The sequence below is a fragment of the Lissotriton vulgaris genome, chromosome 12 (genome assembly GCF_964263255.1).
Source record: "Lissotriton vulgaris chromosome 12, aLisVul1.2, whole genome shotgun sequence".
Classification (NCBI taxonomy): domain Eukaryota; kingdom Metazoa; phylum Chordata; class Amphibia; order Caudata; family Salamandridae; genus Lissotriton; species Lissotriton vulgaris.
Window position 1 is genome coordinate 27,443,657 of NC_141700.1, and position 72,089 is coordinate 27,515,745.

General features: G+C 46.3%; 1 protein-coding gene across 1 annotated transcript; it reads left to right on the forward strand.

Moving 5' to 3' along the window:
* The first annotated feature begins 12,059 nt into the window (after positions 1-12,059).
* Positions 12,060-53,528, forward strand: GTPBP3 (GTP binding protein 3, mitochondrial). Its single transcript, XM_086946832.1, has 9 exons — positions 12,060-12,310; positions 15,339-15,577; positions 20,994-21,080; positions 24,734-24,936; positions 25,844-25,916; positions 29,497-29,640; positions 47,358-47,523; positions 48,869-49,195; positions 51,132-53,528. The coding sequence occupies exons 1-9, from the start codon at positions 12,249-12,251 to the stop codon at positions 51,361-51,363; spliced, it is 1,533 nt and encodes a 510-aa protein (XP_086802958.1). The 5' UTR covers positions 12,060-12,248; the 3' UTR covers positions 51,364-53,528.
* Positions 53,529-72,089: the final 18,561 nt, after the last annotated feature.

Sequence of the window (72,089 nt, forward strand, 5' to 3'; positions counted from 1 at the left end):
CAATACACAGTTGAACCTCTCTATCATTCCATTGCACTCAGGGTGGTAGAGAGAACAATGTTTGTGTACAATACCTTTTCTGGCCAAAAATTCCTCCATCTCCCTTGACACAAGCTGAACACCGTTGTCAGTCAGAAGAGATTCTGAAAGACATTCCCTGCGGAAAATATCTTCCAAGAATTTGGTAAAGTTCCTACTTTCAATACTCTGTGTCAACTTAACTTCAGGTCATCTAGAGTGCATGTCGATTAACACAAGGACATAGGACTGCCCAGCTTTACTAAGGACAGGTCCCAAGGGATCCAAGGCTACATGTTGCCAACATCATGTCGGTGTTTCTCGAATGACCATAGGTTGTACTCTAGTCTTGTAAACTTTATCGCAGGCATTACATTCAGTGCAGTCTTATCATTCGCTCAACAAGGATATCGATGCCTGGCCACCAAAAGTGTAAACAAACACTTTCCTTCGTTTTGGAAATACCTTGGTGTCCCTGATGAGCCAAGTGAACAATTTTTTCCCTAAAAGGTGATGGCGGGACAAGCCTGGTGCCTCTCCAGAGTAAGCCTCTAGCCACAGAGAGTTAATTTCGAATGTTCTAGAAATTCTTGACACCTTCACTCAAAGTCCTAATGCCTGTCCAACCCTCAGACACCAATCTGCATACTTCATGCATGTCTATATCACTCTTTATGGCGTCCTTCCACTGAGCCTTGGAGATTATCCCTTCAACAATTTCACACACCTTGAAGTCATAAATTTCCCATGAATCTTCGGGGTCAGGTGAGAGTTCCCCACACTGTTTAGGCACTAAGCGAGAAAGACAGTCAGCGACCTTATTATCCGCCTCAGGGATGTACTTCAAGACAAAATCAAAATCTTGTAGGGCAATTACCTACTTGCATATTCTGGAAGAGACCCTTCTTACAGAACACATCCTTTAACGGTTTGTGATCCGAATGAACAACGAAAGAGCTACCCCAGAGGATTTTTTTTTATTTCCTGATGGTCCATAAGATGCAGAGTGCCTCCTTCTCGATTACGGAGTACTGAAGTTCTGGACCGACAAGGGCTCTGGAGAGGAACATGATAGTCACTTCTTGGCTGTCTCTCACTTGCTTAAGGACTGCGCCCAGGCCCTTCGAACTGGCATCAGTAACCAGGATAGAGCTTGAAGAAGTGTCAAAACTCTGAAGGGAGGGAGACGAACTCAGAGCTTTCTTGACACCTTCAAATTCCAACTGGCACTGGGGAGACCATGAGAACTTTACGCCCTTATTTAAGAGGGATCTCAACGTGAAGGTGCGGCAAGCAAAGTGGGGAACACATTTATTGTAATACTTCGATATTCCTAAGAATGTGACAAGTTCATCTCTGGATTGTGAAACGGGAAGCTCCTCAATTGTCCGAACAAGACGATGCTTAGGTCTGACTCCACCCCCGTCAAGCAGTGACCCAGGTAATTAATTTCCGAGAGATTGAACCTGCATTTGCTCTCACGCAAAGTCAAACCTCTCGCACCAAATCGCTCAAGAACAGTCCTCAGTCTCACATCATGTTCCTGTTGAGATGAGTCATGAACCAGGACATCATCTTGGTAGATCTTAACTCCTTCCACACCATTCAACACGTCTTCCTTGACTCTTTGGTACAGAGATGCTGCGGAGTTCAAGCCGAAGGGAAGACAAGTGAATTTGTAAGTGCCAAAGGGAGTTATAAATGTAGTCAAATTCATGGACTCATCATCAATTTTAACCTTGAGGTAGGCCGCACTGAGATCAAGAGTGGAGAAAACACGTGCATCACTTAACTGAGCCAGCATCTCCGTGATGTTAGGAAGAGGGTACCTGTCAGCAACAACTGCATTATTGAGGGCACCGAGGTCTACACACAAACATACTTCTCCAGAAGCCTTGTGCGCAAGAACCACCAGAGCCAACCACTCACTCGCCTCCGTCTAAACAATGATCGCCTCTTTCTTCAACTTCTCCAGTTCAAGGTGCATGGGATCCCTCATGGTCAAATGTACACTGCGCACCTTACACGTCACAGGAACAGCGTCAGTCTTAAGCATGATTTTGTGAGTAGAGCCCGAAAGCCAACACAACTTCTCATTAAAGATTCCTTTAAACTCAGTACATAAAGTACAGCTTGAATCAAGTTCACTTGAAATTTTCTTTGAAGCAATCCCACTCGAAACAACATTCAAAGGGACCGGAAGAGGAATGATGTCTCTGAGAACAATGCATAGATCGCAACCAGGACCCAATGGCACACGTAGATCAGCCAGGTGAAACCAGCTAATTCGGCTGTTGCCTCTACAATAGATATATATTTTCCCAGCAGTTATTCTCCCTTTGTATTCGATATTACCTAAGAAATAGCCAAACAATTTTTTGGGTTGACCACCATAGGTCAGAGACTTGATATCAGGCTTGTATACTCTCACCTTCCCATGCAGTTTCATGTCAAAGAATTCTTTGGGGATAAGGTAGATTTGTGCCCCTGAGTCAAAAAGCATTTTAATGTTGCAATCATTCACTTCCCCTTAATCTACAAGTCCTTTAGTCTTTTTCAGACTCCCTTGTAATAAGACTTCCCCATAGTGAAGTTTATCATAGTCAGAATCACTTTCATACTCATGAGAAACCTCTTTGACTTGTCTGCCCTTTTTGTTCTTTTGAGCTCTACAAGCTTTGGCTAAGTGAGCAATTTTCCCACAATTAAGACACTTAGAGGAGAGAGCGGGGCATGACTTTTCGTTGGCAAGATGCCCAATCAAGACACATCGGTAACACTTCATTTGAAATTTGCCTTGAGTTTAGAGGAAGAAGAAGAGGAGTGCAAAGGTTCACTTTGCTTCCAAGAAGACTTAACCGGGTTCTTCATAACAGAGTGAACCTTCTTTTCCAGGACACCATTTTCTTTTTTGATGACCTCAACGCAAGCAAGGGAGTGCTCTATCTTCTTGGCTATAGTAACAACCTCATCAAGCTTTGGGTCATCTTTCTGCCAAAGTTCATCTTTGATTTTATCTATATTGCATCCTAGCATAAATTGATAGGGAATGCGTTCTTCAAGAGACCCATCAAATTTACAGGTAGCAACCAACTTACGAAGAGCAGTAATATAAGCCTCACAGATTCTTCAGGCTTCTGCACTCGCCTCCCAAAATGGTACAGCTCTAATATTGTACTGATTTTCAGAAGGTAGTGTTTGTCAAGTTTTTTAAGGCAGATCTGGAATTCATTGAGACTATCAGATTCGTTATCTGTCAAATCAGGAAGATGTTCAAACACCTCCTGTCATTCAGAACCAAGGCAGTGTAATATTAATGCATATTTTCTCTATGCACTCAGAGATACCTCACAAACTCTTGCATAATTTAGGAAAACTTTTTTTCATTTCGACCAACGTAATGCATGATCACCAGGGTTAGAGAGGAAAAATGGTGGAGGAGTGACATTTTGCAATTGAAGAACTAAATATAAAAGTCACAGTAAAATAAGACACAATAGTAAAATTGGCACGTAACAGTTATGCTTATGCTTGATTGTGTAATGAAGGCCAAGCTGTGCGTGCCAGCGCAGATCGAGAGATGACAGCCAGGCTGTATGCTTTGGCATGCTGTGAGGAGCAACTCGTCGCCAGTGTGAAGAAGTACAGGAGGCAGGAAGGAGTAGAGATAAACTTGTTTATTCAAGGTTCTCATAAAGTAACGTCCTATCTACAGAGCACCCAACAGCAACTGGCTACAAGCACTCGGCAACAGGGACCAAGCACTCTACATTATAGAGCCACAGTAGAAGAGTATTATACATAGAAAGTAGCCCCATGTTATACAGTAACACATAAAGCAATTACCACACATGCCCTTGAAGTGGTGGAACACATTATGCAGGAGAAAGATTGGGGTTTCATGACCTCAAGACATTTTGCCATAGAATGCGCAGAATTAGCACTCACTGAAAACTTTTTTCAATTCGAAGGAGTAATATTCTTTTAAGTACAAGGCATCTTGATGAGAAGCACCTTTGCGCCAAGTATGGCCTGTCTGTATGTACACCAATTTGAGGTAGACTATATATTAAACTCAGAAAACCCCTACAAAGAACACATCAAACTGTGGTGCAGGTACATCGATGATGTGTTAATAATATGGCATGGTAGTGGACAACTTGCAACAGAATTTGCAGAGTTGATCAACAGCAGGGACAGACATATACAATTTAGACACAGAATGAGCAAAGATGAGGCAGTATGCTTGGACCTAGTGATTACTATGGACCATGTGGAATCAGAACCAATGTCCACAACAAAATAAGGGACAAGAACTGCTTACTCTTATATGAAAGCTTTCACCCCAGAGCACTCCGTCAGAATCTACCGGTGGGCCAATTCTTGCAAGTAAGACGGAATTGCTCCACAATGGAGGCTTTTGAGACACAAGTATTGTATTGTAATTGCATTTATATAGTGCTTACTACCCCTGATGAGGCGTCAAAGCGCTTTTTCGGCAAGTAGCACGCTACTCCGGGACCCACAGAGGATTAGTGTTGAATTAGTATAGTGAAACATGCAAGTACATTTTAAGTGGTGGCTAGGTTAGTCAATTATTTGGATTTGGAATGATAGCAGAAGGATACAGTAGGACAAAGGTTTGTATTTATATAGCGCTTGTTGACGCATGCTATTCAGGAAGCCTACAAAGTATTAGTGGTGAATTAATATGGTGAAATATGAAGTAATTTCAGTGGTGGATATTAGTCCGTTACTTGGAGTGAGAAGGATAGCAGAGGGATAAAAGGGGAAGAAAGATTTGCATTCATATAGCACTTCTTACACCTGTTGGGTGTTGAATCGCTTTTCTGGCGAGTAGCACGCCACTCTGGAACCCATAAAGGATTAGTGTTGAAAATTAGTATAGTAAAAAAATATGAAGTAATTTGAGTAGTGGATATGTTATTCAGTTATTTGGGTAGTATATTAGTATAGTTTAATATGGAATTTGAGAAGTGAACATGTTAGTCTGTTAATTTCGATTGAAAAGGATAGTGGAGGGATAAAAGAGTAAAATATATATTTTTTAATTATTTTAGGTCTTAGCAATAGGAAGAGGCTTTTGGATGAGTAAAAAGGAGTTTTGGGTATTGCTAAATGAGAAAGGCAGCATTTCTGGCCCTAGTCCCGACCAGGCTCAAACAGGCAACTACCCTTGTCCTCTCCGCCCTTAACAGGCTCAAACAGGCAACTATCCTTGTCCTCTCCGCCCTTAGCCAAGACGCCCTAAGCCTAGCCTTTTTTATAGCCCTAGTAATCAAGTGACCCCTTCAGCCAATGGGAACCCTAACCCTAACACTATCCAATCACAACACTAGCCCTAAAATCTAGAACCTATAGGAGACTAGGACCTTACAGCCAATATTAGCCCTAGTACACGCACCCAATCAGTTAAAAAACCCTGATCTCTACTTCCAATAAAGGCCTTAGCCCTACCAGTAGTCCCAACCCAAGTCCAAGCAGCCAATGGTACAGGTAGCCCTAGTCCCTACTTCCAATAGAAAGCCAAGCCCTACTCTTAGTCCCACAACTAGTCCAACAACCAATCACACCAGAAGCCCTAAATAGCTACTTCCAATTAAAGGTCTAACCCTAGCCCTAGTCCCACCCTACTCCCAACAACCAATAACATAGGAAGCCCTAGTCCCTACTTCCAATAGAAATCCTAACCCTAGCCCTAGTCCCAACCCTACGATGATTGAATCAGACCCAGAAACCAATTAGAACCCTCAAATACCCACCAATGAGGACATTAACCCTAACCCAATAGAAACACCAGATACAACCACCAATCAGTGTACACATGTGCCAACCACTAGCAGACCATATAAGGTCCCAGCGACCTCAGACAAGGTTTGCTGGCCAGGGAGTTGGAAGCTGCTTCTCCTGTTCGGAATCTCTTAGGAGACAGATAGGCTCAATCCACACTTTGGACTTCTGCAGGTAAAGGCTTCACTAACTCGAAATCTAACAATACTATTTGAATAAAACTTTACTCCCCTGCTGGCCAAAAAACGAAGTGCACAGGCCCCAGTAAATAAAGTTTAAACAGCTCACAGAAGCACCCTCTGATGTAGAATATCTCTGTTGCTGGGGGGGGAGGCAGGGGGGCTGGCCTCACTGGCTTGTGAACACAAAATGGTGGCTGGGGTTCACTGTTTTAACAGACAGGTCTTAGCACATAGCAGAGGAGAAATTTGGAGGGAAAACAGATTTGTCACCAAGGAATGAGAGGGACACACTACAGAGGTTGGACTGCAAATCCCACAATTCAACAAGATAAATGCAAGCAATTATGGGCAGGGAAAACCACAAGTTTAAAACACAAAACAGGTGATAAAATATACAATCACAGGCAGGTCAAAATTGCAATTTTACACTGTAACAACCACATGCAAAGACAGTAATCACAGAAAGGGAAAATCATTTTTTAAACAACTTTTGTCTTGGGAAGAGACAGTACTGGTCTGTCTCCTTACCACTTCCTGGACTCTGCTCACTGCAATCTGTGGCACAGGTACGCTGCAATTTACAAGATGGAGGAGAATGATTTGGAGTGCACCCAGCAAGGCCTTAAGGGGCCTGGGCAGGTGTGAGAGGAGGGCTCAGACTTGCCTGGTAGCTGAATAGCCAATGGTCTGCTGGCTTGGAGGTGGGGGCTGGGGAGCTGCTATTCCTGTTCAGAATCTCCTAGGAGACAGACAGGCTCAATCCACACTTTGGACTTCTGCAGGTAAAGGCTTCACTAACTCGAAATCTAACAATACTGTTTGAATAAAACTTTACTCCCCCTGCTGGCCAAAAAACGAGGTGCACAGGCCTCAGTAAATACAGTTTAAACAGCTCACAGAAGCACCCTCTGATGTAGAATATCCCTGTTGCTTGGGGGGCAAGGGGGCTGGCCTCACAGAAGAAGTTGATATTAAGTCAAGGAGACCATAGATTCTTAAGAATTTAACAAGCTGCAACAGTGACAATGTTGGCTACCTAATCACTTGCCCATGTGGTCAATTTTATGTGGAAATGACCACACACAAAATAAACATACAAATCAACGAACATAGAAACACAATCTGATGTAAAAAGAATAACACAAAACTGACATGCCACCACCTGGAACAAGGTCATCCGGACGTGGATCTGACATGGGTGATCCTGGAGAAAGTAAATACAAACTACTCAGACATTCAGAAAAAAAACTTTTGACCAGAGAACAGCAATGGGTTTATCGTCTAAGGTCATGGGAGAAAGGACTGAATGATGAAATCCCCTGGCTTCAAATCACATAAAAAGATGCCCATGATCATGAAATAATTTGAAATAAACACAGCCACACATTGTGGATAACAGATAGACTGTAAATACAGTTAGTCAGCACATAGTATATCATGAAAACTTTAGCTTCAACCTGCGAGAATGCAATCGACACCTGACATATACCGCCTAGTCCCAACTGAAATACATGGGCCGTGTACATTTAGCATGTATAACAAACATAATATCGAAACATCAGCACCCTGGAATGTCATGACATCTCTTAGGAACAAGTTGCAAACAGCCCATTATATACTGATATGGGTTGGAAGATGAGGCATGTACACTTATCTAATCCTATATGAAAGAAATAATACCTAATTATAGTATATCATGGCATCTTTTATAAAAAGCTTGTGTGAATCAGTCCGCCATGTCAAAACTGAATTATATTGCTCATGTACATTCATTTATTATGTATAACAATCATACCAAATAAAGACATCAACATACAGGCACATCATGGCACCTCTCAATCACAAGCTGCAAGCAGCCAATAAGGGTCGATGGAGGTCAACTACAACTCCCATGAGCCTTAGGGAAAGATAAAGCGACGGCTGGGGAAGTTACATCACGACGCGGCCCCCGGACAGTCTCTACTTGGGATATTTGAAATGGCACTGGCTCAAAACATCGGGCATATCTTGTGAGCCCCACTGACATACCAAAAAAGAAAAAATGTTGACTATACTTTAGGGTATTTGTACTACTAATTCTCTAATGTAATACTAACGCCTGCTGGAGATGTATGTCATTATGCGCTCCCCAGGCAGAGGCGGCATCGGACACCGGAACACGGACAGTTACACCGGCACATAGTAATTAACCGCAGGCGTTGTGCATCTCACTTTCCCCGCACAATGGAAAACAGTTAAATATGCACCTTCCCTTCCATTCCAACATTATCAAGAGGAAGGAGCAGGCGCACGTAGGTGTACGGTGAGGGACGCACCTTGAGGCAGTAAGAGAATGTATGAGTGAAGGGAGTTTCTCCCCGTCTATTGCTGAACGCGAGTAAGTGCGTGATGGTATAACTTGTACTTTCTATATATAAAAAATTACTATCCATAGAGTTTGACTATAGCGGTCTTTAAACCCTTCTTCCATGGAGAATTAAAGACCCTACTTTGGGGTAAGGTAGTGAGCTGGTCTCACTATTGAATAAAGACACGCTTTTACGATTGGCTCACATGTGCATTGTCACAACATCACATTAGCATGCAATGCTGCATACTTACATATCATATAACGTTACTTATGTGCCCCCTCCTTTGTTTTTTTTAATTAAGACACCTTAAATAATCATTTATGTATTCACAGGTATCTATGAACTGAACTTTAGTTTAGAGGTAGACACTGGTCACCCTAACAACAATTGCCTCAACACATTGCCTCACCAGGAGCTTGTTTGCTCATTCTGAAGAATGCCATGGACTCAGTAGAGCTCAAGCTAGGAACATGTCGACGACGGTAACAATGGTGATGGGGTAATAGTTCCACTTATCCCCATATTCTCAATTTTTAATACAAGTGGTATGTCCAATGAATAAATTAAATCTAGGATGCCAATTGGGTTTTTAATTCACTCTTCACACAGGCCCACTCTAACTAAGCAGTGCCTCCCTGTCTTCAGGTGTAGGCCCGCTCTCCATCAAACTGGGTTTTTGGAGGGCGAGGGTTGTCCTATGATGAAGCATGACACTTGGTGGTGTGTGCGGACAACCCATTACATTTTTTTATATGCCTAGCACTCCTATTAAGTTGTGCTAAAAGGTACACGGTGATGTAATATAACTGAATATAATTCTTGGGGGGCTAAATTTTTTGTATACAGTAGGTTGTAGGACAGCTCACCCTGGAGACCCCGTAGCCTCCAGTTCCCTCTCCTGGATACCTCTGGGGGCGTGTTGAAGTGTCCTGAAAATCTGTCATGAATTCGGCTTTAAGTGCCTACATTTAACACATCTGGCTTAGAGCAATATACCCCCCATACCTCCCCGCCTGACTCACACTATATGTGAGTGAGCTATGAGCATGGAAGGACCAGTAGGGGAACCCCAGACTCATCAATGCCTCTAAGTGACTGGAGATGCTGCTTCTACTTCAGACTCGCTTCACATGTGGTTGATCTACCCCAGCCCTAAAGGAGGGCTAGGCCTGTTTGCCTATGATCACTTCCTTTTCAGGTAATCAACACCAAGTTTGTGCCCTGGCCAGTTAAATACTGCCCTCTGCATTCCGTCATTGATTTCCAAAGCCATAAAGGTCCAGATCTTTAGAATGTTACAACCCAAGAATGTCCAATATGGGTCCAGAAGGACCAGAATTATTCCAGAATTCCAGAATATCCACATACAACATCCATTTTAGGACATCCTCATTTCGCACTTCCCATCCTGCTTCTCATCCATTATCCTTACTTCTCATCCCTACTTCTCCTCCATCACTCCTACTTCTCATTCCTACTTCTCATCCATCATCCGTATTTCTCACCCATTATTTCTACTTCTCATTCTCCATCCCTTCTTCTCATCCCTACATCTTACCCACCATACATTCTCTGTATGTCTTATCCCTACTTCTTATGCATCATCCATCATTTTACTTCGCAGGCACCGTCCCTACTATGCATTCTCATCCATCATCCCTACTTGTGAGGCATTGTCCCTACTACTAATCCCTACTTCCCATCCATCTTCCTTACTTCTCAGGCATCATCCCTACTACTAATCACTACTTCTCATCCATCATACCCACTTCTTAGGCATCACCCCTATTACTCATCCCAACTTCTCAACTCTACTTCTCATCCATCTTCCTTACTTTTCAGCCATCATCCCTATTACTCATCCCTACTTCTCATCCATCATACTTACTTCTTAGGCATCATCTATACGTCTCTTTCATCATCCCTACTTCTCATCACTTCTTCTCATCCCTACTTCTCATCCATCATCCCTACTTTTCAGGCATCATCCCTAGTACTCATCCCTACTTCTCATCCATCATACTTACTTCTTAGGCATCATCTATACTTCTCTTTCATCATCCCTACTTCTCATCACTACTTCTCATCCCTACTACATATCCATCATCCCTACTTCTCAGGCATCATCCATACTACTCAACTCTACTTCTCATCTGTCATTCCTACTTCTCAGGCATCATCCCTATTACGCATCCCTACTACGCAACTCTACTTCTCATCCATCATACTCACTTCTTTGGCATCATCCCTACTCCTCATCCATCATTCCTACTCCTCATCTATCATCCATATGTCTCATCCCTACTTCTCTTCCATCATTCACATCCCTATTTCTTATCCCAGCTTCTCATGTATCATCCTTCATAACCTACTTCTCTTCCATCATTCCTAATTCTAATCCCTCATCACCACATATCAATCCTGTGTCATACCAGCACACATTAAATGTTGTGAAACTCCAGTTCACACTACTTAGCTGGCAACAGCCAATTGGAGTTAAGCCAGTAACTTACATTCTACGGGTCTAGGCAATTAAAAACAGCTGCCTCGTCTATATGTGCTGGTTGAGGACCGAGAAGAGGAAATACAACTCTGTTTGCTTCCAGTGATCCCAAGACTGTACATCATTTCATTTCAGTAAGTCATTTTCTGTTTAGGCAGGCCTCTGTGGAAAGCTCTGATGGTTTGGGGAAGACAAGGGGTGTCCTGGTCTCGGGCCATCAACACTCGGAGACATTGTTATCCGGCTCATTTGATTTGTTGTGTGAAGTCTTCATATTCAAACCCTTGTCCCACTTGGAAAAACAACAGAAAACACGCTTAGTGTGGACTATTGTAAAGCATTTACTGTTTTACAAATACATGTTTTACAAGTAAACATCTATTCTAGCATGGACTAAGCAAGTTTGGGCTCTTATCTTCCAGAAATACCAATGAATGGCAAAACAGCTTAGGCAAAGGTTGGTTCATAAAACTAGCATTAAACAGAAATATAGACATACTCTTGCAGGCATGCACTCTTATGCTTTTAGTGTAGTTGGTCGAAACAAGTGCAGCCCTGAAAACAAAGTGCTATTAAATTTAAAACCAAAAAAGAACTCTAAAGTATTCAATATTAAAATCTAAATGTTCAAAGGGAAAAACACCATACATATCAGAAGTCATATGAGGACAATAACAGTGTATTTCACATCTTTTCCCTCAATTGACGCCCATATACTGATAGGAAAACTGATCTAGCGCTTTTTAAGGCTCAATCTGAACCTAGTATTCCTCCGTATTAAAAGCACAAATGGGGGTTCAACAGCCTCTGCGAATTTCCAAGCCCAAGATGGCCTGGTCATAGTGGGTGCGCAGCAGTAGCGGACATCTTGGAATGGATACTTTTTATGTTCAATGAGTCCAATATTCTTCAGGGACATCTGAAAAATATAGTTAACAACAAACATTACCTTAAACTATAGGAAGACTAGAATTACGCCATTATATTCAAGTACTTTACATGAAATATATAATATGAATTTAGATTCTTTATAACATTTTTGCCCAATATTGAAGTATTTATTTGAGCTACATCTACTAATTAATACAGTAATCTCACTTTTTGCCAGTTATTTATCACTTTCAGTTCACGGTGTATCGGAATCGGCTCCGTTCTAAGATGGCGGCCGCCTTGTCTCGGTCATTCCGTCATGGCTCCTCGGTTGGCGGAGGTCAATGGCGCAGCAAGGGCTGTGGAGGTCTGTCTTGAAGTTTGCATCCACGTGGGGTGTCAGGGCGCCTTGCTTCTGGTTTACAAGACCGGTCGGTACTCTACGTCTCTTCCCGGTGTCGAGGGGTTCGTGGTATCGTGCACAGAGCGTGCCTCCCCGGCAGTGGTTGGCAGATGTGGCCCCTGGCTCTCTTCAGACTTTGCTTCGTGGGCAGAAGGGGCCCAGACCTGCGCAGGTCAGTGTAATCTGTGCTATAATAAACAGCCCAGCGTTAGTGCGTCCCCTTGAATAACATTCCCTCCAAGATGCATCTGCAGAGGGTTAAGGGTTTACCATGTCATATATTGTCAGCCCAGTTGTATTCAGGGACTTGTAGTCCTGATGGAGCCATGACAGGTCTTCACCGTGACTGCAAATACCAATATTCAAAGAAAACAACGTGCCCCTGACGCTTAACGCAAACCCTGGAATAGGTACTCTTGAGAGCTCAGCAGTAGGTCCAGAAATGCAAGCATGAGAGGTCAAGGTTTGGAAGATTGTTTATTTGCATTTTCAAGAAGAGTGGCTATGTTAAGGGCTCGTTCTAAAAATTGATAGGAAAATACCCCAAAATGCTGTCAGATTTAGTGTCAGAATACTGGACCACCGATTGGCAGGTGTTGTATCGTTCTGAACAGTATTATAATGTCAAGGGCAGTAAATACAATTAAGAAAAATTGACAATCAGTAAAATATGTTATTTTCCATTTTTGAGATATCAACTTAAATGTATTGGCATTTATATAGCGCACTACTTACCCGTAGGGTCCCAAGGCGCTTCGACCGCTGCGAAACCCTTCCTGGCTTCCCTGAGAGATGGTCCCTTAATGGGTATCTCCAGGGTGAGACCAGGCATCCCCGGCAGTCTGGTGGGGCCGTTAGTGAAGATGAGGCAAGCTAATGCCCAGAGTTGCCGAGTGTGATCGCTGATCAGAGTGGGCACCGAGGCGAGAGAATTATCAAGTCCGCTGACCCTGGTCCAGAAACCTGCCGCGCCGGGAATCGAACCCTGGTCCCGGGCCGTCCTCTGCTCTCGGGTCTGCCGCCTCTAACCAGTGAAACAAACAGACACGCGAAGAAATCACTTAAAAAGAATTTAAGAGTTGACAAAATTATTTCTAAATGATTAGAAAAGCAAACTGGATTTTATTTGCCAATGAAAAAAAGAACATAGTCCATACCACATAAATTTATGTTCTCTTACCAACTCTTGCCACTTCCAGAATAGCAAAACAAATGAATGGCCTGTCCTTTTTTCTGACCAAGATAGCAACCTCATCAGCATGCTACCCAATGGCAGAACCTATCCCTCGACCATCTGGATAGTAGCAAATATGTACCCTGCGAAAGATGTCTTTCTGGGGTGGGCTGGGTATCGTCTCCACGAGTAGGACTCCGCGGGCCATGGGAATGTCTCCCTGTATATTTGAGTGTGCTCCTCTGTGGCACGACTAGTTCCACTTTCAAGCTTGAGCCATTTTTCAGAGCATTCGAATCTCCCAGGTCATTGTGTGAATAGCTCGTTCAGTGCAGGTTCAGTTTCCATTCTGTGATTTGTAGTCCTGAATTTATTACTATATAATTTGGCTGCAAGTCCCAAGATGCAAAGCAAACAACCTAGCCAGGATGGTTTACTCAAGCATGGACCTGGGGGCTGTAATTTCCATTGATTGCAGATTGAATATCTGAATCTTGAGGGTGATCTTTCGGTAGTAGCTCGTCTCCAGGGTGTTTAAGAAAGACCACTTTGAGTCTTTATAATGTGTCCTTGTGTCAAAGAGGCCTCCCGGCAGGAGACTGGGAGGGGGTTCTCCCTGGAGCTTGAGACTTTCTGGACCATAGGTGTTTCCCTGGCTTTCAGTACCTTTACTAGGCCTAAAGGGTCGTCTTCAGGACGAAGAGATTTCCTGGGCATTAAGATATGTTGTTTACGTTGTTTTGCTATTGTATTGTTCGTCCTGTAACCGGAATGGCCACCTCATGCTAACAATGTCACCTGTAACTCTCTGTGGGGCGAGTCTCTCTCAAAGTGGAGAGGGCAGTCTCTTATCCTGGCAGATGAGGGGGTGCCTCTGTCCTAGGAGACATGTTTCTCTGGGCACTCAAGTTTCTTAGGTCTTGCATTTAATGAGTTTCTGAGGCATGGATGTGTGAAACCTGAAAGCTGTGGGCTTGGTGTGAGTGGAAGTGGGCTACCTTGTAACTAGGCATTTTTACTGAAGAAGTCTGCCCTTCCATTGGTGGCAGTTGATGGTTAGCTTACATAAAAAACCGAAATATTTGAAGTGGCAAAGCCTTCATGCGCATTGGACCCACCTCTGAATGTTTGCGGACTTTGGTATATTTGCATTGCCAGGGAGTGAGCACATGAAAGGTGTTTGCTTTCTATCTCATACTGTTTGTTCCTCCATCCTTTAGCCACAGTGTGATAAATGTATTTTTTTCTTTCATTAATATTTTCAAAATACACAATCCCTGTAACGAATCTTTTTGTGTTATTTATTTCGTTTATATCAAATATAAATGTAGATCATTCATAATTTTTTTTTTAACTTTCAAGTTCTGAATTTTATGCCAAATTTAGTTCTTGTAGGCTTACATAGCCTTCCTGCTGTGCTCATGAAAACTGTTACGAAATAACTTATTTATCCAAGACATGTGACCCTTGTCCGGCTGTGCTTTAGGAATCAAGGTGCGCCCCAGTGAGCTTCAAAAAGGCAGAGTCCTTTCTGGGGAGCATCTGTTCCTGTACATTGTGAATGTTACATAGCAGTTCTGGCTGGTCTATTCCTTGTTTGGGTGGCAGGTCCAAGGCCGATTTCTATCTTTTTGGTTTGTGGCTTTTGGGGCACAGTAGGTCCAACGGAATGCCACCAGAGCTGGATATATTCCAGCTTTTAAAGCTTCACTTTTTGTACTCCTGTGTATCCCCCTGACTGCTAAGATTAGAGTTGGTTTTAGATTTTTGTAGCAGTTTAAATCCACTTGATCCATGTTGGATACTAGTTTCTTGACTTGCCCATTATCCAAGACCATGTCCTGGCTTTTCCCCTTCTTCCCTCCTGCATTTACTTAGATGTTCCATCTTTTTGATAATTCATGGACTTATTTAATTATAATAATTGCTCTTGTTTATGATATTCTGTACATGCAGTGTGCTGATTGTTTGTTGAACACCACCCTTATCGCTTTGTTTTTATGTTTCGTTATTAACCTATTTTCAGGATTCTGCGACGACCCTTCAGCCTGGATTCTTTGAGAAGCACAATTTTTGCCTTGTCTTCTGGACATGGGAAATGTGGCGTTGCTGTGATTAGAACAAGCGGCCCAGCCAGTAGGACAGCTTTACTGAGGCTGACAGGAGAAAAGAAGCTGCCCCAGCCTAGATCTGCCACTCTGAGCCTCCTCTCACATCCCAGCTCGGCAGAGCCCTTGGACAGGGGACTCGTGCTCTGGTTCCCAGGTAAGAGGCAACTTTCAACTAGGCCTGGGCGGAGTTCTACTACGCAGGACTCTGCAAAGTGCCGAAAAACCTCTGCTGCGTTGCACAGAGTTGTGCAAGCGGTGGAGTAAAGCAAGTCACACTGCTTGAGCTGATTTTTAGCGCCAGGAGTTTGTCCTGTGCTGTAAAATCTGCACGAACAGCACAATGCCCAGAGCAAGAGGGCACTGCTTCTTTCTGCCGCTCGATTTGATGTTCTACTCGAGCGTCAGCTTCCTGAACGCGAGCGATAGGTTACTCAGCGCGAGCGGCAGCGACCTGCCGCAACCGCCCACATTGAGAAATGTTGCCAGGAGGGGATGTATGACGTTAGAACGCATACATTGACAACGCGTACCTTTACAACGCGTTCGTAACAACGAAAGTTGTTACCACGCATTGCGCTAGGGGGCGCAAAATTGATTAATTTAATTTACTATTCCAACACCAGTCCCCGTGGATAGTAGGGAAGGTGTTGGGATAGTAAATTAAATCATTTACTATCCTTGAGCGCCCCCCAGTGCAATGCGTGGTAACAACTTTCGTTGTTACGCCCGCGTTGTAAAGGTATTCTGTGGTAATGCTTGCGTTCTAAACGCTGCATACCGCCAGGAGATGGTCTAGCGTACAATTTTCTTTGCTCCCACTTACCACCTTAACATTTGTGAACCATGCGAGAGGAAAAACTCTGAGGAGTTTATCGGATCTCAGCGTTCTATACAGAGCATGGAGTGGGCAAAACTCTGCAAACTCTTCGAGCGGATCAGAATTTTATGCCCGGGCCTACTCTCGACTGGAAGAAATGTTAAGTCATCTCAGACTCACCATGTAATGCTTTGCCAAACTGACTTTCAATTGCATTTTACAGCCCTCTTTTTATAGTAGATTCTGGGTAGAACAGGGACACAAGGACTTAACGTGCTTTCCCACGAGAGCTCATAGAATGATATTTGCCTTTGCAAATACCACTGTCGAACATCTGTTAGACTGCTCACTCTGTATCTGCCAAAAATAAACAAGGGCATTGATCATTCTGTGTCAGTGCTAGTTGGTCAGATGCCCACACACCACCAACCAACATCTGTTAGACAGCTTGCAGTATATCTGCTTAGATCAACATTAGCTCGCGAGCACAGGTGTTACCTGAACCTACTTCTCCTGCCTAGGGTAGCTCTTCTCAGCCTCCAGCTTGAGCTATATTAAAGCAGGGTCATTGAAAATGGATCCCAGTTACCTCAGTACTCAGACTGACGCGCACTTACAAAAAGTCCTACTACCATAAATGTATCCAGGCTTCACTTTACATGCTCTCGACATACATGCAATATGTTAGCTCAAGGTTGATGGTCTCACATAACAGTGGAACTTTGTATGTGAGGGATCCATGGGCCACTCTTTTACTGATCTAGTATAAAAAGGTCTGACCATACCACATATCATGAAGGAAGGTGCTCTGCACCCTCATCTTTACGTAATAAACCCTAAACAACGAGCAAAACATAGCCATCATGAGGTATGGCATGTATTGTGCACATTATATGTAATAGGCAGAAAAGTTCAGGGATTTTACGATGTTTATATCCACTGAATCATAACTAACCAGCTACTGTTTTTAAATGAATTTTAATTTTAATTTTTATGATGCTGTGGCTCTCCCCACCATGTTCGCATCCGGCTCTGGGCACAGCCTTTGGATCTTTCGTGTCTCCACAAACAAGATCATCCCACAATCCTTTATTTGCTATTCTTTGGAAATGTAGCTTTTCTGTATTACATATACTGTGTTTTTGCATCATCTGTGGTGGTGACATTGTCATCTGTTAAATGTTTACCCAGATTTACAGTTTTAATTCGTCCGCCTCATCTGCTCACCACACCTGGCCGCCTAACTTTAAGGATATGTAACAAATAAAAGGAGTAGTCTGAAAAGCTGGATTAGTGTACTAGAATTGAAACTTTCTCTGTACTTTGAATTATATTGAGATCTGATTGATTTATATATAAATCTCCTACATTTCTGGACAAAATGTAAGTGCTGTCTACAAAGATTTGCACACTTATAACTTTCACACAAGTGTAGATTATTACACAGCGCACCAGTTGTGCTTAAAATTTCAGCCGCTTTGAAATGGCGCAAATCCCACTTGAGTTTAAAGTAGTTGCTCATGTTTAAAAAGTGTGTCTCTCTCTCTCTCTCTCTCTCGCTCTTTCTCTCTTTCTCTCTCTCGCTCTTTCTAACTTTCTCTCTTTCTCTTTCTCTCTCTCTCTCTCTCTCTCTCATATATATATATATATATATATATATATATATATATATATATATATATATACACGCTTAATTTCCAGACCCACTTCTTTTTTAACTTGTTCGTCTGATGTAGCGTGCTGAAATGTGTATGTACGATGCGCTGTATTAATGAAAGCCACTCCGTTGACTCTGTCCCACCGAATGACTTGTCTGTGGCCTAACAATACCTAAGGGGGGTACATTTTTCCCCCAAGCACTGAAGAGTCTGTAACTCTGATGCTGGCATTCACCACACCCCAAAGGATAGTCAAGAATTTTACATGTCAGTGTTTTTTAAATGTAAACATGTCGCATGCTTGCCCTACATATGTAGGTATTTTATCCAAGAAAAGGCAGGTCCATTTCTTACGGAAGACGGCTGCACCATTTTGAAATTTTGGAAAACCTGTAGAGTGGGATATCTGAAATCTTGGCTTTGCTCTGATAATATTTTACGTTGCACAAAGCAGAACATAGGTTCTCTTTATCTTCCACTGTTCAATGTGCAAAATCTGTAGGGTGTTACTTAAAACTTTTTTCTGTGTCAGCTTTCCTAGAGCTGATGAAACTGGCCTCGCCCCCCCCCCCCCCTTCCATTTGTGTTTACATCAGGTTTGTCAAACATCTGTCCATGGCGGTGAAGATGATTCCAGATTATGAGGACGACCACATAAATGTACATAATGAAAGAATGAAAAATGTATTAAGCGCAACGATTACACAGAGGTAGGTGTCTTGGCGCTAAGCGAGACAAGAGGCAGTGGAACCTATTATTTCTGGTCAAAGAGCCAAGTTTACAATGATTTCCTAAAGACTTAAAGAGAAACAGTTGTTTTACGTTCAGGAGGAAGCTGGTTCCTCTGAAGTGCAGTGGACCTAAAAAAAGCATCTATCGCCCCAAGAAGAGCGTTGACAGATGGCACCTCCAAATGCATAGCGGAGCTTGAAAGCATAGTCCTGCCGTGCATATATCACCTCAAATTCTTCTTAAAATAAGAAGGGCTCTGCCCATTAAGGGTTATAAGCCATGTACAGAGCATTAAAAATAACATGTTGCTTCACCGGCAACTGGCATAGTTTGATAATGGCCTATTTTGCTGATTGAAATTAGGTTGAGACAACAGCATTTTAAAGAGTTTACAGTTTTTAAAAAAAAACCTTTCGACAAATCTAAATAGAGACTATTTCAATAATCCAGTCTTGCCAGAACAAGAGCTATGACCACTGTCTTTAAAAGACCGAAAGGTAAAAACATTTACATTTTTTTATCACTCTAATGTCATGAAAAGAGAATGATATAACCCTAGTCCTGTGCTCTTTATATTTTAATTCATTGTGCTCTAGGATCCCAAGGTGTTTAACTTTAGAGATGTTGGTAGTGGACCCAGGTCAGGTGGTCACCATAGTAGGTTCCAGAAAGGTGGGTTTTTCCCAAACAGGATAGTGGCCGTCTTTGAAGAATTTAACTTAAGACAATCGCAGTCCATCCATTCACTTACTGCGACCACACAATTCCTGAATACATCTCGAGTGGGCATCATTCTTTGAAAGAGAAACCACAATTTAGATATCATCAATGTTAGAACTGGGGGTCTCTAGTTGGCAGAGGTAGGTACCACTGTCCAAATAGGGACCCTTGCTTCTAGTCAGGGTAAGGAGGAAACCCTCTGAGATAACTCCTGCTCACCCCATTCGTAGCTTGGCACGAGCAGTCAAGGCTAATCAAAGGCAATGTGTAAAGTATTTGTACCAAAACTCACAGTAACACAGTGAAAACACCACAAACTGACTCCACAACAGTTTAGAAAAATAAAGATATTTAATCTAAACTACACAAGACCAAAACGACAAAAATCCAACATACACAGTTCAAGAATATGGTTGCAAAAGAGTTCTTAATGTTTAGCGATAAAATATTCCAGAGTTACGTGGGAAGATCACAGTTGCGTCATGTTTAGCCACAGTACCTTTGTTAGCAATAAAAAGTTCCAAGCACAGAAGTTGTAGCGGTGGAAAACAAGCGATGCGTTGCTCCTGAGACCCTGGGGAGGCGTTAGCGACAGCCCCGCTGCAGCAGCGGGCATGTAGCAACGAATCCGGTCTGTATGGGGAGGAAGGCGATGACTTGTATGGATACCGGTGCCCATGGTTGACCGTATCAAAGGCCGCTGACAGGTCTAGCAAGATGAGAGCGGCACTTCCTCCTCCATCCAGTGTCACTCCAGTGTCACTCTAATGTCCTTGGTTGCTTCAATTGACGCAGATTCCATACTATGGCCCTGTCTAAAGCCAAACTGAGTGTCATCGAGGAGATGCTTCTCATTTATGAATGAAGCGAGTTGCACGTTCATCATCTTCTCCACCAGCTTTGCTGGGAAGGAAAGCCTAGATATTGGATGGTAGTTGTTCAATTCCATCACTTTAAGGTTGAGTTTTTTTATTACTGGGAGCACTGACGCTGATTTCCACAAAGAGGGAAATATCCCAGTTTTAAACATAACAGAATAGATTTTTGACATACAACGAATCAAAGTGCTAGTAATTGACAGACATTGTTTACCCTTAAATCTGGCTTTATTCAGCCCCTTCACCCCTATTGCCATTGCTGGATAACTCTACCTGCTTCCCAGGCACTGCAAGGGATAGAGGGGCTGAAAGGGAAGTCTTGTTCTGCAGTGACATCTAGTGGCCCTTCGAATGTATAGCAAGTGCATTTGGGAGCTGATCTGTCCTTTCACTCACAAACTGTCCTATACATACAAGGATCTCTGATGACTGCAGACAACATTTTAAACATGCACCTGTTTGCCCCATTACTGCCATCTGCAGACTGCTGGAAGTGGGGGGTGAAGTCTGCAACATAATCTCTGCTTGGTGATGCATTTATTGATCAGTAAACCCCTGCCAGATTAAAGGCCTGTAAGTTTTATCAGAACGTTGACAAGTGTTTAAAACCCCCTGTTAAAGACTCTGCCTATAAAAATTGCTTCTTCTTGTGACCTCCATGCTTTCCTTCCCACATCCAATGCTGATGCCTACGGTTTGGGGAGCAAGGCCTGGTCGCGCCCGCGCAGAGGCTGCGGAAGAGATCATTGTCACCTACTTTTTCAGGTCCCAAGAGCTTCACGGGCGAGGACTGCTGCGAGTTTCACGTTCACGGAGGCCCAGCTGTGGTCAGCGGTGTCCTGGAAGCTTTGGGTGAGTCCCCTTTAGCCAACAACTGTAAAGCTTGCATTTTGAGCACCATCACAAGATGAATACTGACTCCAAGAATTTACTATCTTGGCACCGCAAACACATGTGTGAGCCATGTCTAGGCCGCGTGTGAAATAGTATTTATCAAACACATTAAAAGTACGCTTTAGGTGCATATCATTGATTTAAAAATATAAATACAGTTTTAAAAACTATCCCTGTAACCAATATCAGTAGGTCATTCAGCTCTTAAATATATTCACAATCATCTGTATGTTTCTATTTTCGTTGCTTTTGCCTTTTCTAAAGCAGTGTTGTTCAGATTGTGAATACACGTTGCAGTCGCAGGCCATCCATTAGGCCTAGTAATACGATACAATGTTTACGTTGGATATTTCAGTGTCTTAAACTGCTATTCCTAGTGTAGTTTTGAAAGCCCTAAACCAGAGTACAGAAAGCGCTTCGATGCATCATTAATGCAGATTGCGTGCTAAACAAGTGCCAATAATCGATAAATAACTACCGCCACCTCACAAAGACATCGATGCAGCACCATAGGTCAGTGTGATCAACATAGTGTTGTTGTGAGCTTTCTCAGAGGTACACGTTTTATCAACCTCCAAAGAATGGGAGACAGAATGGAACCAGCCAGTGCAAACCTGTGAACATTTGATGACAGCTAGGTCTCAGCAGTGGGTGCATTAGTCCACTGAGATATCCTGTTCATTACTATCTGAGAAGGTACCTATCACTGTTTCACATTTGCTTATAGTAGTCTGAAGGTTGGGAAATAATGGTAAAATTGAGTATAACATTTTTCTGCCAGCCTCCATAATCTGTATTCCACCAGTCTGAACAAGATGGGTCACTGCTGCCCCCTGGTGGTGAGGAGCCTGCGTGTCTCTTTTATAATAATAATAATCCACATTTGTAAAGCACGAACCATCACCTGTTAGGGTCTCTAGGCGCTGGGGGCCTTCGGGAAGATTAAGCAAGCTATTGCCCAGAGTCACATGCTGCTGGGCTAATCTGCCGCCGGGCCCGGGGATCGAACCGTGATCCCCAGATTCCTGAGTCAGTCACCCTGGCCGCGGCGCCACACCTCTCCATTTGATGGCACTCCATAACCAGTGCAGTTGTTAGCAGCTCCAGGAACTCCCCCCTTAAATAGCTGAATGAGCTGTTGTCTCTCCCTCTGTCCCTAGCGCTTCCTACCTCCTGCCTCCTCCTGACCCTGGGCGAGGCAGTGCTCGTCCTGCTCACCCTAGTCTCGGCTGTTAGTCCCAGTGCTTTTTTGGGTGTGCCTAGTCAGCTCTGTTCCTCTTAGAAGCCGCTCTTGAGATGCATTGTGATTGGACCACACATCTCCATTTTTTACCATTATCCAGGCATGCACTGGAACTGATTGGTGGAAAGTCACATGACTCGACACCCGGAGGCCTCTTTTAATCCGTGCTTTAAATGGGCCGGTACTGAGTACCTACTCTTCTAAATTTTCAGTGCTTGAGTACCGGAACTTCTCTTTGTCCAAAGAGAGTACCGGTATCATGGAGATGTAAGCCAAACTCAGTGAAATAAGTATTTACAAAAAAGCGCAACACTACTGAGAACTGTGGATCCTTTCTCGTGAAACACTCTGATCGAGTGCTAATCTCCCCTTACAATGTACTAATTGAGCTGCCTTCAGAAGGCATTCATTCAGAGCAGGCTTCTTGCTGGTAAAGTAGAGTACAGAAGCACTTGTTTGCAACCAGAATGAGGAGGACGGTGGCGATACTGATGCTGTAGCACAGCAAGTGGGATCAAGGTTTAGTAATGAGGGCAATAACGAATGTAAGCGTTTCTAAATTACATGTACTGAATGCCCTGACTGCCTGCATGAATGCTTAAATGGGTGCCCCTGGCCGGATCCCTTTGTGCTGCCCATAGCTCCGCCCCCTAGCCCCACCCCAAGCCCCACCCCCTAGTCCACATCTCAATTTGGAGAGTACCTGCACTTATTTTTTTTCCATTTAAAGCACCACCTTTAATGGGGTGACCTTATCTGGCTGATAACAGTTCAGGAGGCAGGGGTCACATAGGCATTAAGGTTTTCAATGTCTGCTCACTCGGACACAATCCTGTGGTCTGGGTGTGTGTAGAAGAACCAACTCAGAGATGGGGTGTAGCGCCTCGAGGAGAATCGTATGCAAAAGGTCGCACGCACACTGGTCGGTGGAAGGTGCCTAGACTGTACCCTCCCTTCACCCACCTCTAGAAACTCTTCTCTGGGACATATTGTTTTCTTCTGAGGATCATGGCTGCGCCCAAGAGAAGCAGCTACTGCTTTCGACAGAACACGTAACACCGGTGTCTCCAACCAGTCGACTGCAAGCAACCAGTAGCGTCCAGACACCTTCAAAGTAGCTTGCAGCCTTGAGTTCATTCGTAAATCAGCACAGGCTCACATCTTTTTGTTCCCATTAAGGGGAGGCTGTGTTTACTTTACATTGTTCTCATCGGGCTGCAGAGAGGAGGGTCTGATGGCGAGCAGGGCTCAGTCAGATTTATGACTCAAGCCTGGTCACAGAGGTGAAGAACTGAAGTATTTAACTCTTAAATAAAAGCGCGTGTCGGCTCCGTATTGGAGAGTGAGAACAACATGATATTTCTGAATGCTTCTAAGTCGCAACAAATTCAAATAAAAAGTTACCTCAATAATTAACTCTTCATTTTAATTTTATCCCATTTTAAAGTGTCGTATCAAAAGTAGCAGGCATTTTGCTCCCAGTAGACACTGAGCCATATTTATAACCGAAAAATAGTTTTTTTTTCAACTGGGAGAAATGCAAAGTGAAGAGAACTTTTTCTATGGAACAACAAGTATTAATATATTTCTCCACTTTCAATTAAGCCAAATACATCTTAATGTTTTGTGAAGCGTGTTTATTCTCTCAATTTCTCCTATTAAAACAAATGTATTTTTTAGTTATAAATATGGCTCCATGTCTACAGGCCACTGATAGCAAGATGATTGGTGTTTGTAAATATGAAACTTGTAAATGAGAGAACATTTAAATGATGAGTTTCATGGAATCTCCATAAACAAAGTTAACTCTTCCGTTTAATTTTCTCAATACAGTGCCATATTTATATGTGAAAAATACAGCCATTAGTTTAAGTGCAGAATAATGTTCCATATTCTGTGAACATTTTTGCAGTACATGTGTCTGCACTTTAAATTTCTCCTATTTATGTTATACGTGTAACCGTGCCACATATGGTGAAACAATGTCCGGTGCCGCACAAATACATAAACAGTCTCTCAGTCACTCTTACACATATATTCCTGTCATACGCACACATGTTCATACATCCCCAAAGACCAGGCTCTCTTTGACACACATGGCAGCCCTGTCATCGTGCCACTAGTCAAAATATTTTGTTCAAACCATAGCATCTGGCCCTGTGGACATTGGGCTTAAAGTCAATTTAGCTGGATATGGGGGTGCCAGATAACAAGGCACTAGCTGCTTAGCGTAGCTCGCAATGATTTCACTGATCAGCACTAGCTCTTACTACAGAAAAGGTTGGAGACCCCTGATTTAAAATAACACACCGGTCTTCACTTGGGCTCCATGGTTTTGTACACATCTACGGATCTTGTTTACCCTCAGGTGCGATGCCTGGCTTGCGGCCTGCTGAGGCAGGAGAGTTCACCAAGCGAGCCTTTCTGAATGGGAAGTTGGACCTGACCGAGGTGGAGGGCCTGGGGGACCTCATCCATGCGGAGACCGAGGCGCAGCGGAGGCAGGCTCTGCGGCAGATGGCTGGAGACTTGGGACACTTGTACCGACGCTGGAGTGACCAGCTGCTCAAGGTCAGCCCAGCTTCCCTCCTTTGTGTCTAAATAATAAAGTGACTATTCGTACAAAGAGAGGAAGCGGTGATTGAAGACTACAAAATACATTGCAGAGGAATGCGTAAATCACTCCCCTGTCTCCCTCATTTCCTTAGGATTGGCCTCATTATCCTCAGTGGGGTCTCACTCATTGCCTTTCAGTGGCCTCACACCCTTCAGTGAAGGGTCCCAATCGGCACTTCCTAGGTCCTGTATTCTTCCTTGGCATCTCGCCCATTAAATAGCACTGACGTCATATGCCTTAATGAGGTCTCACCCGTTTATCATGGCCACTATCATTGTTCCACCACAATTATACACATGCTACCTCAAAATCGAACTTTAACCTCTTTGGGGTATTGTACATATGTTTGTGAAGCGTTAATGTTTTTCTCAAAATCATTGTACAACTACTAATGACTGTTTATTGTTATGCAAATGTGAAGCTCTGATACCACACTCAGGGTCATGTTCGCGCTATAGAAAACACCAAATAAATAAATAAAATCATTGCTGGCCTCTCACAGGTCCCTTGTTTCTCATCACCAGTCTCAAACATCCTAATTGGGTCTTCTAAACGTCATGAGTATAATTGTAGTCCTGGCCACTCCACAATCTCTGTGGATTAATGTGGTGTCCAAGAGTGGCGCACTCCATGACTGCGGCCGCTGTAACCTCATCTTCCAGGGGCCACGGGGGTCTGTTTTTCAACCTCCCATGAGCGCCACCAGAGCTTCATTTCAGCAGTATTGTGTTTGTTACTCCAGTGACACATTCCATCCAGTGTTTGTTGGAGGACGCATGTCCAACAAAAAGCTTGTGTGGCGTGTGAAGCAGTTGATCTGTGTGTCTGGTTGCTAACATTTGCTTGTTCTGGGTTTTGCAGGCTCTGGCCTACATCGAAGCCTACATCGACTTTAGCGAGGAGGACAGCGTGGAGGAAGGCGTGTTGTCACAAGGTTAGCGTTCTTGGTAATAGACTGGCTTCTCAGCGCTGGATGGCAGATAGCTCTGTAAGCACCCTGAGAGTAGTTTCTACCGACCTCTGTACTCAAGCCTCTCAGACTTGTAACACCAGGTCTCTCTGCACTTCCACTACAGCTCTGTTTCGCGTCAGTCTTTCTATCCTGTTACAAGCTGCTAATGGTGATATCTACAGATCTCCGCAGAGCCCTCGGAAAGGTCTGTAGGGGCATTTGAAAAGGGTGCTTTATCAGTGGAGAGGCAGGGGTGAATGGTCAGTGGCAGTGTTGGGAGAGGGGGGTCTGTCCTGTGACAAGAGGTACTTTTTTCGGGTTGTTTTGGAAACAGCCACTATGTGTGACCACCGGTGCTGTGTGTACTTTGATGATTCTGTAAAGGGGCTTTGGGTGTCAGCCAGGAATGGTTGAAGGTCACAGCAGGGGTGGTGGAGAGAACGAGGAAGTAATTTGGTGGTATGTAGTTCTTGGAACTGTGATAGAGCAGGAACACAGACCCTTCTCAGTTATTGAACTGAGGTAGTTGGCCCAGTCGAAAAATAGTATCGGTGAACTCCTTTGGTCGGTACAGAGACGGAACTAAAATGTGTACTACCCTGTGGATGTACTGTGGTTCTTGATATAGTGGCTGAGCGTAATAGAGTGGTTGGTCCAGTGGCAGAGAAGTAACCGTGGGTGGTGCAGTGGCAGAGAAGTAACAGTGGTTGGTGCAGTGGCAGAGAAGTAACAGTGGTTGGTGCAGTGGCAGAGAAGTAACAGTGGTTGGTGCAGTGGCAGAGAAGTAACCTTGGTTAGTGCAGTGGCAGAGAAGTAACAGTGGATGGTGCAGTGGCAGAGAAGTAACAGAGTGGATGGTGCAGTGGCAGAGAAGTAACAGTGGTTAGTGCAGTGGCAGAGAAGTAACAGTGTTTGGTGCAGTGGCAGAGAAGTAACAGTGGTTGGTGCAGTGGCAGAGAAGTAACAGAGTGGGTGGTGCAGTGGCACAGAAGTAACAGAGTGGATGGTGCAGTGGCAGAGAAGTAACCATGGTTAGTGCAGTGGCAGAGAAGTAACAGTGGTTGGTGCAGTGGCAGAGAAGTAACCGAGTGGATGGTGCAGTGGCAGATAAGTAACAGAGTGGGTGGTGCAGTGGCAGAGAAGTAACTGAGTGGATGGTGCAGTGGCAGATAAGTAACAGAGTGGATGGTGCAGTGGCAGAGAAGTAACCGTGGTTAGTGCAGTGGCAGAGAAGTAACCGTGGTTAGTGCAGTGGCAGAGAAGTAACAGTGGTTGGTGCAGTGGCAGATAAGTAACAGAGTGGGTGGTGCAGTGGAAGAGAAGTAACAGAGTGGGTGGTGCAGTGGCAGAGAAGTAACAGTGGTTAGTGCAGTGGCAGAGAAGTAACAGTGGTTGGTGCAGTGGCAGATAAGTAACAGTGGTTGGTGCAGTGGCAGATAAGTAACAGAGTGGGTGGTGCAGTGGAAGAGAAGTAACAGAGTGGGTGGTGCAGTGGCAGAGAAGTAACAGTGGTTAGTGCAGTGGCAGAGAAGTAACAGTGGTTGGTGCAGTGGCAGATAAGTAACAGAGTGGGTGGTGCAGTGGCAGTAAAGTAACAGAGTGGGTGGTGCAGTGGCAGAGAAGTAACAGTGGTTGGTGCAGTGGCAGAGAAGTAACAGTGGTTGGTGCAGTGGCAGAGAAGTAACAGTGGTTGGTGCAGTGGCAGAGAAGTAACCTTGGTTAGTGCAGTGGCAGAGAAGTAACAGTGGTTGGTGCAGTGGCAATGAAGTAACAGTGGCTGGTGCAGTGGCAGAGAAGTAACAGTGGTTGGTGCAGTGGCAGAGAAGTAACAGTGGTTGGTGCAGTGGCAGAGAAGTAACTGGTTGGTGCAGTGGCAGAGAAGTAACAGTGGTTGGTGCAGTGGCAGAGAAGTAACAGTGGTTGGTGCAGTGGCAGAGAAGTAACAGTGGTTGGTGCAGTGGCACAGAAGTAACCGAGTGGATGGTGCAGTGACAGAGAAGTAACCAAGTGGGTGGTGCAGTGGAAGAGGAAGTAACAGAGTGGATGGTGCAGTGGCAGATAAGTAACAGTGGTTGGTGCAGTGGCAGAGAAGTAACAGTGGTTGGTGCAGTGGCAAAGAAGTAACAGTGGCTGGTGCAGTGGCAGAGAAGTAACAGTGGTTTGTGCAGTGGCAGAGAAGTAACAGTGGTTGGTGCAGTGGCAAAGAAGTAACAGTGGCTGGTGCAGTGGCAGAGAAGTAACAGTGGTTTGTGCAGTGGCAGAGAAGTAACAGTGGTTGGTGCAGTGGCAGATAAGTAACAGTGGTTGGTGCAGTGGCAGATAAGTAACAGTGGTTGGTGCAGTGGCAGAGAAGTAACAGTGGTTGGTGCAGTGGCAGAGAAGTAACCGAGTGGATGGTGCAGTGGCAGAGAAGTAACAGAGTGGGTGATGCAGTGGAAGAGAAGTAACAGAGTGGATGGTGCAGTGGCAGAGAAGTAACCATGGATGGTGCAATGGCAGAGAAGTAACAGTGGTTGGTGCAGTGGCAGAGAAGTAACCGAGTGGATGGTGCAGTGGCAGATAAGTAACCGTGGATGGTGCAGTGGCAGATAAGTAACAGAGTGGGTCGTGCAGTGGAAGAGAAGTAACAGAGTGGATGGTGCAGTGGCAGAGAAGTAACCAAGTGGGTGGTGCAGTGGCAGAGAAGTAACAGAGTGGATGGTGCAGTGGAAGAGAAGTAACAGTGGTTGGTGCAGTGGCAGAGAAGTAACAGTGGTTGGTGCAGTGGCAGAAAAGTAACCGTGGATGGTGCAGTGGCAGATAAGTAACAGAGTGGGTGGTGCAGTGGAAGAGAAGTAACAGAGTGGATGGTGCAGTGGCAGATAAGTCACAGTGGTTGGTGCAGTGGCAGAGAAGTAACAGTGGTTGGTGCAGTGGCAGAGAAGTAACAGTGGTTGGTGCAGTGGCAGAGAAGTAACCGAGTGGATGGTGCAGTGGCAGATAAGTAACCGAGTGGATGGTGCAGTGGCAGATAAGTAACAGTGGTTGGTGCAGTGGCAGAGAAGTAACCGTGGATGTGTAACAGAGTGGATGGTGCAGTGGCAAAGAAGTAACAGTGGTTGGTACAATGGCAGTGAAGTAACAGAGTAGTTTGTACAGTGGTAGTGCAGGAACAGAGTGGTTGATACAGTGGCACAGAAGTAAGAGTGGTCGGTGCAGTCGCTGAGAAGTAACAGTGGTCGGTGCAGTCGCTGAAAAGTAACAGTGGTTGGTGGTTTGGCCGAGAAGAGTGGTTAGTGCAGTGGCAGAGAGTGGTTAGAGTGGTTGGTACAATGGTAGTGGAGTAACAGTGTGGTTGGTATGGTGGCAAAACTGTAACACAGACCTCCTCAGCTGATAAAATGATGTGATTGATAGAGTGGTGTATTATTAATAATGACCATTCTCCGGTGACGTTGCGCTGAGGTGTGTGGTGACAGAGTGGTTGGTACAGTAGCAGAACAGTAACACCAGCCCCACTCTGGTGAGGTTGTTCTCAGGCGTTTTGTACGCATGCACAGCAGTAACACAAACTCTTTCTCAGTTGACCTCGCAGTGAGGTCTTTGCAGGCGGAGATCGCAGCCCATTTGCAGGACAGCCGTCGCGGGGAGCGGTTGCGGAGTGGTGTGCAGGTGGTGATCGCAGGAGCAACGAACGCTGGAAAGAGCAGCTTGCTGAATGTGATCTGTGAGTACTCTCAATTACTTATTCCATATGTGAATACTGATAGTGGAGGACTTGAGGTACCAGCTTGCCAGTGCTTAATTTGTGCCAGTGTGTACCAGTGCTGGGCATCGACAATTATTTATAAACACCAGCACATACTTATGAGAAGCTTCCACATGGTGGCGCTGTCTGAGCGTATATGTAAGAAAATGTCAATAGTGGATCATTATTTTATTTGATATACCCTTAAAAAAGTGATAACACTTGAACTTAAACCTGCAGTCTAAAGTGGTGTGGGTGTGCCACCTGTAGTGGACCAGGGAGTAATACCTTGAGCCTGGCACTTCATTTGTTTACAAACCAAACATTGGTGCTCACCCTAGAGGAACCATGAGCTGTGCGGACCGAGTGTGGGCCGCCTTACCCACCATAAAGGCAGAGTACTTGCAGTATATTGAACTTCATCCTTTTCCCACTAGCAGATCACTGAATGCCCCAGCAGGGGGTGCTGTGCTCTCAGATCCCATGAGCTGACTCTGTGTCCAGCCAGAGACCTTCCAATGCCCCCTCCTGATGCATTCTTATGTGAAGGGGACATTTACTGCGCACATAGCTGGTTGCCTCGCCAAGTTGGGTGGAACCTTTGCCGTAAAGGAAGCCTTTTCCGCGACCCTAATATTTATATCTTTTGCACATCCTTTCTTTCTGTGTTTTTCTGTTCTGTTTACACAAGCTGTCTGTGGCACTTCATTTACAAGAACAGGGCTTGTTTCTGCTTTGTTTGCTTAACTTTATCTCGACACTCTCCTTGTTTTTGTTCTATTCTGTTGATACAACACTGTGTGATTGAGACGGCTTCTGTTTCTGACACCCATTGGCTGAGAGAGCTTCTGAAAACCCACAAGGACTCTTGCAGGAAAAGCATACCACAAAATAATAAAGTTTGTTCTAATGAAGACGAATGAAAACTGCTTAGACAAGAGAGGGGCTCATTCTCTGAGGTTAGGAAGGGAGTGTGTGCTCTTTTCAAGCATTACAAATGTTCAGCCAAAGCATCCTTTCAGTTTGCATTGTTTCCAAAAACTATTCTAAGGGGAGAACCTGTTACAAAGACCCTTCTGTATAAATGATGACGAACAAAGCTGATCAGGCCTACACGTTTCCCCATTTCTGGATCTGCCGCAGTGCTTACAGGCCTTACTCAGGTGCTTCTCTAAATGAGCGCTTTGTGGTGCACAGAATACAGACAAGTCAATTTTGAGACCTGCATTTTGGTGTCATTCTTGTCCACACTGGGCAGTGCTGGAACTAGGAAATACCTTTGCTCCGCCCCAGTTTCAGAAACCTCTGCGTGTTGTACGGTTGGAGCCCCTCGCCATGTAAAACTGGAGTATTGCGGTCGTTGTTTTACAGCTTTTACTCATTTTCTTTTGGTACTTTCATTTAGGTACCGAGGCAGAGGTGAAACTTTTATATGTGTTATTATATATTGTGACTGTAGATTCACTTAACCACACAGATCGGATTCCTAGCCTGTTCCAAGAACCTATTGGTGGTCCATCACTGGTGAGAGATTCATAAATACTCAAAAGACTTAAAGCAAACAGAACAAGACCCCCACCCCCGCCGCCCCTCTGCTTAGCTGTATTATTAGAAGTCTGACTCCTGGATATAAAGGCCCCCTGGGTTCTTTGCCCATTTCCCTTCTTCCCTCCGCACAGTGTGGCATGAAAATAATTGTGCAGCCCTAGTTTCTTGCGGAGCCGCGCAAACTCCGGTTGCTCTTGCACCTTAGTCATCAATTACCAGGAAGAAAAACATTTCTGCACATATTAGCAGCGTAGGTTTTAACCAGTGCTTAATTTGAGCCAGTGTTTTCCCGTGCTTGGCACCGGCACCACCACACTTAAGACACACTGCCACATGGTGGCACTTCTCATCAAATTTAGAGATGAGCAGAACAGCAGTTGTTTTGGAATACAATATACATAAAAAAATACTAATACCTGCCTCCCCAGCCGTTTCTTTAGCTTTAGGGACCTGGAATAATGTGAACTGTTGCACTTTCAGGCGAGAGAGGTGGTTAGTCGTTGTTTTGGTGCCATCCTTGGCAGCAATGACCGGGCAATGGGTGGTGTAAGCTGCAGTGGCCTCCTGCTCAGGGCCCTGGCACTAATTATTTTTCAAATTAAGCACTTGTTCTAACGCCTTCTTTGGCCATTATCTCTTTTAGGGCTCATGATCCCATATATTAGTGGTGTTGCAGTCCCCATCTACATCAGGACGCTGACACTTAATTTAGCTCCAAATCTTGTGGCCCTCCGAGTCACTGACATTTAAAAAATCTTTCTTTAAAAATCTTTTCTTGGCTGCTCCCCACACTGCTCCATTTTCACTCTTATTTTTCATTTCTCTTTTTCACTGTATCACAGACACCAGTTGTAATCTGTGGTCCACTCTGTCCATCCACCTCACTTTTTTTGAGGGGGTCCCTGAAGAAGTTACATCTGTTTCGAAACTTTGGGCCATGAGTGCGATCTGAGCCTGTAAAGTGTAGCTGATAAAATATGCACACGCGTTCGCCTGCGTGAAGCCCATCTGGAGACTTCTCGTTAAAGACTGACTTGGAAGGCCCACAACCTATTTTGTGAGACATCGTTGTGTTTTTGCAATAGATTCGCTTCAACACAAGTAGTGCATTGGAAAAAGTAGTGTAGGATAGCCCACTGGTAAGCTCTCTGGATCAAAAAGAACTACTGTCATTTGGGAAACGAAGACAATGCCCCCCGCCCCCACACCTTCATTCTCCCCACCCCACAATTGTCTTGCAGTTGTCTCAATGTGCTCTTTCAAAACTCTATATAACACATTTACAACCACACCAGGAGCATATCCAGGCAGAATGTTATTTTCCAAATGAGTAAGCACTGATTTACTCTTCCATACAGGTGTGCAGGGAATTATTTTTATTGACATTATTGTTTCCACCCTCCAGAGTAAAATACTTTGGTTAAACTTCCACATTGTTGGCCTCAGTTTCTTTAAAAAAATATTGCACCTGCTGGTATTCAGCCACTGCCAGGTGTGTTTGAAAAGCTGAGTCTCTGTAGGTCTCATGAACCCCCTCTTTCCTGCAGCACAGATTCTGTGTTCCACATGTATCCTGTAAGTGTCTCATGGGGACAGCCTTGAAGGTTCAAGAAATCAGGCTTTAAAAAGAGGCAGAATACTTGACAGTCTTCTGGATTGTGAGTCGACACTTTAAAATGGCTGCCGCTATGAGAGCCCCGTGACGTAAACACAAATTGCGAAAAACATTTTTGTGTCGAAGAATGTAGCATTCTTTCCACCATCTTTATATTCTATTTGAATATGAAAGGTGTGTGCTGTCTGCCCCACATGCAAGCTCTCATCCCGGACCATCAACTGCAGATATTGGTAACACATTCTTAACGTTTTCACCTCTGTAATTGCTGAACATGGCAAGCAAGAGGGGAAAGATGGCCAGTTAATTTTTGCAAAGCCCCGGACCTGCATTGAATTCTATTTGCCACATGTTTTACCTTTCAGCGAGGAACAGTCTTTTTCTGATAGTGTTACGTAAGGAAGGAAAGCTGTGCTGTTTGCGCCTGTGCTGTACCTCCTGTGCCTGTGAGGGACATTTGCATCCCTCATGGGCCCTGGTCTGAAACAAGAAATCTTGAGGAATTCTTTCAATATAAAATCAGAGCCTATTTGCAATGTTGACTTAAGATTGGTTACAAAGGTAACCTTGGTTGTGCAGGCTTGGTTTTATTTTTGATACCAGCGATGGGGCTGAAACGACTAATGTACACGGACGAGCACTGAAGGTTCATGGGTGCTACAGCTGCCCCCTCCCTCCCCCCGAACCACTTAAACAGGTTCATGCCCCCCTTCGCTTGGGTAAATATTTTGCTCCTTTCGGACTAATGGTGGTAAACATTGACCAACCCTAATGTCTCCAAATGTGGAGGTAATGGTGATGTTTGGACCAATGAGGACCCTCTAATGCATCACAGAGACCCCAAAGTTTGCCCAAACCCCAGTATGCCTGCTTGCTTCCAGAGGCCTTGGTGTGTCTTTGCTGATTTGGCTAAGAGCCACCATGGGCTAGGATTCGACGAGTCTGTCTTTTTATCTGAAGGCCGACAGCTCAAAGCCCCATTGAAGCCTGGCGTTGTGTCGGGTCCATATATCATCGCGGCAGCTTGGCGTTGGGGCGACTCCGTCAATGCTGAGTTTCCAGATTTGCAGAGGAAGGAAAGGACGGGACAGTAATTTCCTTACAAGTGAAATGGCCTCTGAGATAAGGGCAGTCCCAGCTCGATCTTTAAAAGTCACATTTTATGCAGAAGGCGCGGTGTTCTCTTGGGATTAATTCATCCAGCATCACAGATGTGCGTGGAGTGTCGACAGATTATTGTTTTGTCAGCATTTAAGGGTGTGGATTGACATTTTTAATAGTAACCTACTGTTATGTGTACACACCTCTTTTTTATGGGCCTGTCACCTATTGAAATGTTACACACCTACTTTTAAGGGGTCTTAAGTGTACTGACCGGTGTGAGTGGCTTCTCTGAGGGGTCTGATAAATGTAGGTTCGCTTAACTTAAGCTGAGGTAGAGCTGAGCAAGTGTTCCACGAGATATAAATAAATTACAAATAAATGTTCTCTTTAGGGAACCGCAAAGATAATGCTAGCACTTTATATGGAGTTAAAATAGACACTGCTGTCTCTATGAGCGTAGGCCAAGACTGTTTTGTCTGTGTCTCTCACTATGAGGAGGCCCTGGGAGAAGTGGAACCAGGATGGAGGAGGCTGTCTTTCCACTGTGTTTATTGTTGAGGAGGCTTCACCTGGAATATTTTGGCCAGGTCCAACCATCACGTGTCCAGAATGCTAAGGGTGTTTTAGTAAAAAGAAGAGATTGTGAATAAAACAACTCTACAAGAAACGATTCTTGAAAAACTGTGTGGATAAACATTTCTTTGATAAAACAAGCAAGCTGCATCGAACAGCCACATAGCCTGTGCCCTGGGGGACATATCCTAAGGATTTGGAATGCTACCACAGCGATTTACGAATACGCTCTTCTACAGGGGGCGATACCCAGGAGCAGGGCACACACGATAATCCTCCATCATAGATTTACAAAGCTGTGCACATTTCACTATATAGGGTGGGTTAGACCCACCCAGGTGCAGAGAGGGTGTGAGGTGTGCACTGAAATCTTACAGAGTTGTGAGTCCTCACACTGGTGTGATCTAGAAGCAACAGAATAGAGTACAGAGTATCACTCACCTTTGTGTTGCGTTTGTGAGTTTTCATCACGGTTTATCTCATCACGGCAACTACTTCTTGCTTCAGTCTCATCTACATGAGATTTACAGCCCTGTCAAATCAAAAGACCTAAACTCAACCAAACTCTTTTTGTACCGAGCTTCATAATTGTCTCATCCTTCAGTCAATTTGATGTCATATTTTACACACAAACGTGTAAAACATTGAGGCTTTCTTTGTTTCAGTTAGAAACAACTGCCTTAAAATTTTGTTTCTAAATTGTAGGCTACTGAAACAGTTCGATCATTTCTTTTCAAGTTTTGTTGCTAAATATAATTAGTGTTACATTTTCAACATATTTTATGCAATGCAGAAACATAGTTAGTATTATTTGCATAGCGCATGGCGGTAGTAATAACATGCTTTATAATACAATTTGATTTTACAATTTTTGACATTGTAAAGCACTGTTAATAAAATGTCAAAAGAATTAAATGCTGAGAAGTTTCTCCAAGGATTCAAATTTGTGAGCTGCTGATCACATCAGATGTCAGCAGCGAGTGGTTTAATTCGCTGAGCCATCTTTCTAGCAATACAAATGATTGAATCTCGCTGAAGTATAAAAATGGCTTTTTAAGGCTTGCCAAATTAAGTAATTTGTTCCCAGTATACATAGATATTTTAAATAACTGTTGCATGAACGTCATATTTTACTTCATTTTTGGTTAGCAAGTAGAAGTGATTTTGTTAACGCAGACAAGTGTCCCAGCAGCGGGGAAGGGTCTGCGGTCTGGCACCCCCACTGCCCTGGTCAGCGGTCCCTCATTGTTCCTCGCGCCCCTGTTTCCTGTTCAGTCTCACAGGATGTGACTCTAAATTTACCCTCAAGGGTCAGAGGTGTGCACCACACTGGCTATTTTTGCATTAATGGGCGTGGAGGGCTGACCTCCCATTCTGTGCTGATGGCTCTTGAGGTCTCGGACTTCCACCTATTCAGGCTGAGGACAGCAGCTACTCTGGGATTCCTGCATCAGCCACGAGCAGCAGCACCGCTTGTCCTCCCTCACCCCAGAGTACTGACTGCTTCTGTTCTCTCCGTGGAAACCCCCATCCCTAGGGTGTTGGGCCGATACCATCAGTGCAACATCCCTTGCGCATGTTTACATTGCTCCTTCCTCTGTGTCCATATTAGTGCCTTGGGCATCCTTTACTGATCAGGACAGGGGGAAAGGTCTCTGCTGTAGTGGAAATCACACGAATGAACCTTAAATAGTTTGTCTGCCACCACTTGCTTTTAACGATTGTAATCTAAAGGTTTCCATGTTCAGCCTAAGTTAAATTAGAGTGTAGAGTTATATCACAATATATACCCTGATTTACTTGTTCTAGATGACTCCTGTAATTTTCCATGTACATTTATTAATAATCTTAACAAAAGACACATTTTTGTGTCAAAGATAAGTTCACTGTTTGAGAATTCTTTTTACTCTGACCTTGTGGGGAAGGTAAGAGGCGTTGAAGACCTATCTGGTTGGTTTCCTTGAAGACCGTCAAACACTCTCCGTCGCCTGCCGGCACCACAGCACACGGCCAACCTTTTTCAGAAATATTATTTGCTTTATTTTAAAAGAAGTATTCAAGAGTCTCACTAACTCCTGAAAAAAAATTGAAGTGTTTTCACCGCTTGTCAGACTCTTGAAACCACTGATGTCAACAGGTGACGTGGATACTTCTCTGATATTGTGACTGTGCAGCCAGGACAGTCCTAATGTGCAGAGTAAAGATAGCAGGAAAGAGGAGCCACGGGGCAGGAGCATAGATCCGTCAACAGGAGGAAATATCATGTAAATAAATAATATATGGGGTCACTTATAATTAGGGCTCCCGGTTTTATGGTATTTTTTTTTTTTACATTTCCGTCTGTATTTATCCATATTTATTTTTGGGTAGTTTTTTCTGTATTTATCCACATTTATTTTTATTGCAAGCAAAAAAAAGGCGCTGCAGCTAGTATTTTTCCACATTTATTTAAATAGGCCCTGCACACTTGCACTCAGATGTTATGGTTTAGATATATTTATATATACATCAAATTAAGTAAACACAATACATTCATCTGAAAACGTTGCCAAAATGATTTAAAGAGAACATGGGCCTAAACAGACCTTGAGTAACTTGCATGAAGAAACCTTTACTGTGGGGCTGTATTCCCGAGGGATGTGCATTCAAGGACAGATATCAAATGTCAAGCTGTATGTTTGAAGGAGCAACCCATTATTTTTTCTCATTGCAGAACAACTTCCCTGGGATTATTTAGACCAACATAGGAATTACTTTGACAGATTTTAATTCCATTTTTTAAACGTATACTATGATAAATAGCTATTTATAACTTGCTAAAACGCAAGGTGAGTGTACATATTTTTGAGGGGAGGAGGGTGCGAAATGCTTTGTTTCAACATCGGAAACAGTCTTCAGCCAACACAAAGTCCAATGGAACTGGGCCCGGAGGTATTGGAGAGCTTTACCCGAGCGCCAGTTCAATTTTATCTGTTCAAATGCATTGGCTTGATGGCTTCTTCTTCCTAGGGCAACCTTTGGTGCCATGTAACCCGAGAGCCCCTTCCGTCTACTCAGCCCCGAAAGCAGCCAATGCAGGGTACAGTGAGATCTTCTTCAATATGCATGTCCACTGCATTCCTGGAGCTGAAGGGCACTCTCCCTTATGAAGATGGGAAGAGAAAGGTCAAAAGGGTAGGGGATTCTTTCCGGACATTGCGAATGATGTGAAGGGGGTGGCTTTGCATACATATGTAACAAAAATTGATGAGGCCCTCCAGTAACCTAGTTGGGGAAATATCTTTCACTTAGGAGAATATTAGGTCCCCCCCCCCCCACTGCTCCTCCCCAAAACCTTTAATTTTGCTTTTTGCTTCATATTAACCCAATTATCTCTTTTCTCTCGCCACCATGAGTATTACTATCAGGAAAGCAGCAGGTGCAGTGGCACTAATGGATGTGAACAGCCCATTAAACCCGAGTTAGTACCAAACATGTTTTTTTGGAGCAGGGGCATTTTCCTTGTTTCCATAAGGTCAATGCAGCATGCCACACCACTGCTCGCCACTCTCCTGGTTCTGTTCAGTGGCAGCGTGTTCAGCAGTGCTGTAATGAAGATTACCGTGTTGTATTGAAGATTATGATAAGCAATTGAGTTGTTTCATTGTTGCTCTCGTATTCAAGGCCACCTATTTCACCTTCCTAGTAGTCCAAGTTTACGAACTGGGAGGGGAGTAGACAAGAGGCCACTGAAAGCGCGGACCCAAGTAAAGGGATGCACATTACAAAAGGGGAAGGCGCCCGGAGGCAGAAGCAACAGTTATCAACACTGCCCGAGCTCACCTTAAGAAAGCGGAGCACTCTCAGACAATTAAACGCTTCACACACCCATAGGTGATACGGGGAGAGCATGCTCGATGTTGATGACTACCCCATGCCCCCCCACGGGGCCTGATGAGTGCTGAATGACCTGTGGAGAAAGAGTGCCAAATGCGGCACGAAGAGCCCGCCCCCTTTAGCAGGGTGCCTTTCATGTGCAGAGAGCAGCCTGCATTCCTCTATACATCAGATAGGCAACCCTGAGCTGAAGCACTTTCTCTGGTTTGTCAGTATTTTTCCGTTTAAATGTATAAATACAGACGAAGGAAAAAAAGTTTTCCGTCTGCATTTATATGTAAAATTCCGTTTAAATGGAAAACCGGGAGCCTTACTTATAAGTTAAGCTACTTAGAATCTACTGATAATCTGTTTGGAAGCACAGCAATCACAATATTATAGTTTGTCAATGGACAACATACATGTTGTCCTGATGAAGGATTGGTTGTATAATTTACGGCCAAAATACTGTGCACACATTGGATGGCAGTTTATAAATGTAATATTTGTTTTTACACAGTTGTATAGAGTACTTACACTTTCTCTAAAAATGCAAATTGCAGCATTACTTGTAAAGCATGATTGAATGCCAAGCGGACTATCTTCTCTTTTTACTTGACTAATCTCTGGGTCTGTTTAAAATCACAGTGTCTGCTATTTCAGATCTTATAATCATTGGTCTTGGTCTTACAAAGGGTTGTCATTAGGGCTCGCCTAGACGAAAGCAAAAGCAAAGCTTTTGCTGTCTAGGGCGAGCCAACTTATGTAATCACTTTTGGGGGAATGTGGACAGCAGACTGTCACGAGCTTCTCCTGCCGGAGATTTGACCTCGTGGGCGCGCACGCCCAGCCCGGCGCCGTGCACGTCCCTGCCACAGATTCCCTGAACACACACATGCACACGCAGGCAGGAAGGCACACACACACACGTGCGCACCCACCCCTACTTCCCCCCACTCACCGGCACCCCCCCCGCCGCACACACACAGGAGCGCACCTACACACACGCACACACACATACAGAGACACCCCCCCCCCCGCCGCCGCATACATACAAGCGCCCCCTCCCCCCTCCCTCGCGCCTGGCGATCCTCAGCTTGTTCAAGGTATTTTTCTGAAAACTGCAATCCACTTTGAAGCAGGGTTCATTTCTCTCCACCAGGTACTTCTGTGGAGTGATCGATGGGTTCAACTAGAGCAGCGAGTGTTTCTGATCAAGGGGAGCTGCGATGTGAAGGTATATTGTCAGCTGCTATGCGGTGCTTTCATGGGATAACCTAAATTCACATATTTGCATAAAAAGCACTTTACCTTGCTTGGCAGCCATGCTTCCCCACTTCACATCCGAACGTTCCCCGGGTACGCTGCGTGCCTCCGCTTTCGCGCTAGTACATCTGAGGAAGACGCGGCCTGCTGATTGGCTGAAGTCCTGTTGAATTCTCCCTCCCACTGTTCGCTCCTTATCACGTGATTACACAGCGTCCTTCGGATGTGGGTTTTGAGGGGCAGGCGAGTGCAGGTTTCTGTTTTTAAATGGTGCGTGGGCCCCGGCAGGGGCCCGTGAGGCTCTTGCAAATGGTGCGTGGGCTCCGGCAGGGGACCGCGAGGCTCTTGCAAATGGTGCGAGGCCCCGGCCGGGGCCCCTGACTGAGGCTCTTTATTAATGGTGTGCGAGGCTCAGAGACGAGTAAGGTGTGGCATCCATCCAAAAAGAGAACACCCAGCAGCAACTCCTACGCAGGGCCGAAGTCCACTGCGTCACCGACCAGGCCTGCCCTGTAGCCATAATTAAAATTATTTAAATTGCACCCCGGGCGGCCCCCTACCTGGCCAGCTAGCCTTGCGTTGGCCGCAGCCTCTCTGCCCGTCCTGCTTGCGGCGTTGCGCGGCTATCAGAACTGTGAGCTGCTGCAGCCTGCAGGCCAGACCCAGGCCCCGCCGCCAGACCTCAGGTCAGGACCAGGTGTCAGGTGAGTCTGTGTCCGACTCGGTCCGAGCCTAGGCTAATTAGGGGTCTGAGGGAACCCAGCGGGTGCGGCATGCCGGTCGGGCCCCTGAGGCACTTATAAATGGTGCGAGGAGGGGCCCTGGAGAAGTATTTGATGCCTCAAAACAGAAATTAACACTGAACTGAAGAGTGTATCCATCAGATGGCATTTTAGTTTTTTCAGGGACACATACCAGATGCTTACTTTTTGTTTACGCTCTCTAAGAGAGTGAGCGTGTTTTCCTATTGTCTCCCTCTTGTATGTCTCCCCCTCCTCATGTGCTTCCCCCATGCCCTTGTGTGCTTTTCCCACACCTGCATTGCTTTTTTGCCCATATGCTTCTCCCCACCTCCGTGTTGCGTTCTCTCTCTTTTACATTAATTTTGACCACATTCCTCTCTCTTCCCCACTTGTTTCTGCCCCTTGTGTTGCTTCCCCTACCCGTTCCCCCCTTCAGTAGTCTCCAGCTGCGGTCCGTGCAGGTAAGAGTGGTGGGGCCAGGTGGGGGGGGAGGGGGGGGGGTAAGGGAGATTTCAACAGACGAGGAAAAATTATTTATTTATTTAATTCCTTCTTGTGGTCATCTGTTAAATCCCCACCTAACCCGCCCCGCCACCCCACCACTCTTTCATGCATTAGCCATGGCTGGTTGTCTCCCCTTCTTTGTATTGCTTCCGCACTCCCTGCACTGATTCACCCACCCCTCCTGTTGCTTCCCCCCTTCAGTGTTGTCTCTCACTAGTTACTTCCGCCCCTCCGTGTTGCAACCCCCCAGTCGAACAACTTTTTTTTTGCCAATCCAACTTGGATCAGGAAACAGACAAAAATAAGCACTTGCGTCATTTTGCAGGTGCGCATGTTCTTGCTGCGTGCGTTTTCAAAATGATGCAGCGTATGTTTATTTTCCTTTTGTTAAATCAGTTTGCACCACCTAAGTAAACACCGAAAAGAGAGCATGGCAAGTTTGCTTCATTTTATTTGACAACACATTGATGAAGTGTATATAATACAGTTAATCTTCTATAAAATCCAATGCATTTGAGTTTCTAAAAGGTATTTGGCTTTTGTAGAGAACAGCTAGTAAGAAAATATGGTCAGTAAAATTGATTTTTTGAAATGTTATGTACATCAACGTGTTTTGGGTAATTTCAGAGCTGAAGGTAAACTGATGCGTGCACTCCAGTTTCTAGGACACAATAGATGCAATTTAAAATATCCTCTAGCAATTTACTGAATTAAATTGTATTCACATTCGGCCACTGTAACATAGAAATGCTAGATTTAAACCGGCCACCGGATAATTATAAATACAGCTGCTTTTAATAAGGCATAGTGCAAATGTAGAAAGGAAAGGAGTGTACCAGGCAGCATAGAGGTGCATGGACAGATAGGTGAGTAGAAGAAGCATCCTAAAACGAGCTTCAAGGGGGTAAGAAAGGGCGGGATGGAGCATGGAGAGCAGATGTATAAAACCCAGAATGTTTTGGTCAGCTTTGTGGCTATTTATTTCGGTGTCAAAGTGGTTGTAAACCTACTAGTTGTGCCTCCTTAGGAGCAAAGGGTGCATGTAGGTTGCTATAGAACCAAGTGATGCTCCTGCAACGGGAACTCAAATCATAATGCTAGGAGCATCCTCTTTTTGATTTCCCTCTTCGACTATTGGATTAATTCGCTATTTAGTGAACAGGGGCTGTTTTCACTGGACAGTTGCCCTTCTGGAAATATGTTAAATAGAATGAGTCTTAACAACGTTGTATTGACACAGAGCATGGGCAAAGAAAGACAGCCCCTGGCCCTCAATCATTACCCCATCCATGATGCCAGTACCGCTTGGCGTTCTGATGCCACCCCTCAGTAATATGTAATGCTTGCATTGGTTCCAGAAAGGCAAGTAATGTTGGACTGACTGTCATACACCACAAGGGGCAGCATGGTGGAAGGAAATAATGTGGGAGATACACTGGGGTTGAATGCATGCAGTGTCTAAAGGCACATTCCCGCCTTTCCCCCCTACTTTAAATGCAGACGGTCATTTCACTGCTCTAAAGGTGTGCAGTTCTTTCATTAAAAAATGACAGTGACCTCAGACCTGTTCCATTCGTGTCCTCATGGTCTAAAAGAAACATGCATCTTCTTGTAACAAGGCTTGTTACAAGCAGGCATTGGAGATCATGTGTTCATCCTCTGTTGAGCTTCTTCAGGTGCATTCCATTAGAATCTAACATGACTCAAGACCTAGCTAACTCTCTGCAAGACATTTTGCGTCTTGGTCGTCTGTGCTTATTCAACACATGCTCCACGCATGTGCATTGCAAAGATTCTGAAGATGATCTCACTATAGAGCAACAAACATACAGCAGACGTTTCTAAAAATGGTTATAAATCTACTGTTAATGAAAGTTTAGCATGTACTCGTCGTTGAATATGGTTATAAATGCTGTAAAATGTTTAAGGCATAAAGCAAACAATAGACCCAACCAGACAGCTTGAGCTAGGCCTTCTGCTGCCTCTCTTTCAATCAGGTATTGTATGATTCTGTGATGGATTGATGCCTGTCCTGTCTGATGATTCAGAAAATTGGGTGGTGATGAACAGAGTGTCTGAATTAAGCAGACCACTCTTACCCAGTCCAAAGATCAGGGCTTGATCCATCACCGTTATTTATCTCACTGCACCATCCCAGCTCAGAACCTGGCTATATGCAAATCAGTCTGTCCCTGGCCCAGTGCATCATGGGAACAGGACAGACTAAACTACCAAGCCAATTCTTCACCAGAAAGGAGACAAGCTACCGGGGACCGGTTTCTGGCATTTCAGCCGTCTTCGGCCCGGCTTGCTTGAATCCTGATGGTGCAGTGAGAAAGGGACTCATGTCTGAGTATACCCTGCCACACCTATAGTGTCCTGTCTGATGGGTTCCTTTTTTCTGTGACATAAGGCAAGGTCAGCCTGTGTACCCCCTCCCAAGCGGATTCAGGCATTCCTACACATCCACGCTCTCAGGCGACACATCCATGTCCAGGTAGTCATTAGCTTGAGTTTTAACCCGGGTACAGTCGCGCGCTGGTGACTTTCCCTCTGATTCTACTGTTCTCCACGTTGCTATTGATTCTGACCTTTAAAATGACTCAACGATTCCGCTTTCAAATCAATCCATAACCTGTTAGTTGGATGAATGCGCGGATACTAGCAATACTATGGAATGTTTAATGCTGGGATAATACGCAGGTTGTGTGTTAAGATTTAAAGTGGTCACACATTATCCCCAGCATTGAGATCGGAGGGTGTGGGGAGGCTGGCACAGTGAGACTGGAAAGCACATTCCTTCTTTCTAATGCAACGCACGCACAGTAATACCCTGTTTGAAGTACGAAGTGTAAACACCCGGTTTGCTGTTGCAAATATCCGGTAAAATTATCAGACTTCTTCCTTCAGTGACGCTGACTGACGTTATGGAAAAGATGCGTCAATTCTACTTTTAAAACAGGCTCCTCAGGGCTACTCTGGTCCGTCCAATGTGAAGGACCACCATCGCGCTGTGTAAAGGCGCCAACAGAGAGAACCAGAACGCGCTCCTTTTGATTAAGGATGTTCCCACAGAACGGCCATGCCAACAAAATCACTCTGCGTGCATACCAAATATGGAAAAGCCGAATGCTACACTGTTTCCATAGCCTCCACAGGCTTTGGACACATGGCTCACCACCAAACCTTGCTTTTGCGGACTATTATAAACCCCGGGAGTGTAGGTTCTTTAGAGACCAGAGAACAATGTAGATGGCAGTGTCTAGCGTGGAGGGCTAAACACTGTCACACATCCTTCCACAGAGGTCTCCATGAAGCGCAATTGTTCGTTTATTGGGAAAAGTTTGATTACTACTACTCACTCTACTACTCACTCTACTACTCCACTACTCACTCTTTACAACTCACACTTTACTGCTCACACTTTCCTACTCACTCTTTACTACTCACTCTTTACTACTCACTCTTTCGCTCTTTACTACTCGCTCTTTACTACTCGCTCTTTACTACTTGCTCTCTAATACTCACTCTACTACTCACTCTACTACTCTCTACTACTCTCTAATACTCACTATACTCACTACTACTCACTCTAGTCCTCTCTACTACTCACTACTACTCACTAACTATTAATCACTCTATTACTCTCTTGTACTTACTCTACTACACACTCTCTACTACGCACTCTCTAACACTTACTCACTATTACTCACTCTACTACTAGGTCTCGCATTGGCAAGAGAGTAAGCGATTGGCAGTGCAAATAACAATGCCATTTAGTTATCTATTTTCAAATCCAATACATAAATACAAATGTTGTAATTTACAATGCCAATAGCTCTAACTTTTGCAAAGGCGAGACCGTTGCATTGTAAATGCTTGTTTTGTGATGTGGTCTATTTATATTTTAATATGAGGCTGATTTGTCATCCATTACTGGATATGATGGTTGATCACTCTCCCAGTACTTGTATTTAAGTGATGTATGTGTCAAAACTTTAGCAAAACTTGTTAAAAAGAGAAATAACGAGAAACCTATTGTATGACTGTGCTGTGGTCCAAACGTGGCTCTCATGAATAATAGAAAACTGCTTCTTTCCATGCGTCTGCAGTAAATGTAAATGTAAATGTATTGGCATTTATATAGCGCACTACTTACCCGTAGGGTCCCAAGGCGCTTCGACCGCTGCGAAACCCTTCCTGGATTCCCTGAGAGATGCTCCCTTAATGGGTATCTCCAGGGTGAGACCAGGCATCCCCGGCGGTCTGGTGGGGCCGTTAGTGAAGATGAGGCAAGCTAATGCCCAGAGTTGCCGAGTGTGATCGCTGATCAGAGTGGGCACCGAGGCGAGAGAATTATCGAGTCCGCTGACCCTGGTCCAGAAACCTGCCGCGCCGGGAATCGAACCCTGGTCCCGGGCCGTCTTCTGCTCTCGGGTCTGCCGCCTCTAACCAGTGAGCCACACTACTTCACTGTGGACGCGAGATATGAATAAAAGGCTCAGCCATTGAACGAAGAGTTTGGTAGTAGGAATAGAGTCAGAATTCTCCACAGGGTGTAATTTTTAGCCATTCTCAGGTCATGTGCTACACTTTTATGTGTGTTTCCAACTTTACCCCAAAACTTGACGATTTCACCACTCGTCCACATACAGGGATGGTGAAGCCGCATCCTGCAGGGTGTCCAGTTCGACACTGAGTGCCAGTACAGCACTTAATTTGACCCTTTGGTTGCCAGTGCTCAGCACCGGCACTTAATATAGAACACTGGCGCTTATAGCGTAACCTCAACCAAAGGTATTGAAGCGCGGACACATTAATTTCTGGTAGGCCTGGGAGTTCTGTTTTAAGCTTCGCTTACAGGAGAAAAAGGCTGGTGCAAGCTGCCTCCTGACGAGAGCCCCGGCACGATTTTGAAAGTTTTTTTTTTACAAATTAATCATGGTTACCTGCCCTCCATAATTCATGCACAGTGGATGAGAGTGAAGCTACAATCACTCTTTGAGTCCTGTTTCAGGGCCAGAATCCAAGATTTTATGACTCATTGGCCCCATGATCTTTTGTGTGAATCCGTAGACCAGCTCTTTCTGAGGTCCCGCGTACAGGCATCTTCTTCATTCTGTTGTCAAAAGACCTGTTGTGTACATTAGCAGTACTCCGAATGGCTTTTCGTCAACCACTTCTTATCATTGGTTTGCTTTCTTATCAATCTCATTTGCTTTCTTTTAGTTTGATAATAATAAAAATAATCCTTATTTGTAAAGCGCGAACATATCACTCCTTAAGGTTTCAAGGCACTGGAGGCCGTCGGGGAGATAAAGTGAGCTATTGCCCAGAGTTGCATGATGCTGCTGCCGGCTCCGGGGATCGAACTGTGATCCCTGTGGTCTGGCGTCCACCACTCTGACTGCTGCGCCACACCCTGATGACTTTCCTTCCTTGTCCTATGTTTGTGCTTTCCCTGGAGCATAGGTTCTTTACCATCCTGTTGCCTGTATGAGTTGTAAACTTCTGCTACTTTCATTCTGGGAACTTGTTTTCTTTCTCTTTCAGAGCTCTGTGGGAGTGCATTTGTTTTTTTGCTGGCTGCCCCGTGTGGGGCTTCCACATTTGCATCCCAGACCCTGCACTCTCCATGTTTTTAACCCACTCTCCCCTTCACCCGTGCTTGTTCATTGCTTTCCCCACCTGTACGTGCTCGTCCTCCGGCTATTCTGTTTTGGTTGCTTCACCCTCGCCTCACTAATCCTCTACTGCTGCCCCTGTACCTTTTTTTTGTTTTTTTTATTTTTGGAGATCCCGCATCTATTAGGCTGCTTTGTTCTTGAGTATGCTTTTTTAATCATTTTTTATTTTTAGATTTATCACATGAAGACTGATGTCTACCTTCACGGAATCGTAAAAGTACAAGAAAAAAAATTCACAGTGGCCACTGCAGCATCATGATGCATAAGTGCACATGCGTTGTAGCTGTTCAGCAACAGGCACTGACAAAACAAGAAGTTGACTAAGTCCTTTTAAAGCCAAGTTCTAGTGCTTTACAACTACTTGATTCAACAGTTAACCATTTTTTTTACAAGTTACTTTTGTGTTTTTTTAGGACAATTGGGTTCCATGGTGTTGGCCATCATATACTCCCCACACTACCTTTGAGACTGAAGTGTATACACACTGAAGCTGCTATGCTATGTAGGCATATTCCTTGGAATTTTGCGACATTATACTGGCTTTGCTTCCTGTTGTTCGTCCTGTGCACTTTCAGGCGGTGTGCGCTCTTCAACCGAGTAGTGCTATGGCGGTATTACATTCTAGATATCCCTCCTGCATTTGTATGTTGAGAACCATGTCCGCTTTAGTAATGGCGTGTAACTTTTCTCCTGAAATTGCATCAACACGGCTAGCCTGCCATAGGACCAAGAAGACACTCCAGTGATGTGTGTTGTGCGCTCTAAAACACTTAGTATCAACATTTTGATTCCTTTCGATAGGCCAAAAGCCTGCAGCCATCGTGTCTCCGATTGCTGGGACAACGAGGGACGTGGTGGAGACCGCACTGAATGTTGGAGGCTATCCTGTAGTCCTAAGTGATACAGCCGGGCTTCGGGTAACTCAAGACTTTGTCGAGCAGGAAGGGGTGCGACGCGCACGCGGCAGGTAAGGGACACCATTTGACTGTTGATCGACAGCTCTACCAGACCTTTGATAAAGTTAATTTATTACCTTATAATGATCTCATTGTGTTCTTTTTTCCACCTAAGAGATTTATTTGGATCGTTCAGGTCATGAGTTTGATTTCCAGCGATGCCACCAATCATCTTTGTGGTATTGATAAAAAGAACATTGCGTTGGGGTAACAATATTGATGATGTTCAGGCTGAGGAAGGAATTTGTAGCTGGTGTACAGGTCTGCAGTCAGTCCGAGCAGTAGTAGTAGGTGATGGCCCCCTCTGAACCCCCCTGCTTATCTCCTTGATGTTGGCATGTGCTGCTCAGTATGTTCCAGGCTACTCTGTCTTCTAGAAAATTGAGACATCGAACCTCACATTAATGTGTACATTTTTAGAATGTTAGAAAACATTTAAAATACCTCATGCGAGAGGATGGCGTCCCACAAATGTGTTTCTGCGGTTGGATACAATGATAATCTTGGGGTGAGTCAGGGATAAGAAAGGGATGAGAAGCTGTGGGGTAGGATATCGCTTCGAGGAGAGAGATTGTGAGGAAGTTTGTGGAAGATTGTAGGGCAAAGGTCTGTAACTGTAAGAGTAGATGTTAGGGGTAAAGAGGCGTTGAGCATGGAGATGGGCGTTTAAGTTGAGGTGAGTGATCGTCGGCAGCGATACGTACTCCGCGAAACAGAAGAGAAGCGTACTGTTAGATGGTAGTGGAGATATCACAGTGACACATGTATTCTTCATGGCTCCTACAATGTTTTGCTTTATGCCTGTGTGCAGATTAATCATTTACAAATTATTGCAAATTATACAAGCATTGAGCAAACACAGAACCTTGTAGAATGGCAGCACTCACTTCACACTAACCAGAAACTGCATCTTTTGTCATTTCTTGGTGATAACTTTCAACCCTTGGCCCATTTTCAGATCTGATCACAATTTGATTTGATGTAATTTGGAAATTGTCATTTTGAGCAGATCAGTAGCGCCCTCGTTTGCTAGATCGAGGTACCCTTGCCCCCTTATGTGGCCGAACATGGAACAAATTATGAAGGGCATTTGAAAGGTGGGCAGATGGGCAAGGAGCGAGCACCAGAGTTGTTACGATGGACCACATGTACTTCCTCCGTATGGGATTGTATCAGAATGCTCAATTTTTTGGGGTTATGATCATTCCGTTACTATGGTTTTAAAAACAAATATATCACAAATTTTAGTGCCAAAGCTTTCTAATATTTTATAATTGCAAATCCTATTAGCCTGCGTCCTGATTAAAAAATTAATTGCACTTTGTTTCTCACGCTTCTTCGGTTGCATTGTCCTAGGTTGGAGGAAGCCGATCTCATACTGGCCGTGATCGATGCCACAGAGATCCCTGCCGGCTTGGTGGGTGGTGGGGCTTTCTTGGAGCGATGCCTTGAAGACATCCTTCCATCCCCTCCTTGTGAATGGTCCCCTAAAATCAGGGACCCGCCAGGTACATCCTGCATCCTGGTCTTAAACAAGGTGGACTTGTTGGGAGCGACGGCTCCGGACAGCCTACCCGAGATGTGCAGCAGCAGGAACCTACCACCGATCTGCCCTCTATCCTGCCGAACCGGAGAAGGACTGGAGAGCTTCCTGCACGTGCTGACGGGGAAACTGGAAGAAATGCAAGTGTCCTTTTGTGTGTTTATCCTCCTTTCCTGCTTGTCCTTCTTTCATGTTTGTCTTCTCTGCTTGTTTTTGTATTTGTCATGTTGCGACTACCAGTTGCTGGAACAGCCAGGACATGAAACAATACGACACCCGAGCAATTTTGAGTTCAAAATATATTAATGAATTTATGATAAGGCAATAGACCAAACAAAAAAGAGCACCGATGAGATGCATTGAAATTTACGATGTTACATTAATATAATACTTGTACTTATACTTTGATAATTGCAGTATAATAAGAACTAAAATTTAAAAATAATAAAAAGGGGGGGGAGCAATAACAAGTATATCATAACTGAGCTACATAATAAAATCTAACAGACTATACTTTATTATATAATATAAAACATTAACAGTATAATGCGATATATAATTGTCAATTGGTTCCCAAAATGACTGGTAAGTAGATGTGTTATGAACAACACCCAACATTGTAAGATCAGCTCCTTTTCTGGTAAAGATTATCCATGACCACCATGTATGAATTGACAATAATGAAACATTGTTCCACTTGACAGTAATTGATTTTAGAGCAGCGGATAGCAAGAAGTCAAGGAACTTGTTATTTGAATCTGACAGTTTTGTTGATAACAATATCAATTTACAAATCAACATATTATATGAACGTTTATCCGATAAATGACATTTTTTGTAATAACATCCCAAACCTTTTTCCTAAACTTAGACATAATTACATTTGAAAAATGTTTTAATGAACTTAGAACCAAATTAAAGTGCCAACAATTAGGCGAATTTAGTCATTTTAAATTAAACATTTTAAATTAAATAGAATTAAATACTTAGTTTGATATAAGGACACCGGAAACCATCCATAGACACTATTACCACCTGTGCAATTTTAACTGCTATCTGTGGCACAGAGCAATCTACTCCAAAGAATTCTCATCACAGACATTTAGGATACACCGTTCATGCCCTGTTTGTGCCTTGTACAGAGCACAGTCGCTGTCCATGGCCGAAGTTCATCACACATTATGTTAAGGAGGTCATCTCGAGTGCTCAACCTGGCCCTGCTGCATGCTCTGCCCTATTCTTCCTATGCTCCATTAGCAGTCTCTGTACGGCTTTCTACAACTAAGTCCTCTATTTGCCCAATATTCTTTTTATTTATTTTTATAGTGGTTTGAAACTGTGGACCTGCACCTCACAAAATTTGGAATTATATGCCTGACATTTTTACCTGGCATGTGTGCATGTTTATGATTTTTGGAAAATGGACAAGGTTTTTTTTAAGTTCTAGTAGGCCACTTTTATCAATTCCCACTTGTGTTCATGGGAACAGCTTTCTGCAATTTTAATTGTACATATTGTACAGTTGCTTATGCAAGAAATAATTTGGAAAATATGAAAATTTGCTTTTTTCTGCAAGGAAAATATCCCCCCAATCAGAGACCCACTCTCACTCCCCGGAGAAACTTTTTACAATATACACCCACCATTGTTGTAAGTTTTCTTTGTCCATTCCTGGACTTGAACCTGCCTGTGCAATGAGTACATTTCTGTCCTTATCAAGTGTGTCAATAGTTTGGAAACACGTTTGTGAGTATCCACAAGTTTTTAGGATCCAAAGTTTGCACACCATTATCGCCCTGGCACATCCACATCCTTCCATTTTCGTAATATTACACAATATTATGCACACATCTCTTTGCACATGCAAATTCTGATTTTGCAAGTAGCAAACTTGGATTTGCACTTGTAAAACCAACCCCTGTCCTCCTGTATGTGGATCTTACATGTACAAGTGGTTGTGCGATTCCAGACGTTGTATAGTAAAGCAATCTATAACTGTACTGTTTCTGTACGAGCTGTGTCACGCCATCTAGAAATTCTTACATGAGCCTCACTGTTTGCGTTTGTTCTTCCCAGGTGTGGGAACCCTCTTGTGGGTTCACCCAGTCTCACCCAGACCCGGCACCGCCTGCACCTGGGCAGCTGCCTGGAGTGCCTTACCCAGTTTCACAGCCACAGGCACCTGGACCTGGCCCTGACTGCGGAAGAACTTCGGATCGCCCTGCGCCACCTTGGAAAGATCACCGGGAAGGTGGGCTCAGAGGACATTTTAGACGTCATATTCCGGGACTTCTGCATTGGGAAGTGATGTGGGTGTCCGGATGTGTGACTTCCAAGCCAGATCCAGCCTGGCACCGTGAGAACTGGGAGGGAACTATCGGTGTCCCTCATAGCTTCAGGAAGCAGAGGTCGAGAGAAGATGTTGCTTCAAGGAACAATGGACATATTGCGGCAACTGGGTCCTGTTTCTAGATAAAGGTAGAGGCACAGTCTCTCTTGTGTATGGAGTGTGAATGTACAGACTGCACTAGGTGTTGAAGCAGGGCTGGATAGAGGTGTACTGTCAGATCTCTGCATTGAACAGCTATATGAAGAGCAGGCACAAGCCTCTGCCTTTCAGGATAGAGAAGCATTGGCAGAGCTGTGCATGGGTCTCAGCAAAAGAATGACACACACTGGTTGCTGCAAGCAATGATAGACATGAGCTGACAGAGCTTGCATGGTTGCTAGGGCAAGGATGCCACTGGCTGTGTGCTGTAGGTTTTGGGTAGAGGTGCGTCGGGAGAGGTATGTGTATAGGTTGAATACGAGAATGAACATGCTAGGCATGCTTTTGTGACGATTTTGCAGGCCACACAAATGGAGTGTAGCGGGGTGCTGCATGGTCATCTTGTGATGCACTAGGAAGCTGTCCAAGTCGATTCGATGACAGGCACTAAAAGTCTGCAGCTTATGACTGGAGCGCTCTGCCAGAACTGTGTGTGGTCCCGGTACTGGAAAGGTATTGGGATGACATGTATTGAGAGAATTGTTTGTGATTCAGTATAGCAATAGCCGGCAATGCTACAGGTGAGGATTGAGGTGCATTGACAGAGCTGTGTGAGGTCCCGAGGATACAACAGGTCAAGAGAGAATTGCACTGATAAAGGTGTCTTCTTTCCGGTGCTGAGGCACAAAAGTTTTATTATGGGTCAGGTTTGAAGTGCATAAGTAAAGCTGTGTCCGCTTCTAGTACTGTGGGAACAAGGGCTGCTGCAGGCCAGATTTGGGGTGCCCTGGTAAAGCTGTGTTGCTTCAGTAGCGGTACAGCAGTAGGTTCTACAGTTTACATGTTTCGGGCTTCCGGTACTGAAGGAGTGAGGACTTCTGCAGGACAGGATTGAGATAGCCCGTTCTTATGAACAATACATTCAAGCGACATTGAAGAATACTGACCCATGATATATGGCTGATGTAGCTCCCAATCGCCTTAAGGAAAGCCAACTGCTGACCGCAGAGAGCTGCAGAATGTCCCTCTATAGGTCAAGCAAAGAGAACTGCTAGTCCAGGCTGGAAAGGTTTCAGAGGCCGCATTGCTTAGTCTCATGGCTGCAGGAGCATGCAACTGTGCAAGTGGTTTTATATCTTCACCATGCTTCACTGCACAAGTAGTCCTGCAAGCAGAGGTGTAACAGAAAAGGATCCCCCACAGATTGTGAAGAGGGGCCCTAAGCTTCCCATATCTCACAGATGTTCATTAGTTTTGGGCTGAATGTGGCCCCCTGAAGGGTTGAGGGGCCCATGACCAATTCCCCCTCCACAGCAGGGGCTGCAGGAGCCTGTGTTACACCCCTGCCTGCAAGGGCTGTAATAACTGTGTCATCAAGACTTCTGCCAGACCACTGTTCTAGTACATACTCGCCAACTTTCAGTGACTCTTGTTGCACATACATTTCTATGAACATCCTAACAGTTGTGCATGTAACGTCTCCATGCAGGCGTTCACCCAGGATCAGTTACAGATTCGTCTGGATGACCCTCAATGGAAAAACGTTGTGTGAATTTTTTATTGTACAATAAAGGCTGACCTCCTCAGTGTGTTTGGTTGCTCTTTGTACAAGTTTGGGCCCAGACTGACTTCGTAATTCCCATCTTGCTGTGGTAGCTTTATCCTTACCGAGACCTGCATCTTGAATCCTAAAGCAAGCATTTTTCTCAGGCATTACTTGTACTGTCCTGATGATGATCCAATTACCTAGTAAAGGGATCGAAACGTCGTCGACTCCAGCACCTGGACACAATTCAGAATGTTGTTGGTATAAAGAGCAATGGGGCTAATGTGTATGTTCCTTTGCCCAAACTACTTATCTGTATCCTGGCCAACTTGTGCAATCTCTAGTTTGGCAACCTGTTTTGTTTGTTGTAAACTGTCCCACTTTTATGTTCTTGCATGTTTCTTACATTGAATAATAAACAACCATTTGGATATATGAACATAGATGTAATTGTATCTCTGTGTTAAACGCAAAAGTAAATCTATGTTGTGAGGGTCCAGTGTTCCTATACAAATGCTCACACCCAAGGTCCCTTCCAGATAGCTTGGGTGTCCTTGTTTCCTCAAAAATGTAGAACTGTGAGGGGCAGCTGCAGGGCTTCCGTTGTCCCGGTCATGCCTCCGAAGACCTGAGGCCGCAAACACCTGAATATCGGTGGGGTTCTCAACCAATAGGAACCTGCATGAGGCTGCGCTGGGCCTTCAACATATCTACACATCCCCAGCTCTTGATCTCTGTACTTCCAGGAAGAGGTCCCTTTCCAGGAGTCAGAATTCCAAAGGACTGCACCCTGAATGAGCTTGACCGACAAATGTACTCCTCTGTTAAGAACAAGGATAGCAAATAGATTTCTCTTTCTCCTAACTATTACTGTTCTGTCAACGAGACCTTGATGGACTAATCTAAAATCATATGTTCTGTACGCTACTTTTTTCTGTCAAGCAAATAAGCAGCAACAAGAAGATAAATGCACTCTGGGATCGGTCCGGACACATTACACACCGATTCCAGATAGCAAGCAGAAAACTGCCCTCACACAGTCCGCCAAAGGGCCCCTCTTTCTGAGATCCGCCGTCAGCCTTGGATCCACTCTCTGCATCTTCTGAAGTTGATAGAGAATTTTTTGAGAATTGCACATAAAGAAGCTGAGCATCGTCTAATCTTGTCTTAACTCTTGGATCGATCACTAGAGCTCTACATCTTTTACGTTTGTGCAGCTTCAAGGACATATTCTTCAACCTGTGAATTGACTTGCGTTTAGAGTTGTACCTTTGTACAAAAGGATTCCTAAACCACTTACACATGACATATTAAATATATTTTGGTGAGAGCACAAAACTGAGTGAAAGTTACTTATCTTATAGAAAGCGAAACATGTGAATACTCTAGAATCAATTAGATAAAAGCAAACGTGATGGGTGAAATTTTCCTCAGGGCTGCGGAGGAGTCCATCAGTTTTTGCCCACTGTGTCACTCTGGACATGGGCAACCGCTATGCAGCTCCTACTCCAGTAGGAACAAACCAGCTGGGCGTGCCAGACCACATTCCCCTGGACAGGAACACAAGCAAACCCAATCTGGTTTCGACCTCAATGCGCCTTATCGGTGAGGGCCTGCTCCAGGCTATGAACTGCGCGCATGGTACCCACTTCTAGCAATACCCATCGCGGTTTGGGTCTTACGTCAAAAAACAAAAATGTGATGGGTGAAATTGTTGAAATAATCTCAGCCACTGGTAAATTTTCTGTATTTAGGTCCACATTTTTTGTAAACAATGCCTCTTTTTAAAAGGGGACATGTTAGACCTGTCTGCTTCTGGGGAGACTCTAACCATTATTATTTATTTTTGTCCCCCTTAGCCTCCCAGAGTTTCTATTTTTATTTTTACATATGTCCATCAGGAATTTTTAATGCTGTCAGGGGGCTAGGTGTTCCTTGGCGATGACGCCATTTTTCCCTCATAACCTGTGAGGCCTAGTCAGCCCCCTTGAAAATCTAGGGATCTCCAGAAACCTAAAATGGTGTCCACCAACTGCCATAACGGACACTACTGGAGGACAGGTCCATAGGTTAACATTAGGGAACCTTCTAGAATCCACTAGAGACTTCTGCAGGTCTCAGGCCACCCTATATAAGGCCAGTGACCAGCAGCCATTTTGTGCTGACCCAAGAGTGGAGGAGTGAGGCAGTGGTGAGAGGAGGTGGACACACTGAGAGCAGCTAGTTTGTCTCTGAGGCTGACAGTTTCTTCAGAGGGTTGTTCCCCCTTCAGCCTCTGGCCAATCCCTCCCCATACATCAATTGCGGAGAAGAACAGCTAACTGAGTGGGTAGGGAGACCCTTCCTAACCTGCACCCCAGTGGAAGCTGACAGGACACTTTTACTGAAGAGCATTCTTAATTCCCCCCTTTTGCCAACGCTCACCTACCAGACTGAAGGAGAAGCTGTGGGCCCCACGTTGTGACTAGTGTCCTTGGTCGCGCTGAGAAGGAGGCGCGTGTCAGGAGACCTTTGGCAGCCTAAAGGAGCGAGTCGCCGCTGCAAAGCGTGGTCCCCGTGGAGCCAGGTGAGGGGAGAGACGGTGCAGGAAAAGCGGAGAACGTACAGCGCCGGGCGGGAACACTAATCCCTCGCGCCCGCGCTGGTTAACCCCTTTTGCTGTGAGGAGGTGGAGCGGTGGAGGCGAGGCCTACGGGAGGCGTGTCTGAGGAGCGAGCAGCCTCCGTGTCCCGCCGGCCTGGGTGACGCCGCGGGAAGCGTCCGTGCATCGCGCATGCCCAGTGGAGTGTTGGCGCTACTCAGAGGAAGCTGAGGAGAACCGGCGGAAGGCAGGACAGCCTTTCACCAGCGGAGCGAGAAGTGAATGCGCCGATCGTCAGCGAGGCCCCCTTCGCCCAGCGCTGGAAAGCGGAAGCGCACCTGAGGAGAAGAAGCGCACACAGCCCCCTCACGCCCAGCTACCGGAGCAAGTACAACACGCTAATCGACAACCAGGCCCCCCTTGGCCCAGCGCTGCACAGTGGAAGCGCGCCTGGTACTGAAAGTTCAACAAGCCCCCCAAGTAAGCCGGGTAGTGTGGGAGCGGGAGGCGGCAGTGCTGAGTGCCGAGGAAGCAAGACAATGGGGCTACGACCCCAGCAATTAACTGAACAGTCCAGGAAAGCCTGATTTGAGGAAGCGAGCTAGTGAACTGCCTAATGTAGAGTAAAAATATCCAATAATTGGCTTAGAGGAGAGAGGAGGAAGCTGTGCAGGGAACCACAGGGTTCCTGAGTAAAAACCCTTACAGACTATTGGTAACTGAGGGAGTAGATCCTCTACCAGGTAGGCGTAGCCTGGAAATTAATTAGAGGGGAGCCTTGCTAATACTATTGTGTCTTCCTTTTAGTTACTTAACTGGTGGGTTATGCTGTGAAGATCTACCTCCAGTAGAGGTCTGTCGAGTTGAGCAGTTACTTAAGAGCTGTGGGGTAATGTACTTGCTAATGAGTATTTAAAAACGTATTGAACTGTCAGACTGCATTTTCCTTTCTGTAAACATACGGTAGTGAAGTGTATTGTGACCTGAATAGCCATTGACCATAAATGTACCCTTGATTCTTAAAATCTGACCAGGAAAAATATTGAAGTGTGATCTGAATTTCATGAACAAGGTGTAACTTGATTGTGTATTATACCTGTCTAAAAGTATAACAAGAAAAGAATATTATTTTTATAAAAGGTAACGGTATTTTTCCAAACAGTGGTGTTGTGTCCTTATTTTAGTGGTTCATCACTGAGTTACTGTGAGTGAGACTTGTAAGCACTTAACCAACGCCTTGAGTTAGCTGTAGCCACTACTGTGCCAAGCTACCTTATGTAGACTTGGGGTAATCTAGGTCCAACAGGACAGCTTTAAGCAAATAAGACTTTATTCTACAATGGGTTTTAAATCTGCTTCTGGAACAATCCTGTACAAGCACTGTGAGGCAATGAATTCCTAAAATGTAGATCATTGTTTTGGAAACACATATATTTTCTAGAAGCATAACTGAACTACAGGCCTATTAATTGTTTTTGTTTCAGACAAACGAGTTCTTAATAATGTTGCTTCTTTCAGTTCTAAAATTGTGCCCGAATATTTCCGCCTGTTTTCGAGCTTTTTTTGTGATTGTTCTGTTGAAAATGCTTGTCATAAATTGTCAGAAAAAGAGACCGAGTAACAGAAAGACCAAGCGCAGTCTGGATGACCGCAGACCTCGTGAATGTCTTGTTGAAAGAGCGATGTCTCTCAGATGACCAGATCATTCATCACCTGGGAACTGAAAGCCACCTCTGGGCAGTGGATAGCCACACACAGTTCCAAATATTCTGCAATGTGTGGAATTCACTTCCTTAGAGACTTCCTGCTCATTCAACCAGCACAGAACAGCACCATGGCCCAGAGAGGCATGAGCTGTGAACATCTGCAGGGCTGCAGCTTCCCTTGTCTGCCTTGCCCTGTGGTTCTACCCTCGAGACACAATGCTACTTCCAGTCTGGGGGCTTCATGCCACGTGTTCCCTGGAATGTGTAACTGGGCATGCCCTGAACCCTCCCCTGGCTGTTTAGTTATAACCAGGATCAGGAGGAGAGAAAAGCTGGACAACAGAGTGAGAAGTAGGTGTCTTTGTGGTGACTTCAGAACTCTCAGTCCCTGTTCCTCCTCCTCCAGAGCGCTCACCTACCACTCCCCTCCGCATGCGTGCTGTGCGTTAACCTTACCAGTTGGAATGCGCATTTGGAGGCTGGGTGGGAATGACCGGAGACGCGCTGTGTGGTCTTGGATCAAGGCATGACACCTGTGCAGCCGACTCCTTCCGAGGTCTTTACGTTTACAGTATCTTTTCAAGATGCTCCGTCCACGCCTTTGGGTGCTGGCGTGGCCTTCCAGGCGAAGAAGGAAGAGCCAGGTCCAGGGGTACCAGAATCCTCACATATATGCCTTCTCGTAAGTTCACAGGCTGCTCACTGTGGAAGTGTAGGTGACCATGTGGTGCAGGCATGAGCTCCAGGTCAATGTCCTGCTAGTACCATGTGTGTGTCCTCCTCAGACTCCAGGTCCTCACTGCTCATGCTAACAGTCACTAGTGAGCCGGGCGGAGATGAGCCACACACTGACATTACTCATTCCTTGCAGTAGATCCCTCATGGAGTGACCCTTACGCTGAAATCACACGCTGCTTGCTGCATGCAGCACCTCACTCATGGAGGGATCACTCACGGATATCACTCACTCCTTGCAACAGCTCACTCATGGAAAAATCATGCACTGACATTATTCACTCCTTGCAGGACGTCACTTACGGAGGGACCTAGAGGAGAGGGAGCATTCCACACACTGACATCACACATTCCATGCAGCAGCTCACTCATGAAGGATATCCGATTCATGATAATATATTTCATTATTTTACAAACCGCGTGGCCTGCCAGAGATAGCCATATGAGCTCCAGTCACCTGGAAACTGCTTTGTGTAAGAATCGGGGGCTGAGCTACTTGAACCAGATCCGAGCCCGGTGCGCAGGCAGCTTGCACACTGGTACATACTAGTGCCCTTGAGCCTCTGAACAGATTTAGGAGACCTGATCACTAGACTTGCATGCAGCCCTCCCATTACCCAGACCTATCCGGTCTCCCAAAACTTACTGGTCAAGCCAGAGCTGGGAACTTCCTCACCATAGTGTGGTTGTGAAGATTGTTGCCAATCTCTGTGCGCTGTGGCACTGGGGCACCACCTCTAGTCTACAAAGGTGCCTACAGCCAACCATGAATGCTCAGTATGCCTGTAGTGGGGCTTACCCAATCCTCTTCTCAAAGGCCCTGGGGCAGCAGGTGCAGGGGTGTCTTTAGGCGTCAGGTTTTTCCTAACTGGAGCAGTCACATTTGACGGGTCCTACGTGCAGAGGCGGCAGGCAACGTCGGGGAGTCCAGGAGGGGTTAAACCACAACAGACTTAAGCTCTGGAGGGGTGAGGACCATGTTGACACTGGTGGCCCACTTCAAGGTGGGCCAGAGGCGACGGGTGCAGTGGTGGCTTTGGGATTTTGGTGGTTCCTGAGGACTCAAAGTCTTCTCTTTTGGAGTTTCTTCAGAACAGGTTCGCTGTTCACAGGAGGTTTTGGGTCTTTTTGGAAGGCAGACCGTCCTCTCAGGTTTCTGGAGTCAACAGCTGCAGGACAAGTCAACTTTGGCGCAGTTTTCGACGAGGGATGCCGTCAGGTAGGCACTGTTGGTACCAGGTCAGCTGCGTCTTCTCTCCTCACTGCTTTTGTGGCTCCTCTGTGTCCTCTCTCTTCTCGGGTCATCAGGATCTCCTTCTCTGGTGCCATGGGCTCCCTAAATACTGAAATTAGAGGTGTTAGGGGAGTCTAGGGTAGTAGCCTTACCCCTTGAGATCACTACGCCCCCTATATGACCACTTCCTGTGGGAAGTGGGCATAACCTTGCAATCCCAACTTGCTCTATTAGGGGAGAGTGTGGTTGAGCAGCTATAGGCTTAATGCATAAGAATACAAAACATTTGGAAACCCACTCAGTGATTAATAAATGACACACACGACTCAAGAAAGAGATCCACACCAATTTATAAAATAAGCATGTGTTTTTATATATTTTCAGGCATCAGAGAAAAATTGTTCAGGGAAGTACGTTTTTAAATGTAAATTCTTTTCACTGTTAAAAGGGGACACAGTGCAATTTCTGAGTTCTGCAATGTCATCCTATAGAAGAAAGAAAAAGTTCTGCAAACAGGTGTGGTATAGCGACTTACAAGACCAATCTCCAGGAGTTAAGGTGAGTGGTGTGCAAGGTCCAAGGCAGCACCAGCAGTACACCTCCAGCGGCATGAGGGCGGCCAGCATGCTGGGTGCAAAACAGCGTTGGGAACCCAAAACGTTTCTATGGAGATCGTTCACTGCGAAAAGAGGCTGTGCGCTCTGGCTGGAAGGCCAGTCCAGGTGCACCAACGGGGGGCTGTCAAGGCTTGCAATACTCTGGCACGTAGGGACACCTGGGGTCCTCTTCTCCACGGCCTAGGGGCGACGGATGCAGAGGTGTCTGTAGGCATCGGAATACCTTACCAGGAGCAGTTTAGGTCGAGGGGGCCTTAGTGCAAAGGCTCAGGCGGTGTCGGGGAGTGCACAAGAGGAGAAACCATGATGGACTCGAGCTCTGGAGGGCTGGGGTACCTTGTTGACACAGGTGGCACACTTCAACTCAAGCCATCGGCAACGGGTGCAGTGGTGGCTTCAGTTGTCGGGTTTTGGTGGTTCCGGAGGCCTCAGAGTCTTTTCTTTTGGAGTTCCTGCAGGGTGCAGGGAAAGACTCCAGCTGTGCTTCGGGAAGTCTTGGTCTTTATTAGAGACAGGCAGTCCTCCCAGGTTTTGGAGGCACACAGCTGCAGGACAAGTCTTCTTTGGCGTTCAACAGAGAACGGCAGAACAGGACAGCAGGGCTGAGGTCAAGTCAGGTGCTCTCTTCGGTCTTCTGCGGCTCTTCGTGTCTTTCTTATTTGTAGGTTGCCAGGATCTCCTTCTTTGGTGCCTGGGGCTCCCCTAAATACTGAATTTAGGGATATAAGGGGAGTCTTGAGTAGTAGTTAATGGGCTACTGACCCTTGGGGTCACTACAGCCCCTATATTACCACTCCCTGTGGAAAGTGGGCATAACCCTGTCCAAGAATGCCTAAGTATGCCATCACAAAGATGTCTACTTCTGAAAAATCATGTCCACCTCACAGTAGCCCACCTTAGGGGTATTACTAGCCTTGAGGTGGCAGGTGTACATGACTAGTTCATTTTCCTGCACGTCCAGGTGCTAAGGGAGTCCTGGAAAAAGGGAGGGGTGGCTTCCTCTCCTGTGAGGGGAACTATATTTGCATTCCAGAGGCAGTAGCTCTTTGAAGCTTGCCGGCTCAAGAAGGCTAATCAGCAGGTCATCCTGTGGGAGGGGGTGTGATACCCTCTTCCCAGATAGGCTTTTGTTTTGGGGCTCCTGAGCGCAAAGGCTCTCACCATAAAAGGTCAGAATAGTGTCTCGGGTGGCAGAAACCAATGAGCAAGGGCACCAGAAGCTGGTAGGTTTTCAGGGGGAACCTCTAAGATGCCCTCTGGGTGCATGACCAACAGATTGGCCCCAGCCAAAACTGTGAGTCTGCACCACTCTGCACCCGACGCCTACCGCCATAGTTCGAGTGTCCCAACACCACGAGGAGGTCTCCCTGGCCATCCTGGCCTGACATCTGGTGATCTCTGACCTGCCTCGACTCTCCATACGACGCCTGCAGTCTGTATTCTGGAGGACCCCCATGACCTTGACCAGAGCTGGTAAGAAAACCCAATGCCTAAAAACACCCCCGCACCTGACCTCCCGTGGACTTGGGTGGCACAACTGACGGTATCCTGGCATCCCAACAGACCTCTCCAACTGGTGGTCACCTCCAGAAGATCTAAGTCCCCGAGTCTACAGTCCTTGTTGCAAACTGAGAAATCCATTGAAAACAATAGGGCGCCCAACGCCAAAACAGCACCCTGCACCCAGCCACCCCTGCAGGTGTATTTTGGGTGCTAACTCGGATCCCTCTTAGCCTAATCCCAGAAGCTTTACTCCCACCACCCTGTGGCCGTCTCATGAGCAGCCACCAACCAGAGGCCCCCTATCCCACATTAGATAACATTGGGCCTCAGCGCTCGGCACCCGGCCTCTCTAGTGCCGATGGTGGTGTTTCAAGAGTGCATCCTGGACCCTTTGGGGAACCCTGGTTCTAACCCCCAGAGTACCAACACCCACAAATAAGTACTTACCTGCAAACTGTGAACTTTGTTTTACTCCATAGGAATACATTGACTGTTTTTAATTGAAAATTGTTTTAAGTGTGGAGTTGGTTTGTATGAACATTGAAAAACTGCCAATGCACTAAAAGTGAATTACCTATCTTTGTGTAGGAGATGTCTCCGTGTGATATCTAGTCATATCACACTGATTAGCAAAAGTAATCTAAAAAGTAACATGCATAGTAAATTGTTTTTTGTCCTTTTACTTCTATTTGATGACAATTTTGTATTTATGTCCTTCCTTTCATCCTATTGTAAAGCGCTCTGATATCCCTCAGGGTCTTGTTCTCGCTACATAAAACTTTATAAATAAAATAAAATTAAAATGTATTGGTAAATCCAACACGGACATCAGTGAGGGGTTTATCTATACCAGATGTTTGATACTAAATATCCCTATTTTCAGTGAAGCCATTGTGTAGCTGGGGAACTCGCTTTCATCAGTGTCCAGCACATGTTTTAAAATTGCTTTCCTGGTCACTTGTGCTGGCGGTAATAGGACTGTATGCTCATGCAGGTATGCCCTCACAAGTAATATTCAGCACCCTGTTATAGGGCCGTCAGGCCTGCTGTAGGGGTGACTAACAAATATCACATGCAGTGTTAGAGGGACATGGCACACAGGGATGTGTGACATGTCGTGGTTTCATTTTTGTCTGCACCAAGACACGCAGCCTGTAATGGCAAGTGCTTGGTGAGGGGTCCCTTAGAGTTGCACAATTTGTGCTGCAGCCCTTAGGGACCCTCTTTAGACCTCAGGCCCTAGGTACCATGGGTACCATTTACCACCAACTTACAGAGGGTGCTAAAGGTTTTGCCAATTGGGGGAAGAATTGTACCATGTTTTAGGGAAAGAACACTGGGACTGGAAACCTGGTTAGCAGGAGCCCAGCAAACTCCAGTCAGAGTTGCATCAAATACCAGGCAAAAAGTGGGGGAGTACTGCAACAAATGCCAGTTTCCTACAATAATGTATTCTGGAGGCAAAAAAAACCCAAAACATTAAAATTCTCAAAAAAAGCAAGGCCAGAAGCTGTGCATTTAATGGTTAATTGGCGTTGTAGTTCTCTTCCCCACATAGCAGAGCATTCAGCAAGCGAGACCTGGCGCAGCAATGAGTTTCCTTCCCTTACAGCTGTCCAAAAATGTACCCAAGTTGGAGAACTTAACCCGAAGACTTTGTCTATTAGAACAATAGGGCGGCTTTTACCTGGCACAGACCACAGTATCTGTGCGATGTCCTATGTCTTTACGCGCTGAGTGAGCGCTGTATGATGTTGCTGTTCCAGCCTTAAAGTGGGAAGATGTGTAAATATCCTACAATCGCTTTGTTACTCCTCGATGGTTCTGTTAATAAAATGTAGGCATGGCTTCCAGGTGTCTCTGTCCTCCTGGACTGATTCCTGTTTCTTCTCCCTCTCTCCCCTTCTTTCCTCACCATTGTGATGTTCTTCTGTACCCCCATACCCTTTTGCATATCCACCTACAACCCCTATGTATGTCCACCGACAGCGATGCCACTGCATTCTACGGGGTCAGTAAGATCTGAGTGGTGTGGTCACCTCGCCGTCCTGCTGGCATCAAAGCCGTCCACCACCCATAGCCTTTCTGATCTACCGCTTTGCACCATTGGTAAGAGCTGCCCACTTTAAATGCATGGTTGACATTAAAGGGGGTGAAGGTACAAAGGAGTGCTGTTTCCCATGTTCCAGTACCCCCATCACCCCTCAATCTTGCTTTTGGAGAGTGAGCAGCCAGTCTGGTTCTGGAGGGGCTTTGGTACTGAACCACCCCTGCCATCTTCAGTTCCAAAGTCTCCTAAAGGGGACGCTGGACTGGGCCAGTTGTTGGGTTCATAAGAGCGTGAACACGAGGGAAGCTCTGTACATTCCTTGGCTTGGCAGTCCCTGAATCTCTAAGTACTTTCCATATTCCCGGTTCTTACCAGGGGGTTTTACGTTGTTTTTAGGTGGCGCACCCCCTGCCTCGAAGCTCGGGACTGAGCCTACCAGTGGCAGGATAGAGGGTGAGCAAGTGTTTTGTAAGACTGGGAAGTTAGATTTTCTCTTATAAGGTAGAGTTTCAAAGGCCCAGAGCAGCGGGCCCTAGGAAGGGGCAGAATGTGGACCGTGATTCAGGAGTGGTTCCGATGTGCCCCCTTTCCCAGCCTCTGCACCCTACCAGGTGTCCTGGGGTCCATGCCCTCTTCAAGACACCCTTGAAAACCGTGTTGGACAGGCCTCTCGGGACCCTAATCCAGGAGCACAGAAAGGGGACATGAACCCAAAGGGGAGGACTTTGCTGTAGTAATGTTGAGGTAATGGTGGAAGTTACATTGTGGTGGAAGGGGGATCGGAGGGCGCTAAAGCGATATTGCTACCTCCCCAGGCAATCTTCAGGCAGACAGGACACTCTGAAGGAAAACCCTGTAAACCTTGCAAAAGGTGTCCCTCTTTACAGCTGCTCCTTTGGTTTCCAAGCCCCTCTCGTCCTTTTTGGCTTTGGCGGTGGTAGGACCAGGCGAGCGGCAGGATGAACCAGTTCGTAAAAGTGTCTGGAGCTGGGTGCACGTAACCGCTGCACACCTGCTTCAGGTCGCGCTTCCTGTTTCGGGCCCAAATGTGGTGACACATTTTCTGAGTAGAGGATTTTGTTTTGATCCTATATTATAGTTGTAGCTCTTGTGCTCAGTGCTCCGGCTGCCACCACGGTGGAGTTATAGGCGAGCAAAGGTAACTGATGCTGCAAAACACTCCAAAGAGGGCTGCAAGGTCTCGGGGTCTCTTCAGCGGGGTCTCACGATAAGGAAGAGTTGATTGAAAATATTGAGTATGCGTTGGGCGGGACAATTCCAGTCCAGTGGGGTCCAGAAGCGTGTCTGAGTCCACTCCAGGACTTCAACAGTACCAGGTCTCAACTCACGTGGACAACAGCTTAGGTCACTCATCGCTGATTGCGCGGTGTTGCCTGTAAATTGTACTGTAATTGCATTTATATAGCACTACTACTAGCCCTGACGAGGCGTCGAAGTGCTTTTTCGGCGAGTAGATGACCCCAGTCTTTCTTTAATAAACAAGCCGCATGCCTTCTTTCTACTAAATTATTTACAACAAGGGGTGGTGAGGGACAGAGTCTCTGAATTAAGCAGAAAGCTCTCACCCAGTCAAAAGATCAGGGCTAGATCCAACACCGTTTTTTAGCTCACTGCACCATCCCAGTTTCAGAACCTGGCTGTATGCAAATTAGTCTGTTCCTGTCCCAGTGCATGATGGGAACAGGGCAAACCAAACTACAAAAGCCAATTCTTACACTGGGAAGGAAACAAGCTCCCGGGGACCGGTTTCTGGCATTACAGCCGTCTTCGGCCCGGTTTGCTTGAATCCTGATGGTGCAATGAGCAAGGGTCTCACATCTGAGAATACCCTTCCACGCTTAGGGTGGACAAAAATATTTACAACAAGGGGTGGTGAGGGACAGAGTCTCTGAATTAAGCAGAAAGCTCTCACCCAGTCAAGAGATCAGGGCTAGATCCAACACCGTTTTTTAGCTCACTGCACCATCCCAGTTTCAGAACCTGGCTGTATGCAAATTAGTCTGTTCCTGTCCCAGTGCATGATGGGAACAGGGCAAACCAAACTACAAAAGCCAATTCTTACACTGGGAAGGAAACAAGCTCCCGGGGACCGGTTTCTGGCATTACAGCCGTCTTCGGCCCGGTTTGCTTGAATCCTGATGGTGCAATGAGCAAGGGTCTCACATCTGAGAATACCCTTCCACGCTTAGGGTGGACAAAAATATTTACAACAAGGGGTGGTGAGGGACAGAGTCTCTGAATTAAGCAGAAAGCTCTCACCCAGTCAAGAGATCAGGGCTAGATCCAACACCGTTTTTTAGCTCACTGCACCATCCCAGTTTCAGAACCGGGATGGTGCAGTGAGCTAAATAATGGTGATGGATCAAGCCCTGATCTTTGGACTGGGTAAGAGTGGTCTGCTTAATTCAGACACTCTGTTCATCACCACCCCCTTTTCTGAATCGTTTTTGGCCACTATAGGTGTGGCAGGGTATACTCAGACATGAGTCCCTTTCTCACTGCACCATCAGGATTCAAGCAAGCCGGGCCGAAGACGGCTGAAATGCCAGAAACCGGTCCCCGGTAGCTTGTCTCCTTTCTGGTGAAGAATTGGCTTGGTAGTTTAGTCTGCCCTGTTCCCATGATGCACTGGGCCAGGGACAGACTGATTTGCATATAGCCAGGTTCTGAGCTGGGTTGGTGCAGTGAGATAAATAACGGTGATGGATCAAGCCCTGATCTTTGGACTGGGTAAGAGTGGTCTGCTTAATTCAGACACTCTGTTCATCACCACCCCCTTTTCTGAATCGTTCTTTCTACTAAAAGCACGTGTGTTTAAATTGCATTTATAGCGCTTACTACCCCTGACGAGGTATCAAAGTGCTTTTTCAGCGAGTAGATGAACCTCAGTCTTCCTTTAATACACCTGTTGCATGTTTTCTTTCTACTAAAGGGATTTGTGTTTAAATTACATTTATATAGCGCTTAATTACTACCCCTGATGAGGCATCGAAGTGTGTTGTTTATTGCTGCAGTCCCCTTCCACGCGTGCAGCTTCAGTGCGCTTTGGCTTTCAGGGATGGCACACAATCCCTCAAGTGCATCTTCTGCAACCTGGGCAGGGGTAGGCCGATTTCTCCTCTTCCGGTTGGCCGGCTTCCTGTATCCGGCATGAGAGCGGTCCGCAGGGGCTTTGGGGGCCTGGGGAGGAAGTGGAGAAGTGTGAACCGAGCGCCCCTCCTTCCACGCTGCTAAGCAGACCCCATGAAGGCGGGCGGGGGGACAGGCCGAGGAATGCGGAGTTTCCTCTGGGAGCCAGCAGGGCAGGGAAGGCGCGAATTAAAGGGCCGGAAGTGGGGCCTACTTAGGGAGGCCGCCGGGGGTGTCCCTTTGTCCCACGCAGGGGCCTTTCCTGCTTATCTGCAGACCCTATCAGTGGCGTGCCACCACTGCTGGCGCATAGCGCCTGGGGGTGGGGACTTCGAAACACTTGAGGGGGCCTGGAGAGCTGGTTGTCTGCTTAGCTGCGTCTCCTCATGGGTACGTGCCGGGCGTGCTTCACGCGTGAACACTTGTTCACCACTGTGGTGACCTATTAAGAGCACAACACTTCTTATCAGGCGGAGGGACACTTCCCATGAAGGCCTCACTACACACACACACCCTTCCAACCAAGCCCTACCAATGGAGCTGTGCCCACCGGCCTCCGAAGGTGCCTTGCGGCCTTGCTGAAGAGTGCACGGGCTCCCACCTAGAGATAGCAGCTTCTCCTATGAGAATAATGCACATCTCCATCAAAGAGCGCATGGGCTCCCACCTAGAGAGCACAGCTTCTCCTATGAGAATGCCCCATCTCCACCTAGAGAGCCCAGCTTCTCCTCGGAGAATGCCCGTCTCCATCGAGGCGTGCATGGGCTCCCATCTAGAGAGCACAGCTTCTCCTCAGAGAATGCCCGTCTCCATCGAGGCGTGCATGGGCTCCCACCTAGAGAGCACAGCTTCTCCTATGAGAATGCCCCATCTCCACCTAGAGAGCACAGCATCTCCTCGGAGAATGCCCGTCTCCATCGAGGCGTGCATGGGCTCCCATCTAGAGAGCACAGCTTCTCCTCAGAGAATGCCCGTCTCCATCGAGGCGTGCATGGGCTCCCATCTAGAGAGCACAGCTTCTCCTCAGAGAATGCCCGTCTCCATCGAGGCGTGCATGGGCTCCCTCCTAGAGAGCACAGCTTCTCCTCAGAGAATGCACGCCTCCATTGAGGAGTGCAGAGGCTCCCATCTAGAGAGCACAGCTTCTCCTCAGAGAATGCACGCCTCCATCAAGGCGTGCATGGGCTCCCACCTAGAGAGCACAGCTCCTCCTCAGAGAATGCCCGTCTCCATTGAGGAGTGCAGAGGCTCCCATCTAGAGAGCACAGCTTCTCCTCGGAGAATGCCCGTCTCCATCGAGGCGTGCATGGGCTCCCTTCTAGAGAGCACAGCTTCTCCTCAGAGAATGCCCGTCTCCATCGAGGCGTGCATGGGCTCCCTCCTAGAGAGCACAGCTTCTCCTCGGAGAATGCCCGTCTCCATCGAGGCGTGCATGGGCTCCCTTCTAGAGAGCACAGCTTCTCCTCAGAGAATGCCCGTCTCCATCGAGGCGTGCATGGGCTCCCTCCTAGAGAGCACAGCTTCTCCTCGGAGAATGCCCGTCTCCATCGAGGCGTGCATGGGCTCCCTTCTAGAGAGCACAGCTTCTCCTCAGAGAATGCCAGTCTCCATCGAGGAGTGCAGAGGCTCCCACCTAGAGAGCACAGCTTCTCCTCAGAGAATGCACGCCTCCATCGAGGCGTGCATGGGCTCCCACCTAGAGAGCACAGCTTCTCCTCAGAGAATTCCCGTCTCCATCGAGGCGTGCATGGGCTCCCTCCTAGAGAGCACAGCTTCTCCTCGGAGAATGCCCGTCTCCATCGAGGCGTGCATGGGCTCCCTTCTAGAGAGCACAGCTTCTCCTCAGAGAATGCCCGTCTCTATCGAGGCGTGCATGGGCTCCCTTCTAGAGAGCACAGCTCCTCCTCAGAGAATGCACACCTCCATCGAGGAGTGCAGAGGCTCCCACCTTGAGAGCACAGCTCCTCCTCGGAGAATGCCCGTCTCCATCGAGGCGTGCATGGGCTCCCACCTAGAGAGCACAGCTCCTCCTCACAGAATGCACACCTCCATCGAGGAGTGCAGAGGCTCCCACCTAGAGATCACAGCTTCTCCTCGGAGAATGCCCGTCTCCATCGAAGAGTGCAGAGGCTCCCACCTAGAGAGCACAGCTTCTCCTCAGAGAATGCCCGTCTCCATTGAGGAGTGCATGGGCTCCCACCTAGAGAGCACAGCTTCTCCTCGGAGAATGCACGCCTCCATTGAGGAGTGCAGAGGCTCCCATCTAGAGAGCACAGCTTCTCCTCCGAGAATGCCTGTCTCCATTGAGGAGTTCATGGGCTCCCATCTAGAGAGCACAGCTTCTCCTCGGAGAATGCACGCCTCCATGGAGGAGTGCATGGGCTCCCACCTAGAGAGCACAGCTTCTCCTCAGAGAATGCTTGCCTCCATTGAGGAGTGCAGAGGCTCCCATCTAGAGAGCACAGCTTCTCCTCGGAGAATGCCCGTCTCCATCGAAGAGTGCAGAGGCTCCCACCTAGAGAGCACAGCTTCTCCTCGGAGAATGCCCGTCTCCATTGAGGAGTGCATGGGCTCCCACCTAGAGAGCACAGCTTCTCTTCAGAAAATTCCCGCCTCCATCGAAGAGTGCACGGGCTACCACCTAGAGAGCACAGCTTCTCCTATGAGAATGCCCCATCTCCACCTAGAGAGCACAGCTTCTCCTATGAGAATGCCCCATCTCCACCTAGAGAGCACAGCTTCTCCTCGGAGAATGCCCTTCTCCTTCGAGGAGTGCAGAGGCTCCCATCTAGAGAGCACAGCTTCTCCTCAGAGAATGCCCGTCTCCATCGAGGCGTGCATGGGCTCCCTTCTAGAGAGCACAGCTCCTCCTCAGAGAATGCACACCCCCATCGAGGAGTGCAGAGGCTCCCACCTAGAGAGCACAGCTTCTCCTCGGAGAATGCCCGTCTCCATCGAGGCGTGCATGGGCTCCCTCCTAGAGAGCACAGCTTCTCCTCGGAGAATGCCCGTCTCCATCGAGGCGTGCATGGGCTCTCTCCTAGAGAGCGCAGCTTCTCCTCGGAACATGCACGCCTCCTTCGAGGAGTGCAGAGGCTCCCACCTAGAGAGCACAGCTTCTCCTCGGAGAATGCCCGTCTCCATCGAGGCGTGCATGGGCTCCCTCCTAGAGAGCACAGCTTCTCCTCGGAGAATGCCCGTCTCCATTGAGGAGTGCATGGGCTCCCACCTAGACAGCACAGCTTCTCCTCAGAAAATGCCCGTCTCCATCGAAGAGTGCAGATGCTCCCACCTAGAGAGCACAGCTTCTCCTCGGAGAATACACACCTCCATCGAGGAGTGCAGAGGCTCCCACCTAGAGAGCACAGCTTCTCCTCGGAGAATGCACGCCTCCATCGAGGAGTGCATGGGCTCCCACCTAGAGAGCACAGCTTCTCCTCAGAGAATGCACGCCTCCATTGAGGAGTGCATGGGCTCCCACCTAGAGAGCACAGCTTCTCCTCGGAGAATGCCCGTCTCCATCGAAGAGTGCAGATGCTCCCGACTAGAGAGCACAGCTTCTCCTCGGAGAATGCACGCCTCCATTGAGGAGTGCATGGGCTCCCACCTAGAGAGCACAGCTTCTCCTCAGAGAATGCACGCCTCCATTGAGGAGTGCAGAGGCTCCCATCTAGAGAGCACAGCTTCTCCTCGGAGAATGCCCGTCTCCATCGAAGAGTGCAGAGGCTCCCACCTAGAGAGCACAGCTTCTCCTCGGAGAATGCACGCCTCCATTGAGGAGTGCATGGGCTCCCACCTAGAGAGCACAGCTTCTCCTCGGAGAATGCCCGTCTCCATCGAGGAGTGCAGAGGCTCCAACCTAGAGAGCACAGCTTCTCCTCGGAGAATGCCTGTCTCCATCGAGGCGTGCATGGGCTCCCTCCTAGAGAGCACAGCTTCTCCTCGGAACATGCACGCCTCCTTCGAGGAGTGCAGAGGCTCCCACCTAGAGAGCACAGCTTCTCCTCGGAGAATGCCCGTCTCCATTGAGGAGTGCAGAGGCTCCCACCTAGAGAGCACAGCTTCTCCTCAGAGAATGCCCGTCTCCATCGAGGCGTGCATGGGCTCCCTCCTAGAGAGCACAGCTTCTCCTCGGAACATGCACGCCTCCTTCGAGGAGTGCAGAGGCTCCCACCTAGAGAGCACAGCTTCTCCTCGGAGAATGCCCGTCTCCATTGAGGAGTTCACGGGCTCCCATCTAGAGAGCACAGCTTCTCCTCGGAGAATGCACGCCTCCATTGAGGAGTGCACGGGCTCCCACCTAGAGAGCACAGATTCTCCTCAGAGAATGCACGCCTCCATCGAAGAGTGCATGGGCTCCCTCCTAGGGAGCACAGCTTCTCCTCGGAGAATGCCCGTCTCCATCGAGGAGTGCAGAGGCTCCCATCTAGAGAGCACAGCTTTTCCTCAGAGAATGCCCGTCTCCATCGAGGAGTGCATGGGCTCCCTTCTAGAGAGCACTGCTTCTCCTCGGAACATGCACGCCTCCATCGAGGCGTGCATGGGCTCCCTTCTAGAGAGCACAGCTTCTCCTCAGAGAATGCACGCCTCCATTGAGGAGTGCATGGGCTCCCACCTAGAGAGCACAGCTTCTCCTCGGAGAATGCCCGTCTCCATCGAAGAGTGCAGATGCTCCCGACTAGAGAGCACAGCTTCTCCTCGGAGAATGCACGCCTCCATTGAGGAGTGCATGGGCTCCCACCTAGAGAGCACAGCTTCTCCTCAGAGAATGCACGCCTCCATTGAGGAGTGCAGAGGCTCCCATCTAGAGAGCACAGCTTCTCCTCGGAGAATGCCCGTCTCCATCGAAGAGTGCAGAGGCTCCCACCTAGAGAGCACAGCTTCTCCTCGGAGAATGCACGCCTCCATTGAGGAGTGCATGGGCTCCCACCTAGAGAGCACAGCTTCTCCTCGGAGAATGCCCGTCTCCATCGAGGAGTGCAGAGGCTCCCACCTAGAGAGCACAGCTTCTCCTCGGAGAATGCCCGTCTCCATCGAGGCGTGCATGGGCTCCCTCCTAGAGAGCACAGCTTCTCCTCGGAACATGCACGCCTCCTTCGAGGAGTGCAGAGGCTCCCACCTAGAGAGCACAGCTTCTCCTCGGAGAATGCCCGTCTCCATTGAGGAGTGCAGAGGCTCCCACCTAGAGAGCACAGCTTCTCCTCAGAGAATGCCCGTCTCCATCGAGGCGTGCATGGGCTCCCTCCTAGAGAGCACAGCTTCTCCTCGGAACATGCACGCCTCCTTCGAGGAGTGCAGAGGCTCCCACCTAGAGAGCACAGCTTCTCCTCGGAGAATGCCCGTCTCCATTGAGGAGTTCACGGGCTCCCATCTAGAGAGCACAGCTTCTCCTCGGAGAATGCACGCCTCCATTGAGGAGTGCAC

Excerpts from the sequence above, each read along its gene's own strand:
- GTPBP3 (XM_086946832.1), top strand. The coding sequence starts at position 12,249 with ATGTGGCCCCTGGCTCTCTTCAGACTTTGCTTCGTGGGCAGAAGGGGC. Across the intron at positions 24,937-25,843 it reads GGAGTGACCAGCTGCTCAAG|GCTCTGGCCTACATCGAAGC; the intron begins GTCAGCCCAGCT and ends TGGGTTTTGCAG. Across the intron at positions 25,917-29,496 it reads GGAAGGCGTGTTGTCACAAG|TTGACCTCGCAGTGAGGTCT; the intron begins GTTAGCGTTCTT and ends ACTCTTTCTCAG.